Genomic DNA, 72089 nt, shown 5'->3' on the forward strand with positions numbered 1-72089 from the left:
TAACTGTGCATAAACCAGTGATAGTCATAAGAAAAAACATTCCTGCCATATTTTAGCCTAGGAGATGGAATGAATTGTACATTTTCCCCATCTTCTCATTCATATCTTGTCATGGAGATTTGAGTTTATAAAATTCAAACTTTGGAGCACCTGTTCATTATTTTAATGATTTCTCAGTCTCAATACAGCAAAACAGAGAATGGGGAAAATCCCAATGCATGGAAACAGCCCAGCCTTTTACCAGACTCATTGTTGTCAAATTACAGCAAAGAGTGACTGTTCTCAGGCTTATTGTTTTTTGGTTTGGGGGGGGGGGTTAGTTTTTGTTTTTCAGAAATACTGAAACATTGATAATTAACAGCTGTGTTTACCACCACTGAGCTTATACACATTAGCCTACGACAGACTCTCCAACCCCTAAACTGGAGCTACCACACACAGCAGTCGGGGCAAAGGGCCCAACTAAAATCTCGCTGAAGCCTTTTCTCTCTACCAGTCAATGGGCTGTGAAGTTCACCTCATCCTGCAACATAACATCAATTAGGACTCAGCATTATGCCTGCACATGGTTCTCTGGTAACTTCTGGTTACTCAGTTATACGACCAGAGGGAGGAAGCAGTCAGAGAAGACAAGGAGGGTCTGGTAAAATATACAGCAAGAAGGGCACTTGCCTTGCAGCCAGTCAACTTGGATTAGATTCCCAGCACCCCAGCACCCTGTATGGTCCCTTGAGTCCTGCTCTGAGTAGCACTGGGTATGGTTCAAAGGTGAGAAAGAGGGAGAGAAATAGAGAAAATGAGAAAAAGGGAGGCAGGGAGAAAGGGGGAGTAGGATAGAGGCAATGCAAACAGGCTTTGCAGGATAACACATATGTGGTGTCCTCAGAGAAGGGAACAGGAAACCCTGGTCACTATAAAGCAATATTCTGCTATTGTCCAAAATGAGGTCAATACCCTGTACCCTCCAACACAAACATGATACCCCAAATACCCCTGTCTGTACAACATGCAAATGTTGCCACTGGAATTTTTGAAGTGTCGTACACTGAAGATCTGTTCCCAGCCTGTACATTTTTCCTTTGTTTTCCAAACTCTCTTCTATTTATGCACATACATAGTGTCACATACATAGTGTCAACATTAGGAAAACCAAAAGAGAAATGCTAAACATTTCAAGGAGTTTTGAGAGGGATGGATACAAGTACAGCAGAGAGGGAACTTGTCCTGCATGCAGCCAAGAATACTTCAATCCCCACCATCCATATGGTCCAGGATCTTGCTAGGAGTGATTCCTGAGTGCAGAGCCAGGAATAACCTCGTAAGCAGCACCAATCGTGTCCCAAACCCCCCAAAAATAACCCAAAGTTTTGAGGCCAGACAAGGACAGTCCTGGGCCAGGGAACATGAATACAGTCATCCCTGTCCACTGGCCAGCCTCCTCCATAGTCTCATTGCAAACATGTTCAAACATCACCTTCTCTCCTCACCTCTAGATACTAACTCTTGCTGTTATCAATCTCATCATCAGCTATAAATCCCTGTGACATATTACTCTTCATCGCCATTTCTCGTGTGGAATTACCAGTTATGCAAAGTCAAACTGAACACTCTAGAAAAAAATTACCTGGATTCAAAAGCATGGGCTGGGGCCTTCACTAGGTTTCATGGAGCGGTAATAAATAAACAGGCTGGGCTAGAGTGATAGTATAGCAGGTAGGGAGGGCACTTGCTTTGTGCTTGGCCAACCCAAATTCAATTCTGAACACCACATATGGTTCCCCCAAATTTACCAGAGCACCAAGACAGGAGTAAGCTCTGAGATCCACTGGGTTTAACTCCAAAACCAACCAATAAACAACAATATAATAATAATAATAATAATAATAATAATAATAGTAATAATGCAACAGGAATTTGTGATCGAGCCTTGGTTGTCCCTGAATAGGGCTGGCCAGTTCTGCAGACAGGAGATGCTCTAGGTGAAAGACTACTATAGTCCGGCAGTCAGAATCTGTTCCCCAAGTTAGCCACTTCTGATACCCAGCCAATAAGCTTCATAAAACATGACCAAATAAACCTCTCAAGAGGGGAAAACTTCAAACCCAGGTGGAAAGTAGCCTTGAATTAGCCATGGGAGTAAGGATGCATCCAACCAGCCCCCAACACAGGCCTATATGACACAGGAATGAAAGTAGCAGCACAATTTTATGTCTTTGCCAGAATGCTCTCCAAACTCTGCAATGGCCAATTTAGTCTAAACCACCATGGGAAGCATGGATAATAAATAAAAGGAAACCTTGGGCTTCCAGTGAAATGAATCTCTGTAGAATAGTCATAGCCTAAGGGAACCATAGAAGCACAGTCACTTCACCATGCTATTTATACCATACTAGCATCTTCAAAAAAGGAAAGAGTAAGGGGGAAAGGGAAGGGACAACTCCTGTGTTACTGAGATAGCTGTTAAGACCCCCTGCAAAGGCCTTCCTTCAAATCTACTCTGGCTTGGGGTTTCTCCTAGCCATTAACTGAAAGTTACATAACTATGTTTGCTACAATTACCATTTTTGCCTGCATAAATTATATAAAAATATTTCTATGAGTGAAAAGTTCAGTATCCCTTACATACACTAGTGTTTTACAGAATATTATATTTACCAATACTTTTAATGATATTTTTCAAATCTTCTAGGCAGAAAATAGTCATTGTTACAGGTAGATAATGTAAATGAGGCATACTGAATCCGATATGTATACATTTGTATTTACTGGTGCCAGATTTATCTCCTGGAGAAATTTCTTTTATAAAATGTTTCCAAATTAAGCATAAACAAGGTGAACTTATACGATGTAACATCCACAAGTACAGGAATGCATTGGCTCTCACACTGTACATGGCACAACATAGTGTACATAAAATTCAAACAAAGACATAAAACCCAATCCAACATAAACCCTTTTACTGGTAAACTGAAACAAGACTTTTAATTCCCAGTTACGTATTAAAACCAAGTGACTGTAAGACTGCAGTGGTTTTATCCATTTACTATAAACTTAAATTTCATTAAATAGAAAGATAAAATACTATGAGAAAAACCACAGGCTCAATGGCCTTCTCAAATCACCTGGATTTAATGCATAAGTGATTAGATATAATTAATACAAGATTGCATGAATTGGCTATGACTCAGTCAGTTGAGGAATAAAATCTCTATTTCCAGAGTATTAGGCAGTCTGGCTTTGTTTCTCTTGTTTTTACTCTGACTTTATGGCATAGAAGCAGAGTGTAAAATACCTATATGCAAAACATTGATAATTGATTTCACTGAAGAATGACAATTCAAATGCACATTTTGTTCTTGTTTACAAGATGGAGGTGAGAAAGGTCAACAAACATACTTCTGTGACCAGAGAAAAAGTACAGTGGATAGGGCACAGTCTTGCACACAGATGACCTAGCTCTAATCTCCAGTATTCCTTTTGGTCCTCTGCACACTACCAGGAATAATTCTTGAGTTTAGAGCCAAGAGTAGTAACCCTTGAGCACTATCAGATATGGCCCAAACCAAACAAAAAAGACATCTCCATTGTTTCTAGGGTATCTGTCCAGGACAGGATTTTGTAGTTGGAGACAGAACAGAGGTTTTTGTTGTTGTAGTTGTTGTTTTGTTTTGTTTTGTTTTGTTTTCAGGGATTTGCTTATAATTCATTCCCAGTGAACACCCAACTACCTTAGGGAGAATAAAACTGTAAATTGAACTTAATCTTAAAGAATTTGGTCTTTCTTGGTCCTTCCTAAAAACACCCATATGGTATTGTAGATAACACTGGGTGTACTTGCCCCTGTCCTCTCTGTATTAGACAAGACAACTGACCTCCATGAACCCAAGACCAGCCTCAGGCAACCCTGAGTCTGTTTGGATAAAAAAGTGGTGGAAATGAGTAAAGTAACAATCAATCGAATAGATCATTTCTTCAACCATCTGTTCCACATATGTTTAGAAGATTATTGCTATCTTGAACCCGAGAATCTGTGCAGATGGTATTCCTCAAAAAGAGTCTAAAATGAATCAGTGCAACGATTAATCTTAGTATATGATACAATAGATAATTGTTATTCAACTATATTGTAAGAATTCATTCTTTTGTAACCAACTACTCTGTGTATTATGTCATTGAAAGGTCTGCTGTTGTTAACTTGGATTTTATTTCAGGGACTCTTATCTCATGCCACATCATGTTTAAGAAGATTAAAAGACTTTTTATAGCTTCAATATTATGAACAATGTTCATGAAGATTTTTCACTCCTGCTTCAATAGGAGATAGACTTTGTTTTAGCTTGATCCCCTACATGTGTGAGATTTCTGGTAGTTCAACAGGCTACCCATTTCTTGGTCTAGTTTAGAAGAAGATAAGAAATCATGTCATAACAAATGTGCTTCAAATGAGATTGGCAACTTCTTCAGGCTGCCACATTGTCCAATTCCCCACCTTTCATCATGCAGTTGGCTGTCCCAGACATAGGGAAGATTAAATAAATTAATCAAAGAGAAAATATGCAGAAGAATCTACTGAAGGGATGAAAGTGATGAGCTAACACTAACTCCTGATAGACACTTCAGAATTCAAATGATCTCTGTAAGAACATTTCAATGAAGATGTTTTGGAAGAGATCAGTTTCTATTTTTATATACAGAGAAGGAGAATTTAAACAAAATAAATCCAAAATTCTGAATCTTCTTGAGGGAAATAAATTCTTAAGGGAAATAAATGCATGAATTCAGGAAACTTGGAATGTTGGTATGTTTCAGCTTAAAAGCATAAAAGAAACTGAGGAGAGCTTCAAGAATTCAGAAAAGACAGAGAAGCATAGGACAGGGCTCCCTTCAGGTACTCAGTTTCCTCAGAAGAAGCAGAGCAGGGTGGAGACTCCACAGGTAGAGCAATCAGCACACCACTTGGCAATCCCCACAGTCAGCCATTTCTTACTCACTCAATCGCTACCCATCAGACAAGGGGCTAATATCCAAAATATACAAGTCACTGACAGAAATTTACAAGAAAAAAACATCTAATCCCATCAAAACATGACGAGAAGAAATGGACAGACACTTTGACAAAGAAGAAATACAAATGGCCAAAAGACACATGAAAAAATGCTCCACATCACTAATCATCAGGGAGATGCAAATCAAAACAACTATGAGGTACCACCTCACACCCCAGAGATTGGCACACATAACAAAGAATGAGAACAAGCAGTGTTTGCGGGGATGTGGAGAGAAAGGAACTCTTTTTTTCTTTTTATTAAATTCCGTGATTACAAATATGATTATAGTTGTATGATTACAGTCATGTAAAGAACACCCCCCTTCACCAGTACAACATTCCCACCACCAATTTCCCAGATTTCCCTCCTCCCCACCCCCCACACCTGTACTCGAGACAGGCTTTCTACTTCCCTCATTCATTCACATTGTTATGATAGTTTTCAGTGTAGTCATCTCTCCAACTGCACTCATCACTCAATGTGATGAGCTTCATATCATGAGCTGCACCTACCAGCCCTCATCTCTCTTGTCTCTGAGATACTGTTAAAAATGTCTTTCATTTTTCTTAAAGCCCATAGATGAGTGAAACCATTCTGCATATTTCTCTATCCCTCTGACTTACTTCACTCAGCATAATAGATTCCATGTACATCCATGTATAGGAAAATTTCATGACTTCATCTCTCCTGACGGCTGCATAGTATTCCATTGTATATATGTACCACAGTTTCTTTAGCCATTCATCTGTTGAAGGGCATCTTGGTTGTTTCCAGAGTCTGGCTATTGTAAATAGCGCTGCAATGAATATAGGTGTAAGGAAGGGATTTTTGTATTGTATTTTTGTGTTCATCGGGTATATTCCTAGGAGTGGTATAGCTGGATTGTTTGGGAGCTCAATTTCCAGTTTTTGAAGGAATCTCCATATCGCTTTCCATAAAGGTTGTACTAGACGGCATTCCCACCAGCAGTGGATAAGTGTTCCTTTCTCTCCACATCCCCGCCAGCACTACTTGTTTTCCTTTTTTGTGATGTGTGCCAATCTCAGTGGCATGAGGTGGTACCTCATAGTAGTTTTGATTTGCATCTCCCTGACGATTAGTGATGTTGAGCATCTTTTCATGTGCCTTTTGGCCATTTGCCTTTCTTCTTTTTCAAAGTGTCTTCATTTCTTCTCCCCATTTTTGATAGGGTTAGTTTTTTTTTCTTGTATAGTTCTTTACCTTTGTAAATTTTAGATATTAGTCTTTTATTTGATGAGTATTGGGTGACTAATTTCTCCCACTCAGTGGGTGGCCTTTGTATTCTGGGCACTATCTCCTTTGAGATGCAGAAGCTTCTCAGATTAATATAGTCCCACCTGTTTATCTCTGCTTCCACTTATTTGGAGAGTGCTGTCTCCTCCTTGAGGATGCCTTTAGTCTCAATGTCCTAGAGTGTTTCACATGCATATTGTTCTATATACCTTATAGTTTCAGATCTGATATAAAGATTTTAATCCATTTAGATTTTACCTTTGTACATGGTGTTAGCTGGGGGTCTGAGTTCACTTTTTTGCAAGTGGCTAACCAGTTGTGCCAACACCACTTGTTGAATAGGCTTTCCTTGCCCCATTTAGTATTTCTTGCTCCTTTATCAAAAATAGGTGGTTATATGTCTGAGGAACATTCTCTGAGTACTCAAGCCTATTCCACTGATCTGAGGGTCTGTCTTTATTCCAATACCATGCTGTTTTTAAAACTATTGCTTTGTAATACAGCTTAAAATTGGGAAAAGTAATGCCTCCCATATTCCTTTTCCCAAGGAGTGCTTTAGCTATTCGAGGTTGTTTATTGTTCCAAATGAATTTCAGAAGTGTTCGATCCACTTCTTTGAAGAATGTCATGGTTATCTTTAGAGGAATCACGTTATATCTGTACAATGCTTTAGGAAGTATTGCCATTTTAATGATGTTGATCCTGCCAATCCATGAGCAGGGTATGTGTTTCCATTTCTGTGTGTCCTCTCTTATTTCTTGGAGCAGTGTTTTATAGTTTTCTTTGTATAGATCCTTCACATCTTTAGTCAGGTTGACTCCAAGATATTTGAGTTTGTACGGCACTAATGTGAATGGGATTATTCTCTTAATGTCTATTTCTTCCCTATCATTATTAGTGTATAAAAAGCTCATTGATTTTTGTGTGTTAATTTTGTAGCCTGCCACTTTGCTATATGAATTTATTATTTCTAGAAGCTTTTTGTAGAGTATTTAGGGTTTTCTAAGTAGAGTAATATGTCATCTGCAAACAGTGAGAGCTTGACTTCTTTCTTTCCTATCTGGATTACGTTGGTATCTTTTTCTTGCCTAATCACTATAGCAAGTACTTCCAGTACTTTGTTAAATAGAAATGGTGAGAGAGGACAGCCTTGTCTTGTACCAGAATTTAGAGGGAAGGATTTTAGTTTTCTCCACTGAGGATAATATTTGCCACCGGTTTGTGGTAGATGGCCATAACTATATTGAGAAAGGTTCTTTTTATTCCTATCTTGCTGAGAGTTTTCATCAAGAATAGGTGTTGAACTTTATCAAATGCTTTTCTGCATCTATTTATATGACCATGTGATTTTTATTTTTCTTGTTGTTGATGTTGTGTATTATGTTGATAGATTTATGGATGTTAAACCAGCCTTGCATTCCTGGGATGAAACCTACTTGATCAAAGTGAATGATCTTCTTGATGAGGCACTGGATCCTGTTCACCAGGATTTTGTTGAGGATCTTTGCATCTGTGTTCATCAGGGATATTGGTCTGTAATTTTCTTTTTTGGCAGCATCTCTATCTGGTTTTGGTATTAAGGTGATGCTGGCTTCATAAAATCTATTTGGAAGTGTTCCTGTTTTTTTGATTTCCTAAAAGAGCTTGGCCAGGATTGGTATTAGTTCCTCTTGAAAGGTTTGAAAGAATTCATTCGTGAATCCATCAGGGCCTGGGCTTTTGTTTTTAGGCAAATTTTTATCACAATTTTAATGTCCTCAATAGTGATGGGGGTGTTTAGATATGCTACATCTTCTTTATTCAACCGTAGAAGGTTATATGAGTTCAAAAATGTATCCATTTTATTCAGGTTCTCATATTTAGTGGTGTAGAGTTTCTCAAAATATTCTCTGAATACCCTTTGAATCTCTGCAGTATCTGTAGTGATCTCTCCCTTTTCATTTCTAATATGCATTATCAAGTTTCTATCTCTCTTTTGCTTTGTGTGTTTTGCCAATGGTCTATCAATCTTGTTTGTTTTTTCAAAGAACCAACTTCTGCTTTCGTTGATCTTTTGGATTGTTTTTGTGTTTCCATTTCATTGATTTCTGCTCTCAGCTTTGTTATTTCCTTCTGTCTTTTTATTTTTAGTTTCTTTTGTTGATCATTTTCTAATTCTATAAACTGCGTCATTAAGCTATTTATGAATGCTCCTTCTTCCTTCCTGATGTGTGCTTGCAAAGCTATAAATTTTCCTCTCAGTATCGCTTTTGCTGTATACCATAGGTTCTAATAGTTTGTGTTTTCATTCTGATTTGTTTCCAGAAAATTTTTGATTTCTTTTTTGATTTCATCTCTGACTCACTGATTTCATCTCTGATCCACTGGTTGTTCAGTAGTAGACTGTTTAATTTTCAGGTGTTAAATTTTTTCTTCTGTGTCCATTTATAGTTCACATCTAACTTCAGAGCCTTGTGGTCAGCAAAGGTAGCTTGCAAAATTTCTATCTTCTTGATTTTATGAAGGTATGTTTTATGCGCCAGCATGTGGTCTATCCTGGTGAATGATTTGTGTACATTGGAAAAGAATGTATATCCAGTTTTCTGAGGATAGAGTGTCCTATATACATCCAGTAGGCCTCTTTCTTCCATTTCTCTTTTCAGGTCTAGTATATTTTTGTTGGGTTTCAATTTGGTTGACTTATCAAGTGTTGACAAGGCTGTGTTGAGGTCTCCCACAATTATTGTGTTGTTATTGATATGCTTTCTCAGATTTGTCAACAATTGTATTAAATACTTTGCTGGTCCCTTGTTGGGTGTGTATATGTTTAGGAGAGTGATTTATTCCTGCTGTACATATTCCTTGATTAGTACATAATATCCATCTTTGTCCCTTACAACTTTTCTGAGTATAAAGTTTGTGTCATCTGATATTAGTATGGCCACCCCCGCCTTTTTAAGAGTGTTGTTTGCTTGAATGATTTTCATCCAGCCTTTGATTTTGAGTCTATGTTTCTTCTGACTATTCAGTTGTGTTTCTTGTGGGCAGCAGAAGATTAGCTTCAGTTTTTCATCCATTTCACCACTATGTACCTCTTAAAGGGTGTGTTTAGTCCATTGACATTGAGAGAAATAATTGTCATGGGCTTTATTGCCATCTTTGTGTAGAAGTTTGGTGTGTTTTTTGTTCTGTCTTGTCTTTAGAATAGATCTTTCAGTTTTTCTTTTAAGGCTGGTTTTGAGTCTGTAAAGTTTTTGAGCTGTTGTTTACCTGTGAAGCCATGTATACTTCCTTCAAACCTGAAAGTGAGATTTGCTGGATGCAGTATTCTTGGCAAAGCATTTATTTCATTGAGTTTTGTCACTATATCCCACCAATGTCTTCTGGCCTTGAGTGTTTCTGGTGACAGGTCTGCTCCCCGGAATGTAATTTCCCTTTTTGATCTTGCTGCTTGCAGTATTCTATCTCTATCTGTGGGATTCATCATTGTGACTAGGATGTGTCTTGGAGTTTCTCCTGGGGTCTTTTTTAGCTGGTACTCTTTCGGATTTGGTCACATGTTTTCTTTAGCTCTGGTAGTTTCTCTGTGATGATGTTCTTGACTGTTGATTCTTCCTGGAGATTTTCTTCTTGGGTCTCTGGGACTCCAATGATTCTAAAGTTGTTTCTGTTGAGCTTATCAAAGATTTCTATTTTCATCTGCTCATATTCATTGAGTAATTTTTTCATTTTCTGATTATTTGTTTTAAGGCTTTTTTCCAATCTCTTCTGCTGTGTAAAGTTGTTATGCATCGCATCTTCCAGCACACTAATTCTATCCTCAGCTGCTTTTTTTGTGGGGGGGGGCACACCCAGCGGTGCTCAGGGGTTATTCCTGGCTGTCTGCTCAGAAATAGCTCCTGGCAGGCACGGGGAACCATATGGGACACCAGAATTCGAACCAACCGCCTTTGGTCCTGAATTGGCTGCTTGCAAGTCAAACACCGCTGCGCTATCTCTCCGGGTCCAGCTGCTTTTAACCTGTTGGAAAGCTCATCCATTATGTTCTTCAATTCGTCTACTGAGTTTTTCAGACCTGTTAATTGACCTGATATTTCAGTATGGAGTTTTCGATTTCTATCTTCATATTCTCTTGATTTTTGTTAGTGTTCTGATCTATACTTTCTTTGAGTTCTGAGAGCATCATCCATATTTCTTCTTTAAACTCCATTTCTGAAATACTGCTTAGGTGGTTGGCCATTGTTGGGTCATCAGTTTCCATCTTCATTCTCTATGGCTGAAATTGGTCTGCATAGTTTCCCCATTGTCATGCCTATGCTGTGGGTTTTTTCTACATGTTGTGGTGGTATTCACTGGCTAGGCACTCCTCTGCTTCCACCCCTTATAGGTGGGCTTAAGGGGGCCAGCAGAGTCAGCTTTATTTGCAACTTGGCCCAGAAAGACTCACCTCAGCCAAGACACATCATCAGGGGATGAATGCCAGAGAAGATCAAAGTTCCCAGGTTGAAGCAAGCCGGGGGAAGCCCCAAAATGTCTGCCGAGACTAAGGGGCCCAGTAGAGTCTGTCTTATCCACAACTCCAGCCCAGAAAGATACACCTCAGCTGAGGCATGCCCTCAGGGGATTAATGCCAGAGAAGATCAAAGTTCCCAGGTTGAAGCAAGCTGGGGGAAGCCCCAAAATATCTGCCGAGCCTAAGGGGCCCAGCAGTCAGCTTTATCCACAACTCCAGCCCAGAAAGACTCACCTCAGCCGAGGCAAGCTATCAGGGGATGAATGCCAGAGAAGATCAAAGTTCCCAGGTTAAAGCAATTCAGGGGCAGCCCCAAAATGTCTGCCGAGCTTAAGGGGCCCAGCAGAGTCTGTCCTATTTACAACTCTGGCCAGGAAAAGTGAGAAAGGAACTCTTATTCACTGCTGGTGGGAATGCCACCTAGTTCAACCTTTATGGAAAGCAATATGGAGATTCCTCCAAAAACTGGAAATCGAGCTCCCATATGACCCAGCTATACCACTCCTAGAAATATACACTAGGAACCAAAAATACAATACAAAAATCCCTTCCTTACACCCATATTCATTGCATCACTATTTACCATAGCAAGACTCTGGAAACAGCCAAGATACCCTTCAACAGATAAATGGCTAAAAGAACTGTGGTACATATACACAATGGAATATTATGCAGCTCTCAGGAGAGATGAAGTCATAAAATTTTCCTCTACATGGAAGTACATGGAATCTATTGTGCTTAGTGAAGTAAGTCAGAGAGAGAGAGAGAGAGAGAGAGAGAGAGAGAGAGACGCAGAATGGTCTCACTCATCTATGGGTTTTAAGAAAAATGAAAGACATTCTTGCAATAATAACTTTCAGACAAAAAGAGGAAAGAGCTGGAAGCTACAGCTCACCTCATGAAGCTCACCACAAACAGGGATGAGTTTAGTTAGAGAAATAACTATGTTTTGAATTATCCTAATAATGAGAATGTACGAGGGAAATAGAAAGCCTGTCTAGAGTACAGGCGGGGGTTGGGTGGGAGGAGGAAGATTTGGGACATTGGTGATGGAAATGTTGCACTGGTGATGGGTGGTGTTCTTTACATGACTGAAACCCAAACACAATCATGTATGTAATAAAGTTGTTTAAATAAAAAAAACTTTTAAAAAAGCATAAAAGAAAATTATGAAATTGTCAATAAGGGCTCTGGAAGTATATAAGTTTTGTTTTGTTTTGGGTTTGGTTTTTTGGATCACACCTGGTGGCACTCAGAGGTTACTACTGGCTCTGCATTTAGAAATTACTTCTGACTTGGGGGATCCTTTGGAGTGCCAGAATATTCCGCATCTGTCCTGGGTCAGCTGCATGCAATGCCCTACCACTGTGCTACCAATCTGGCTCAAGGTTTGTGTGTGTGTGTGTGTGTGTGTGTGTGTGTGTTTGGGCCACACCCAATGGTGCTCAGGGGTTATTCCTGGCTGTCTGCTCAGAAATAGCTCCTGGCAGGCACGGGGAACCATATGGGACACCGGGATTCAAACCAACCACCTTTGGTCCTGGATCAGCTGCTTGCAAGGCAAACGCCGCTGTGCTATCTCTCCGGGCCCATGGATTTTAAGTCAGATTTGAAGGCCACCACCAAATGTACTAATGGGAAACCTATAGTGAGCAACATTCCATGATGCTCCACTTCAACAAGGGTGTTTGAAACCTGACTACTTGTATAGCAACAAATACCATACGGAAAATATCATAATGATGCCATTTAATTATAGTCAGGCCTAGTAGAAAACCTCAATGAGTGTCTTAAGAATAAATGGTGACCTTACAAGCGCTAGCCAAGGAACGACAGACCGCGGTTCGATCCCCCGGCGTCCCATATGGTCCCCCCAAGCCAGGGGCGATTTCTGAGCACATAGTTAGGAGTAACCCCTGAGCGTCAAACGGGTGTGGCCCAAAAACCAAAAAAAAAAAAAAAAGAATAAATGGTGATACAAATGCTTCTACTGATATAACTTTCAGAAAGAAAATATAAAAATTTATCTCACAGTTATTTATCTGCCCTCTTCATAGACACTAGTCAAAGCTGTGGCCTGAGTCTCTGACTAATATGGTTCTTAGACCTAAGAATTAATGGCACCTCACCCAATGATTGCTAATTATCTATTAATCTATCCACAGAGCAATTAATATAGTCTAACTCTATCTCTAACATAGGTATGCACTATCTACCTTTCCCATCCAGAAGACAAAGCACCTATGCTTCTATTTTACTCCAATAAACATTTGGTGGTGATGATGATCAGGATGCTGCTGCTGATGGTAAAAATTATAATATTTTGACACTTTTTAAGATTTTTGTATTTATTAAATTAAACCTCAAAAAACCTGTTAATCAGATAAGAGTTATTATCTTCATATTAAGATGAACAACCCTAGACAAAGAGGGAAGAAAAGAAAACCACTTGGCTTTGAATCCAAGAATTCTGCATCCAGAATCATCCTCTCCAACAGTATAATATAGCACATCCTAAAAATATTGAGGGGTGTCTACTACATGCACAGACATTGTGTACTAGCTATTGGGATGTTGTTTTATATTGGGTGGAAAAATCTTCTACCGTGAATTTTTCATATTTTATTTCCTCTTACTCTCATAGTAACGTGTACTGAGATGTGGTGAAGGGTCATGATTTACACACTGGATAACCTGCCAAACCTAACCGTTCTAGGATATTTAAGACTCTCTCTTGAAAATATACTAATAACAAACTCCATTTTCACCAAAATCTTTATTTATTAATCTTTTTTCATTTCTATATTTACTTAAGTACCATAGCATAGTTGGGTTTCACTCATAAAATATACACCCCCTTGACCAGTGCAACCTTTCCATCACCAATGTGCCTCATCTCCCTCTCTCCCCAACCCTGCCTGTCTTTAAGACAGGCCTTCTATATCTCTCACTCACTATCATTGTCATGGTAGTTGTTAGTGTAGTTATTTTTCTAACTGTACTAACCAATTTTTGTGATAAGCCTCATATTATGGGCTGGTCCTTCCAGCCCTCATCTCTATTGTCTCTGGGTACTATTACCATACTGTTTTTTATTTTTCTTAAATACCACAGATAAGTAAGATTAGACTATTCTGTATCTATCTCTTATTCTGAATTTTCTGTATCGACCTAGTCTCAGAATGACCCACTCCCAACTCTCATCATAAATTTTATCAAACATGGCCTTAAGAGTTTTGGGTGGGGTAAAAACAGTAGAGGGACAAAGAACATTGTGTTCCAGGCTTATTCATGGCTCTGTATTCTGGTATCACTTTTTTGGGGAGGGGTTGGGGTCAGATCCAGCAGCACTCAAGGGCTACTCCTGGCTCTATGCTCAGAAATCGCCCCTGGCAGGCTTGGGGGCCATATGGGATGCCGGGATTCGAACCACTGTCCTTCTGCATGCAAGGCAAATGCCCTACTGCTGTGATATCTCTCCAGCCCCTCAGGTATCACTTTGAACAGAGCTCTGGAAAGCAGATGTAATGCAAGAAATCAAACCAGGATCAGCCGCATGCAGGACAGGCACTCCATCTGCTGTATTCTCTCAAACCTTTTTTTCATGATTATGATGGAAGTTTATCATCATAAAACATAAATTTTAAAATAAAAAATAAACCACAGAAGAAACAACTATAGAATATTACTGTAAGTTCTTACAATTCTTAGTATAGTGCAGAGCAGATGTTAAGTATTTGATAAATGACATGAGCAAGTCAATAAATGGATGAATTAGTGCTTTTCTTTTTGATGTCTTAAGTGGCAAAAATCTTAAGGGTCAGTGAAAGAAAGAGCCTAGTATTAAAAGAACTGCTGGTCTCTGGAATTATTAAATGTTGCAACAGATAAAAAGACATGGTGCCCCAAATAAAGACCAAGAGCAGAGGCAAACAACAGCCTTAGGAGTAGAATAAAAATAACTTTCATCCCCCCACCCACATACTCCTACAAAATCACATACTTGGAAGCAAGAGTAAACTTGCTGGCACCCAATGCAAGTCCTTTCTGGAAGCGATTAGAGTCTCAGATCCACTTTCAGTCGAAAGTGCTAAAAATGCTAGAAAGACCATCTCATTCTTACTTTCCCTTTGTGATGAACTGTTAAAAATCAGTACATGTGAATAGAAAAGGATGCAGAAAGAGAACAAAATACAAAATGGACTATTGGCGAACAAATAAAAAGTTCTAAGAGGCAAGCACTGCAAAATAACACTTCATTATTCCCACTGTTACCCCTGGGCATTGATTAACAGGAGTGTGGCCATTACCCGATGAGAGGCCAGTTCCAGAAAACTCAGATTATTCCTTTTCAATTCTTTGGACCTAGTCTTGAGATGCACAAGCAAAGCCTCCGGTCATTATGATGAAATTTAAAATTTCTACTAAACCTCTCCAGATGAAAATAATATGCTGACTTGGAATGTTTACCAAAGTCTCTGTAAACTGGTCTGAGATTTAAAAACAAAAATACCATTGCCCCGAGGAAGGGCAATTCCCCAAAAGACAGAAGTTGGAGGCATGTGAATTACACATTCTATGAAACCTTTATAATTTACTTATATTTCTAATGGGAGGTCACACCCAGTGGTGCTCAGGAGTTATTCCTGATTTTATATGAGGACCACATGGTGTTAAGGATTTCTCACATGCAAAGTATGCAATCTGCCCACTGAGTTAGCTGTCTTTCTAGCCCTGGTTCCTTTCCAAAAGGAAGGTAAGACTTATTTTTTCCCACTCTCAACAATGCCCATTCAGCTATATAGATTCATTATCAAAATCCAAGTATTTTGTGTAAAGTGAAGTTGCTACTTCCCCTCTTGAATGTCATTAGGAATATGGCCTCCAGTGTGGTAGATAAACTAAATTCTCTGACTTTTGGATGTAGCTTCAGTCTTATGTCTGTAGCACTGAGTTGGTGGAACTTTTTCACATACCTCTAAAAGTTTATTTTTCTCATTCATCTTTCAAATTTTCTGAGTATCTGTAGCAGGAAGTGGCAATCAACTTACAGATTATTTTTCTTCTGACCCAATAACTGAATACCAGGCATCTCCATTTAACTATTTATCAAGCATCAACTTGTTTTCATTGGGATCTCAAATCTAATACAAAGAAAAGAGATGCCTTAATTATCACTTGCTTTTAGTAATCCATTTCCTCAACAAATGGCATTGATAGTCATCAAACCAATCCAAGCTAAAAACCTATGAATTTTTCTTCAATTTTTTATTCCTCACTTCTCATATTCAATTGCCAGTTTTGTTGGCTCTGTGCATGAATTAATCCAGCAGTTTCCCATTTTTGTTAGTTCCATCTCCACTGTTCCAAGCCCCACCTATGCCTTTAGGTTTTTATTTTTTCACTACATTATCACAAATATTTTCTTACTTGTCTCAGCTAATGCCCTATAGTAAGGAAAATTACACCCATTTGGATTCCAAAATACAACCAAAGTAAATAGTTGTATTTACAAGCAAAATCATTGTCTAAATAATGAACCTTCAAGTGATTGGCCTTCAAATAGAGAAAAAAATGGTCATGTGAGAGCAACCACAATTATAAGAAATACCCCATATTTTATTATTTTGTTATTATCTCCTTTTTCCAAGTAAAAATAAACATTAGTAATTAAAAGTAACCATGCATTTTGCCAACATCCAATGTTCTTCGCCTGAGCCACTGCATAAAGCTCCTAGCTTGTCTCTACCCTCCACATTCAAGTATACAAAACTCTGCTGCCCACAGAACTGTTTAAAGACTCAAGAATAACACAGCACTGATCATCTGCTAAAGAAGGTTTCTATCTTCCCATTTTCTCCACCTTCCTTAAGAATGATCCTCACCAAAAATTTTAGAGACGACAGTGCTGCTCAAGGGGACTGTATCTCTGCCTCATGACAGAGATCATTACCATCAAACCTGGTGATGCTTGAGGTGACAGACATAAGTAAGAGAAAGATGATTGTAACCTCTAAGTGTCCCTAAAATGTGAAGTCCCTTACCCTGGACTCCCTTCCTCTTTCCTCTATATTGGAATGGTGAGAAGCCAGCAGGGTCCTGACTATAGTATTCTCAGCCGAAAATCATTTGTAGCACACTTTAGCCACCAAATATTTTTTTAAATTCAATAGATGAAGAAATAGTGCAAAATAAATTATATATCCTCTTGCACAGATAGTAACAAAATATATGACAGAAAAAACAATTAACACTGGCAGGGAGAATTGTGCAGGAAAAAGAGGCAGTGTATTCAAACTAAACACCACGAAATCCATAACCAAAATTATAAAAATAATAATGGAAGATATGAAAAATATAGCAGGCACTTTATGTCAATGATTCATACCCAGAGTTATAAAGGGGTACAATTAGAGCCAAGTGTCAGGAATAAAGGCCAAGCACCAGAGAGATAGTACAATGGTTAGGCTAATTGTCTTACATGCAGTTGACCTAAGTTCAATCCTTAGCACCCCATATGATCTCCTGAGCACTATCAGGTATGAATCCTGAGTACAGAGTCAGGAATAACCCATGAGCATTGCCAAGTGTGGCCCAAAAGCAAAAAAAAAAAGAAAATAAAGGCAGAACAATGCGATGTGTACATGTGTTAGGGTTAGGATACTGTCAAATCAGAATTCATATTCAAAAGTCAACAAAATTCAATAAGGCAGAAAGATAAATAAGTAGTTTTTACTTGTTTTAACTTTAAATATTAGTGAGTTAAAGTAACTTTCCTGGAGTAACAAATGAGAGAATATTTAATTCACTCAAAGAGAAATTTATAATTTCACTAATTATGAAATTCAATGATTGACTTCAGGAATAACTGAGCCAAATATTAAGATTATGTCATCACATACCTATACTTCTAGTTTTTAAACTTTTGTTTTGAACTCAATTTAGGTTTATATAAAAAGTAATTTCCACTTACAGGGAGTTTCTTTAAGCCTCTCTTTCCTTACTCAAATTACCTTAAACTGGGTTTAGCCACATGCAAGACAAGCACCCTACCCCTATTCCATCACTTCTGTGCCCATCTGATCAATTTAATTCAAGTTACCTCTTTGTTTCCCACTTTATTTCTGGTAACCACGATTTTGTTCTCATTTAGTTCTGTTAGTGTTTCTCTGGTTTCTTTTTCTCTTGAATGCTATTAGACTCTATTATCAGCAAAATATTTCATAAATATTTGCTTGTCAAGGAATCTTATTGAGAGACTAATTAGATACAGGTTTTTCCTTTTTGGTATTTTTAATCTGAAACTTTTGATCAAGGCAAAAATTGGCTTCTCCAACATAAAATTGCATCTGATCTACACTTTGTAGATTTTTTGAGACAGACTCTGCAAGATCTGTGACTCAACCAATGGGCCAAAGAGATAGTTCAAGGAACAAGGTACTTGCCATGTAGACAGGAGATGTTCATCACCACATATGGTTCCCTGAGCACTGCCAGAATTTATTCCTGGGCATAAAATTAGGACAAAACCCTGAGCACTCTGGCTGTGTCCTCCACACACAGCCCTGCCAAAACAAAAGCAAAAAAATCTGTGTTTCAACCAAATTTTTGGACACTGAATTTAATGAAAAAGAAAAATTATTATGAAAATAACACTATATTAGTTACAATACATTTAAATGTATAATTTAAGGTTTACTGAAAATATATTAAGATACCCATTAATACCTATAGACCACTATACCACAGTATCATTTATATTTCCTAGTATTATCAATTGCTTTTTCTTGAAATATTCTTTATGTCAGTGATTCTTATATTTTCAGAAACCATGAGCTTTTGCAGACTCTAATGAAAAATAAGAACTTATAATATGCATATAAAAATAAACTCAAGTTGATAACTTTAGAAACTCATGCACTACTAAAGCATCATCTCAGCACCTTTTTCTTAATATAAAACAGTAATGTTAGGTTAATTCACTTTTTATAGGTCCATCTTTATCGGGGTCCTCAAATTTTTTAAATAGGGGACCAGTTTACTGTCCCTCCAGGCTATAGTTTTAAAATAAAACTATGATCAAATTACTACACATACTGCACATATCTTAATTTGAAGTAAAAAATGAATCAAATACAATATTTAAAATAAAGAACAAATAAAGTTAAGTCAACAAATTACCAGTGTTTTAATGGTAACTATGGGCCTGCTTTTGGTGGGCTGTAGTTTAAGGACCCCTGCCTGATATTGAGAGGAGAAGTCCAGAGACAGAGAGAAGAGGGGAGTCAGAGAGTGTGGTGCACATCCCACACTTATGTACTGTGGGCCTGGGAGGGGGGGAAATAAATATTATATAATTTTATTCATGTGTGGAAGTTAAGATTTAAAGTAAATTTCTCTAGGGATGCTGCTCAGAGTAGATCATTTGCCTTGCATGTAAGAGTCTTGAGGCCCTTTGTTTAATCACACACACACACATACAAACACAAACACACACGTGCGTACTCGCACACCTGTGTGCACCAAGAAGACATAAACCTCAAAAAAGCATAATAGAATCCACATTTGAGTTTGGAAAGAGTGATTAGCAGAGAGTAATGAGGATGGATTGACAAGTAAGGAGTAAGGAGGTCAAGCAGAAGCAGTGGGAGAGGATATGGCATCCCTATTAGAGCAAAGGCAGATGCCTTTGGAAAGTTAGACCTCTACAGGATACACATTGTTATATTCCATTATTAACCTGGACAAGAATTAATATGTTAAAAAAGTATCAGTTTTCCCCATTGAATTTTTCATTCTCCTCTTCCCATAATTTTTTTATCAGCAACACATATCTCAGACTCCATTTTTTAAAAATTCTACATTGTGCACCAGAACAAAAGCCTTTCCTTCCATTAAAACTCAGAGAAAGGTAGGAAGTACTGACGTCTACCTCTAAACACAAACTCTTATCAGGCCACTGTGGTCATTTTTCCATGACTCTCATTTTAAAACAGTAAAAATACCTAATGGTCTTTTTTCTTCTTTAAAAGCATTTATGTGATGGAATCATACAATTTCCCACAACAACATAGATGGAATTGGAAGATATTATGTTAAGTGAAGTAAGCCAGAAGAATAAGGGTAAATACAGAATGATATCATTTATATGTGAAATGCAATGGTCTAAATGAAAGTTGTCTTGAATACCCTTGGCACCAGAGCATAGTGAGGAGAAGAGAAGGAACTGAGTGGAGGAGGGGAAACACAAATATGAAAGGATGGGGGTAAGGAGCCAAGTGGTCTGATGGATATTTTTTAAAACAAAGAAAGGACAGAACTAAATATTCAAGCCAAAGTCAACACCAATGAAATCAGGAGGCCCAAACTAAAGGTCTAAACTTTAAATGGGCCTGTTATAAAGGCAGACAGGGAGAGAAGGGGCGGGGCAGATAAAGGATGGTGGTATGGGATAAACTCTGGTAACATTGGTGAAGGGAGGTCATCACTGAAGGTGGAAATGGCCCTGGTTCGTTGCATATTTGAAACCATCTATGAATGGCTTTGTAAATCACATTGGTTTCAATAAAATAAAATAAAAATAATAAATATAAAATAAAATAAAAGCATTTGTGTTACAAAGCCCCCAGATCTCAGCACCAGTGAAGTGCACAGCTCCCAGCAAATCCAAGCACAGCAACCCTGTTATGTCCTGTGGCCACAATAAAGGAAGCAAGAGGAGGAAATAGGAAAGCCTTGGTCTTTGGAAGCAAGTGGCCCATTCTGTGGCATTCTTGCAGTGAATGTGCCTTTCTATTGTAAATTCATACAACTTGCTTCTACAGTGTGTTGGAATGATGATTTAGATTAATTTCTTTTGAAAATTAAAAGCAACTTTAGTCAACAACTGCAGTTCTGAATTCAGTCAGCCAGAAAACAGTGGTCATTTCCACAGGCCTGCTTGTAGGTAAGAAGCACCTGCCCCTTCTCACTGCTGGGTTTAGCTGGCCCAATCACAACCTCCTTCTAAGGGTCATTGTTCCCAAAACTTATGAGGCAAATTCACTGCACTAGGCTTTTATATCACATAGCTTGCAAATGCTCTTCAACAGCCCCAATTCAAATGAATCCATCTGCTAAGATCAAAATATGAATTTTTCATAAAGTGCAGATGTAATAACACTCAAAGCACAATATGCAGCTTTTATACAATCCACTAAATAGTCAAATCCTTTGTGTATGGAAATAAAGAAAGCATGCTACCATCTGGATAATATATAAAATACTATTATTACTTTAAGATTTTATTATTTTAGAACTTTTTCTTTGGTATGTTCAAAATCAGGAAAATCATACTCAAAGTCTTGTCTATATAATCTCCTTTGATTTCTTACTTTAATCCTAAAAAATGAGAGGATTAATTCATGGGATACTTTAGTGAATTTCTTCTTAAGAATCATAAAAACAATTAGAAATAAAATATCTAATATTTGATTTAGTGATAACAGGAGTGTCGACACATACAACTAGATACTGTAAAGCCTTTCTCTATGTTCAGTAATGGTCTGTTATCTTAATTTATGTCATTTATGGCAAAGAAATAAAATATACATCTAGCTATTTCTGAGGGGATTTTAAGCATTCAGAGGAAATGATAATTTTTAAGAAGAAAAAATCAAAATATAATATTATACTCCTCATTTTAAACACCACATAGATTTTTCCTGAATTACACTTTGTAATATAAAAGGCTGCTATTGTTCTCAGCAGTGGATCAGTGGATTTATTTATTTTTTAATATTTTTAAAAATTTCTTTAAATTATTTTAAACACTATAATTTATAAGATTTTTCATAATACAGTTTTTTTCATAGTTACAAAGTTGTTCATGGTTGAGTTTCAGTCATATAATGTCAAATACCCTTCACCAGTGCACTTTCCCTGTCAGCAATGATCCCAGTTTCTCTTCCACCTTCCCCTCTCTCCTACCTACGTCTGGATCAGAGGTTTTGCTTCTTTTTTTCCTTTTAGACACTGTTGTTTGCAATACTATTCCTGACGGGATTTCATACATATCACTTTGTCTCCTGTCAGCACCACTTTGCCCAGAGTTATCATCCTCAACTCTCATTGTTCTAGCGGTCCCTTCTCTGCCCTAACTGAACTCCCTCACTCTTTCTGGCAAACTTCCTACCATGGACTTGTCACCTGGCCCTTTTTTCTGTGTCTGTTGATATTATTACCACACTATCTGCTTTCTATATCCCACAAATGAATGTAATCATTCTATGTCTATCCCTCTCTCTCTGACTCAACTCACTATGCTGACATGATACTCTCCATTTCCACTTGTGTAAAAGCAATGAAGAAGTTTGGGGGGCAATGTTAGGAGTCTGTGACTGATGATTCAGGGGGCCTATGAGAGCTGAAGGCCAAAAACAATCCTCACATGAGCAATAATTTCCATAAAGTGGCATCAGAGCCTCACAGAGACCTGAGTGTAAAGCAGGGGTCCAGGAATTTCCACTCAAAGGAAAAAGGAGAAAAAAGAATAAGAGAGTGGGCTAGGGAGGCAGGATACAAAGGGAAACATTCAACTCAAGTAATTTGTTGATCCCATGGCCTAGTTCATTGAGGTTATAGACGAACTTAATTGAAAATACTCTTCAGAAGCCAAATGCAATTCACTAGGACATTTGTAAATAAGAATTTTCTGCCTATAAAATTAAACAGAAAGAAGAATAGTAGAGATTCATTAAGGACTCAAACTGTCACTTTAGTTTTAATTACAGAAACCTGGTGTGTTAAAATATTAAATAATAAGATATTACTACTAAGTATAATTAAGTTGAATTTTCTACTAGGTTAAAGCACAATCATGAAAACAGGACCCCTGGTTTGGGATTTCACTCCTAATGTACAAGGTATGGAAATGGTAGCCAGATAAGGATTGCCTGGGGAGCCCTCATCCCCAATGAAATAGTGAAATAAATGAATTAAACACACAATAAAAAGCAACTGTAGGTAAAGAACAAAGTGAAAACATGCATGAAGAAAGAATAAAAATTTCTAAAAACTATATACTTGCTTTCAAAATAATGCTAGTTTCCTAATAACATTAAAGGTGAATTGGAGTATTTGTATGATTAATTCGTAGTTCTAAGTAAATAAAAGTTTCCATTTATTGCTGTGGATTTTCTTCATAATATTTAAATTGCCCAACCCATAGATTAGGAATTCAGTGGGAAATTATTCAAATTGGCTTCTAAGATCTTTTGGAGAAAGCTTTTTATCAGCTATAAACATATCCTTGCCAAATCTTGGATGACAACATGTTTCAGATTTATTTTGTGCATTTCCCCAATCAATCAGAAATACCCTTTACTATACTGCAAGAACTCTTCCACCAGTAACTAGAACATGTTGTTTTCAGAAAATAATTTTATTTGTTTGATTTTTGGACCACATCAGGCATTACTAGGGTTTCTCCTGGCTCTGTGCTCAGAAAATGCTCCTGGTGATGTTCATATGTTCCATATGAAGTGCCAGAAAGACAATTTTTAAATAAGAAGAAATTCACATGGAGTATGCTATCTGTAGACATAATATATAAAAATAAAATATTTAAAAAGAAATGAGGAGAAAACTTGCCTGGGAAGGCATGGGAGGGAGAGTGCAGGAGACATTCATTATCTTGGTGCCTCAGTTCCCACAACTCCGGTGAGAATGGGAATCAGGGAACAGATAGAAGGAATCGTACATTGCCTGGGCATGCACAAGAAGGAGTGTGCAGGCGACACCATCACTGTGCCTCAGCAACTGAGGGGCTGTATATACACATCCTGGTCATAACCTCACTGCCCTACAAACCCCACTGACACTTAAGACTATACCAGGCAGTCCAAGGCAGAGCAGGCCCAATTTTTTTCTCCTTTGAAAATATACAGCCCCAAAATCTAACTAGAATCTAACAACTCTACCATACTTGGGTAAATGCATGCACCTCAAGTATATAAACCCTAAGCTAGATCTACCTCCAATCATCTCCTACACAATCAAACACACAACTTAAAAAATGTATAAAATTTCAGCATCCTAATCCACACTACACAAAGAACAATGGGTAAAGAAAAGAAACACCAACATCTGCAGATATAGAGAGAAATCCTAATAGAGTCTCAAGTCCTCCAAAACATATGAACTTCATAAATGAGGACCTAAAATCAGATTTTAAAGACCTAGCAATGGAATTCAAAGAATCATTAACTAAAGAAAGTAAGAAATCCATAGATAAACAATTCATTCAAATCAAAGAACTCTATCAGAAAATGAGAGAATCCATACAAACAAAACTGAGGGAGCTTAAAAAACATGTTAGAAAGCCACAATAGCAGACTTACATAGAGAATCGCATGGATGAACTTGAGGACAAAATACATGCCAGGAACAACAAAGAAGTAGACAAAGAAATGAATGAGAAAACATTGGAAGATAATGTGAGGTTCTTAATGAATAAAGACAAAACAAATAATCTACAAATTGTAGGAATACCAGAAGGGAGGATAAAGGAAAAGGAAAAAACAAGGAGTGAAGGAAATAATAGTGAAAAATTTCCCTCTGGAAAGAGGCACCTGTACAAATACAGGAGGCAAAACGAGTTCCCAATAAAATAAACCCTAATAGACCAACACCAAAACATACATAATCCAGATAGCTAAAAACAAAGAGAAATATGAAAACTTTAAAGCAATAAAGAAACAAAAAGATGAAATATAAGAATCAAACCACATCTCCTATTTGAAACAATTCAAGAAAGAAGAGAGTGGAATGACATATTTAAAATACTGAATGAAAGAAAGTTCCAACCTAGAGTCCACTACCCAGCAAAATGCTCATTCATATGGGAGGGAAGACTAAAATCATTCTCAAATGAAAAAGAACTAGCAATATTTGCACTAAACAAATCAAATCAAAGATGAAGTACACAATCCAAACACCCAATTATAACAAAAATAACCCAACACAATACAATGACAGAACAACCCTCTCTGTCAATAATCACCTTAAATTTCAATGGACTAAACTCTCCAACTAGAAGACACAGAGTAGAGGGTTAGATCAGAAAACAAACACCAGATATCTGCTGCCTGCAAGAAGCACACCTAAAAGAATAGGAGAGACACAGGCTTAGAATAAAAGGATGGAAATCAATTATTCAAGCCAATGGAAAACAGAAAAAGCTGAAACAGCCATTCTTATATTAGAACAAATTTCATTCAATCTCAAGAACTTGCTCAGAGACAAAGAAGGTCACTACTTATTGATCATGGGAACATTAGACCAAGAAGTACTAACTCTGATCAACATTTATGCACCAAATGTAGAGCCATCAAAATAGGTAAAACGTCTGCTTGTAAACCCAGATAAACTTATGGAAGAAAATGTGATGGCAGTAGGAGACATCAACACACCACTATCACCACTAGACAGATCCACTAGGCAGAAATATACCAAAGAGCCCTAAATGAGAAACTAGAATAACTAGGACTAATGGACCTCTTCAGGGCCATCTACTCCCCCAGAAAGAGGAATATACATTTTTCTCAAGTGCACATAGAAGATTTTATAGAATAGACCATGCCTTAGGATATAAATCTAAGTTGCAAAAAGTCACCAATATAAGGATTAAAACAAGCACTCTATCAGATCACAAATCAACAAAGATCAAGATTGACTGTAAAAAGAAGGTGTGGAAAAAATACAATACCTGGAGATTAAATAACATGTTGAGCAACAACAGCTGTATCAAAGAGGGAATCAGGGAAAATAAAAATATTCTTTGAGATGAACAATAACGAAGAGACAAATTGTCAAAATCTATGGAACAAAGAAAAAGCAGTTATTAGGGGGAAACTCATAGCAATACAGGTCAACATTAGAAAAGAGGAAAATGACAAAATCAACAGCTTAAAGGGAAACCTTTACGGACCCAGAAAAACAGAAGAAAAGACCCCAAAACAGGTAGAAAATGAGAAATAATAAGGCCCAGATCAGAAATAAACAACATAGAAACCCAAGAAAACAATACAAAGAATCAATGAGACTAGGAGCTGGTTTTTCAAAAATATAACGATATAGATAAACTTTTGCAGGACTTTTGCAGGAAGGAAGGAAGGAAGGAAGGAAGGAAGGAAGGAAGGAAGGAAGGAAGGAAGGAAGGAAGGGAGGGAGGGAGGGAGGGAGGGAGGGAGGAGGGAGGGAGGGAGGGAGGAGGGAGGGAGGGAGGGAGGAAGAAAGGAAGGAAGGAAGGAAGGAAGGAAAGAGAGGGAAGGAAGGAAGGAAAGAGAGAGAAAGAAGAAAGAAAGAAAGGAAGGAAGGAAAGAGAAAGAAGAAAGAAAGAAAGAAAGAAAGAAAGAAAGAAAGAAAGAAAGAAAGAAAGAAAGAAAGAAAGAAAGAAAGAAAGAAAGAAAGAAAGAAAGAAAGAAAGAAAGAAAGAAAGAAAGAAAGAAAGAAAGAAAGAGAGAGAGAGAAAGAAAGAAAGAAAGAACGAAAGAAAGAAAGAAAAAAGGAAGAAAGAAAGAAAGAAAGAAAGAAAGAAAGAAAGAAAGAAAGAAAGAAAGAAAGAAAGAAAGAAAGAAAGAAAGAAAGAAAGAAAGAAAGAAAGAAAGAAAGAAAATCAGATCACAAACTAAAGGGATAGATTTCAACAGAACCTCAAGAAAACCAAGACATAATTAGGGCTTATTATAAACAACAGTACTCAGTTAAGTTAGAGATCCCAAAAGAAATCAACAGGTTTCTGGAAAAATAGCATCTTAGGAGACTTAATAGAAGGATGTATGTGGGGAGCCAGACTCTTCCTCACAGTCTTAGCTTAAGCACAGCCATTTTGCAGCTAACTGCCATTTTGTAGCAGGCCTGTCCCCTAGTTGAACTGTCCATATTGTACGTGCCAGTTGGCCATGAGTTAACACAGATCAAAAGCCACAAGACCACATTCTTCTAGCTCAGGAAGTTCTGATCTATGGATAGAGCATTGTGTGTAGCAACATGATGTTCTAAACTTGTAACGAAGTAAAGAGTTCATGCAAAACCCACTGAAATGTATGCTCAGCAAATGTTTGCCTTGTTTCCATCCCCTATTGTGTAAAACCTATATAAGCTTTGGCTCCTTAAAATAAATTGACACCTTGATCAGACTCCTAACTTGGTGCTCCTTTTCCCAACCTATTCTCTTGCAGGTGAAGACCCTTTCCACGATCACGAATAAACTGGAGCTGCAGGCCGGCACAGTTGGCGCCCAACGTGGGGCGTGGAAAACGGCTCTCCACCGGACACTGAAAGTATCCTAGAAGCCTCTCCAGAAAGCTTGGAGGAAGTAAAATCTCGCATATTGTCCATTGTGTCCGATAGAATAGGTCAAGAATTGTCTAAAGAGGCGCAGTTTGTTGTAGGCATCAAACAGACTCTCAGGGAAAAGGGTATTAGAGTTAAAACAAAGAGTCTCATAAAATTCTTTCTCTATTCATAAGAAGTGTCCTTGGTTTTCCATTGGTGGTTCTGGGAAAGAAGCCCAGATCAGTAGCGAGGCAAGGCAGAAGGTTGGCTGCGAAATCAATCTTCTCCTCATGGAGGAAGGTCTGCAGGATGAAAACACGTCTAATAATCCTACTGGGGCCTTATTCGAGATATTCTAGAGGCTGCAGAAACAGATCCTAAGCACAAACAACTCCTTTCAGTTGCTCCGCCAGTTTTCCCCTACCTCCTCTCCCTCCCCTGTTCTGCTTCTTTCCTCTGTCCCTGCTGCCTCTCTAGTTAATCGATCCTGTCAAGTCTCTCTGTTCTCGGAACTCTCTTCACCTCCCCCTCCAAAAAAGATCTATTCTGTCCTTTCTGATACTCCTCCACCTGACGAGCCCCTCGATACTGGCGATGCAGCCACTCTGGAGGAGAAGGCGGCTCATTATGATCACCCCGAGTGGCCCCTGCGCTCCCTTGCCTCTGCTCTCCTGCTGCTTCCTCCACCTTCCTACTCCACAAATCCTCCCCTTACTAATCCTGCGATGAATTCTCTGCAGTCTCAGGAGTCCGCCCTTAAGGACCATGTTTTGCATCTTCACCACCTCACTGAGTTACAGGCTGAGGCTCAAGCTCTTACACAGCAACTGTCTGTTTCTAATTCTGCCTTCACCTTCCCCATCATTACCCATTCACCCGGTCCTGCACCTCAGGGTCTCCTTTCCAGCGGTGTCAGGCTGGACTGCCACCGGTCCCCAGGTCGGTAGGGGGAAGCCGAGGCAGCCAGCCCTGCCCTGGCTCCTGCCCCTGCTCCAGCTGGCCCCTTGCCTCGCGACCGGTCAACTTCTCAGAGAGTACTGTGCCTTACAGCATAAAACTCTGGCAGATCTCCATGCTGCTGTGGAAAAGTATGGTCCCAATTCTCCCTTTACACAATGCATTTTGGACAGCCTTGCCCAAGGCAGTCTTTTCATGCCCTCAGAGTGGTGCAAAATAGCTGAGGCAGTTTTCACTCCCCCGCAATATTTGGGATGGCAAGCACGCTTTGAAAAACCGCTGCCGTTCTTTGGTTGATGTTAATCCTATCCCCCACACTCCTCTCAGAAAATTTATGAACAAATGTGTGGCGTGGGCCCTTATGCCATGGAGGTAGAACAATAACGGCTCCTTAACAGCCTTTTGGGGCTCACACATTCCACCTCCATAGCTGCCTGGAGGGATATCCCCTTTAAGGGATACCCTTTAACACCCATTTCTCAAGTGATTCAGGGTGCTCAGGGGGACTACACCAAATTCATTAGTCGTCTCCTGGAGGCCACCAAGTGCACCCTGGGCGAGCAGGCTTGTGGTAATGATCTGGTAAAACAGCTTGCATATTAAAATGCTAACTGCCTGTAGAGATATTCTTCGAGGCAAATATAAAAATAAAACTTTAAATGATATGATTAAGCTTTGTCAAGATGCTGACACCATTGCCACTCACTTATCTCAAGCCGTTGGAGATGCGGTTGGAGCTGTCCTAAATAAAACTGCACCGCAACAAGGGTGCTCCTGCTTCCTTTGCAAGGACCCAGGTCACTTTGCCAGAAACTGCCCTGGTCAGCATGAATCTCTTGGCCCTACCGGCCCGTCCTCCACATGTCCCGATGTTCCCTCCACGGTGTGTCCCCGATGCTAAAAGGGTTTCCATTGGTCTAATTGACGGGAAATGGGCAGCAGGGCCAGCCCCGGGCCAGCTTTCTCAGTCTTTCCCTCCAGCTATGGGACTCTCAAATGCCACACCTTTACACCCCTTATAACCATCTCCCACATTCCAAGCGTACCCCTTGAATCCCCCTCAAACTCAATCTCAGTGGAATGCAGTCCCTCCTCCCACCCAGTATTAGCTTCTCCATCCAAGCCACTCCCTGATCTTTCTTTGCTCTCCTGGGCAGTGCTGGCCTTGACCTTTATTCCACCATCTCCCTCACCATCTTGCCCCAGGACGGGGTCCAGGTCATTCCCACCAGCGTCTTTGGTCTGCCTCCCCTCAGTATCTACTTTTTCATTCTTGGCAGAGCCTCTACAACCATTGCGGGCCTCATAGTCCTCCCCTCCATTGTTGATGCAGATTACACTGGGGAAATCAAAGTTCTCGCCACTGCCTTGCACAGCCCGGTCACCTTTTTTCAGGGACAACATTTGGCTCAAGTGTTGCCGCTTCCTCTTGATACTTCATTTCCTGCAAACCAACACCAACGTGGCAATTCTGTCTCTGGCTCCTCTAATATCTATTGGATCCAGGCGCTCACCAACATCCGACCCCCTCTTTCACTCAAAATTGAAGGCCAGAAGTTTTTGGGCTCCTGGATACTGACGTAGATACATCCTGCATGTCCCCATCTACCTGGCCTTCCTCTTGGCCTTTGGCCCCCACTTGGGACATCATTACTGGTGTTGCCAGCCCCAAAAAGGTCATGCAAAGCACTGAAGTCTTAACTTGGGAGGATTCTGATGGCAACATTGGCACGTTCCAACCCTTCATCATTTCTGATCTCCCCATCGATCTCTGGTGCCGAGACATTCTTGAACAAATGCAGGTCTATCTTGTTAAGTGCAAAAATAAAGCTGTTCTCCAACAGATGTTTGACCAGTGTTATGTCCCTGGCAAAGGCCTTGGTAAAACTGGACAAGGTATGACTAAGGCACTTAACCCCATGTCCAAACATAATCGGGCTGGTTTAAGTTATAAAACCCCACCTTTTCCCTGACGGCCACGGTTCTTCCTGCACCCCTAACTTCCACAGCAGATAAAATCACTTGACAACAAGCCTGTTTGGCTGAACCAGTGGCCGCTAACCTTGGAGAAGTTAGAAGCAGCCTCACTGCTTGTGCAGGAGCAGTTGGCTTCTGGTCATCTTCACCCTTCTACTTCTCCTTGGAATACCCCCATTTTTGTTCTTAAAAACACTCTGGTAAATGGAGGCTTTTACATGATCTTAGAACTATTAATTCCACCATGATTCCAATGGGAGCCCTTAAACCAGGATTGCCTTCTCCAGTTGCTACTCCCTCTCACTTTTTAAAACTTGTTATTAATCTTTTTTTTTGGGGGGGGGGCACACCCGGCACTCCTCGGGGGTTACTTCTGGCTGTCTGCTCAGAAATAGCTCCTGGCAGGCACGCAGGACCATATGGGACACCGGGATTCAAATCAACCACCTTAGGTCCTGGGTTGGCTGCTTGCAAGGCAAACGTCGCTGTGCTATCTCTCCAGGCCCTTGTTATTGATCTTAAAAATTGTTTTTTCTCCATTCCCTTTCACCCAGATGATTGTAAGCATTTTGCTTTCAGTCTCCCGGTTACTAACTGTGCAGGTCCTTCTCCTCGGTTTTAGTGCATGGTCTTGCCCCAGGGCATGGCCAATAGTCCTATCTTGTGTCAAAAATTTGTTGCCACTTTCATTGACCCTTTTCGTCGTACTTTCCCTCATTCTTATATCATTCATTATATGGATGATATCCTTTTAGCTGCCTCCTCAGTAGCGGAGCTTAATTTCCTTTCCTTCTCACTTGTTTCCACCCTCCATTCTGCGGGATTTACTATTGCCCCTGAAAAATTCAGCAGTTTCCTCCTCAGCTCTTTTTAGGGTTTGAACTCCTTCCCCATAGCATTTCCACCCAAAAAGCCTCTATTTGGTCGTAGTATTTGTCAATGCTTAATGATTTCTAGCGGCTGCTGGGAGATATTAACTGCTTAGACCTTACCTGTGCCTTTCCACTGGACAACTTAAACCTCTTTTTGACATTCTCAAGGGACCCTCAGACCCTAATTCTCCAAGACAGCTAACACCAGCTGCTCAACAGGCTCTTCACCTGGTTGACAGAGCCATTGCTCAACATCATGTTTTATACTTTCCCCCTGAGAAACCCTTGTTTTTTCTAGATTTTTTTCTTTCTCTTTCTCTCCCACAGGCCTCTTGTGGCAGGAACATCCTCATTTTTGGGTGCACCTGCCTGCAGCTCCACCTAAAGTGCTCTCCTCTTATCCATCTCTTGTGGTTTTATTACTGCAAGCTGAATGCCAGCATGCCATTTGGCTTTTTGGCCGCTTTCATAATATTGCAGTTACTCCATACACGGCTGCCCAAGTACAGTGGCTCACAAAAACGGTGGATGATTGGGCTGCCTTTGTCTGCAGTCTCCCTGGAAAACTGAGCAATCATTACCCCCCTAACAAGCTTGTCCAGTTTTTTATGCTCACGCCTGTGGTTTTCCCCACTATCACTAAATCCCAACTCCTTTTAGAGGCAGCTCTTGTATTTACAGACAGTTCCTCTACTGGCAAAGCTGCCTATAGTGTCAATGGAAATTTTTTTCCTTTTTAACCTTTTATTCCTTGACACAACTGGTTGAGCTTGCTGCGTTTGTTCAAGTTTTCTTCATGGTTCATAACCCATTTAATCTTTATACAGACAGTTCCTATATAGCCGCCTCAGTTCCCCTTTTGGAAATGGTCCCTTTCATTAAACCTTCCACCAATGCCTCCCCTTTATTTTCTCTCTTACAGCAACTCATCCTTTCCCAAACTTCCTCCTTTTTTATTGCATATATTAGGGCACATTCCACTCTCTCTGGACCTCTCACCGAAGGAAATTCTTTTGTTGATGCTGCCACTCAGGTTTTTCCAGTTACTGTTCAATCTGATCCTGTCATGCTAGCCACACAGGAACATTCTCTTCATCACCTTAATGCCCAAACTTTATGCCTTCGCTTTAAAATTAACCGTGAGCAGGCCAGACACATCGTTAAACAGTGTAAAACCTGTCTCACCCTTTTGCCTGAACCACACCTTGGAGTTAACCCCCGTAGCCTCACACCTGGTGAACTATGGCAAATGGATGTTACTCATCTCACCTCTTTTGGGTCCCTCAAGTATATTCATGTTACTGTAGATACCTACAGTGGTTTTCTTTGTGCATCTCTTCAAACTGGCAAAAGTGCTGTACATATTATTTCTCATGTTTTGCATTGCCTCTCTGTTTTGCCCAAGCCCTCAGCCATTAAAACAGACAATTACCCCTGGGTATGCCAGCTCCAAATTTCGCTCCTTTTGTGCTGCTATGCACATTAATCAAATCTGTGGCATCCCACACAATCCCACTGGTCAAGCTATAGTTGAACATGCCAATCAAACTCTCAAAACCATGTTAATTAAACTTTCTTCCAATCAATGTTTCTTTTATTCCCGCAAAGGCAACCCTCACCCTTACTCAGTCACACTCTTTTTGTTCTTAATTTTCTTTCTTATGACCAAGATGGTCGGTCTGCCATTGACAGACTTTGGCACAGCCACCTCCTTCAAACAAGTCCTTTGGAAAGATCCTATTATGGGATCCTGGAAGGGGCCACACCCAGTCCTAATTTGGGACATGCTTGCATCCATGACCCCATTGCCAACAATACTTGTTGGATTCCATATCGACTTTTAAGCTCTTTGACCCACCCAGAGCCTCCAGCCCTGAGGTTAATTCTTCTATTTTAGATGCTGAGACAAGCTCTCCACCCAACCCTGATCCTCAAGCCACTGCTGCTAATGCCGCCTCTTCTCTTCCCGGCTCTCCTGCTTCTTCTTGGACCACCTCTCCTCCACCTCCCGATGGCTGATGCTGCTGCTAAGGTTCCCGGAAAATATCAAATTTACAACTACACCTGTCAAGTCATCAACCAGGCTGGAGATGTCAACTCCTCCACAAATATTGCTGTGATTTCTCTGTTTCCCACTTTAGAAGTTGACCTTTGCGCACTCACCCTTGGTGCCGGAAATTGGTGGGGCACTTCCTCTCACTTCTGGCCCCAACCTCACCCCATTAATACTGCCGTTGTCATGGGTGATCCCAAATACCCCCCATTGGCTCATGTTGCCTCTGCCTTTGCCTTTGCTTCCAATGCGCCTGGCTGCAGCAATGCCGACAGCCGCTCCGACATCAGCAAAACTGCCATCTATGTCTGCTCCTCTTCAACTCATTGTCCCCGAACTCTTGATTATAAATATTGTGACACCTCTAGCTTTTACTGAGCCTCCTGGGACTGCAAGACTACTGGTGATGGATACTGGGACCCCATGTCCTCTTGGGACTATATCACTGTTAAAAAAAAAAAAACCCTTGGACCTCAACCACGAGCTCTATGTGCCTCCTGGTGGTACAATCCTCTGGTTATCACGTTCACTTCCCAAGCTCGGGCTGACTACAACTGGAAAAGTTTTTTGAGACTCACTTGGGGACTCAGGCTTTACAAAAAGCCTTCTACAGCTGGACTCCTGTGCCTGTTCCCACCCACCCCCATAGTGATCAAAACAGCAAGGTACTGGAACAAAGATAGAGTCTCAGACCAATGGGTCAGAATAAAATGTCTGTTGACATACTCCAAAAGATTCAGTTAACTAATATTTGACAAAGGAGTCAAGAACTTGAAATATAATAAAGACAGTCTCTTCAACAATGGTGTTGAAACAATGGGATAAGGTTTGATCCAAATGTCAAATAAAGATTGATCCATACCTTACACAAAAGTCAACTCAAAATTAATTAAAGACCTTAAAATCAGACCCGAATCTATAGAGTTCACTGAAGGAAAATGGGCAGAACACTTCAAAAAAGTCTTTGATTATAGAATGTCAATGAAAAGAGCTATAGCATCAAACCTAAATAAACAGGACTACATCAAACTAAACAGTTTCTGTATGGCAAAAGACAACAAACATAATGAAAAAAAAAATTTTGCACTCAGCACATTAGATAAAGTGTTGATATCTAGGATATACAAAGCACTCAGAAAGGTTAGCTCTACATAACCTAATAAAGCCATAGAATAATGGGGAGAAGAAGACTGACAGAAGACTGGGGGAGAGGAAGACTGGCAGATGGCCAATAGACACATGAAAACATGCTCACCATCTCTCATCAGGAAAATCGAACTAAAGACAACAATGAGGTACCACCTTACACCAGTGAGGATGGTACATATCAATAATAATAGAACCAATCTCTGTTGGTGTGATGTTATAAGAAAGGGATTTTCATCCACTGCTGTTGGGAATGCTGTGTAGTCCAATCCCTATAGAAAATAGTATGGACTGTTCTTAGTAAACTCAGAATTGAGCTGCCATATGACCTGGCAATAGCACTCCTGGGTATCTATTCCCAAGATAGAAAGACATTCATCCAAAAATATGTATGCACACCACTATTCTTTGCAGCACTCAGCACAATAGCCAATATCTGGAATTAACCTACATGCCAAACAACAGATGAGTGAATCATGAAGATGTGGTACTTATACACAATGGAACACTACATAAAAGTTAGAAACAATACAAGCATGTAATTTTCAGCAACATGCATGGAACTAGAAAATATTATGTTAAATGAAGTAAGCCAGAAAAGAAAAATAAATACACAATGATAACACTTATTTGAGTGCTAATACCCCATGAATAAGCACAAAGGTCTAATGGTAGTATTTCTGAAAACCATAGATGCCAAGATCTAGCGAGGAGAAGCAATCAAATCAGGTGGAAAAGGGGAAACACAATGCCTCTATGATCTTTTATACCATAAAGTATAACAACAGAAACAGCTGTTTAGAGTCAACCTCTCACTACAAAGGCCTATGATAATGTTTTAATGTATTTATCCACATATTATCTGGGTGCAGAAGAGTCCCTTGGAACCCAGGGACCCTGCTGCAGTGCTTACTATCAATATGTACTAGTGCCTTAAATTTATTATGTATAAAATAACTCTTCAGCTTCTTTGTCCTCAGTGGTTCATGGTGATATAAGGTGGACACCTTAGTTTTGCAATTTGGTGCGCAACCTTACCCATTTCCTTTTGATTAAATCTTATATTAGAACTTAAACCTTATGACCATTGAGACCACTGAAACAGACAATTGCACACCACAGACTTATGTATAGGTCCAAATCATGTGTATGTTTTTGCAAATTACTATTATTCCCTTCCCTTTTTTCATTTTCTTATTTTTTCCTTCTTTTTCTTTCATCCTCTTCTTTCTCCTTCTTCATTTCAAAATGTGTTACTATTAAATAATAAAGCCTATGCTGTCAGTTTATTTTAGTAAAGAATCTCAATGCACAAGACACAGTGGATGACACTACATAGAGTAGACACATCTTACTGTGCTGACTATCATATTGCTTTTGTACTCAAGACATGAAAAGTATGCTTATCCTAAAATTCTTCAGCCACAATCTAACCCTGAAAGCTTCATTTAGCAAAGTTCACCCCTATCAAAGATGAAATGCCTAGAAATTGGAAAACCTTCTCACTCTGAGGCATGGCTCAATTTTGCTTTTACTTATGATTTTTTTATTTTTTCCCTCTTATCTTTTTTCTTTCTCTTCTAATCTATATTTTAGCTATTTATCTTTTCTTAATTAAATTATTTATTAAGCTCTCAGATCCATCCTATGAGGGTCAGGCCTACAACAGCAACTTATGAAAAGATCTCTAATATCTGTCTATAAGTGGGCTGACTTTGTATATAGTGGACTCCTCTTTGTCTACCCAACCTTTACTATAAACAATCCATGCCTACATTGTATATAGCCCCTCTTATATATCATACTCCTTCCCTCTTCAAAACTTATTATATCCTCTCATCCCCCCAATTCTGATCAGTTATTCCTCCCTTGTTACCCTCAATTCTTAATTAGGTACCGAAACTGACCATCAGCCCCAATAAGCTACCACCCAGCTTCCAAAGCAAAAGGACACCATCTTAGTCCCACATCTCATGCCATGGAAAGAACCTGCAACCAGCACCCCTGAAGATTCATACTCTGTGGAACTTCTCACACACTCACCCTAAAAGTAGACTGTTTCATGCTAAAGGATTCAACCTCAGAGGGAGCCCCTTAAGCTGGGACTCAAGGACACTACCTGATTCCTTATTGCTGAAAACCATTTCTCAAACCCAACAAGACCATAGTGTGGAATGTAAATGGTCTCTGGATCTTGACCCCCACCCCCAAGAATATCTCAAAAGATATAATGGGGATATCTATATTTTCTTTGCATGTTTAATACCTCAATATTTATGCCTATTAGTGTATTTATTTCCAAATGTGAAAGTAGCCTTCTCTATCCCTTTTCTCTTAATTTTTAAATTTTTTATTTTTTAATTACTATATACATAATTTTTTTCAATTTTCAATGGTTTTGGTTCTGCTTAGTAGGAAATTCTAGAAGGAAAAGTTTTACTTGAAATAAAAACTCAGGTCAAAACAAGGACACAGAGATTTATAGCCTGTCATTCTTTTGTTTTTGTTTTATTTTTGTTTTTCTTATTGTTTTTTGGCCACACCTGGTGATGCTCAGAAATTACTCCTGAACTCTGCTGGAATTCAGATGCCAGCACCCCTATCTGCCTGTCTTCTGTGCTGTGCTGCATTCTCAGTCTGATTTCATTCTGTGTGTTGCTCATCTGTGGATGGCTAGCCATCCCTGGAGGTGAGTTTACACGCCCAGAAAGGGGAAGCCGCTGAACTCTGCTGGAACTCATATGCCAGCACCCCTATCTGCCTGTCTTCTGTGCTGTGCTGCATTCTCGGCCTGATTTCATCCTGTGTGTGTGGCTCATCTGTGGACGGCTCGCCTTCCCTGGAGGTGAGTTTACATGCCTAGAAAGGGGAAGCCACTGAACTCTGCTGGAACTCAAATGCCAGCACCCCATCTGCCTGTCTTCTGTGCTGTGCTGCATTCTCGGCCTGATTTCATCCTGTGTGTGTGGCTCATCTGCGGATGGCTCACCTTCCCTAGAAGTGAGTTGATATGCCTAGAGTAGTGGCCGCGCACATCATTTAGCCAATGAATACAACCACAAAGCGTAGAAAAACCCACAATACAATTGTGACAATGGGGAAAGAACACAGGCCAGCACCAGACATAGAGAATAAAGATGGCAACTCAGATGACAGAACATAGCCAACCAACTAGTCAGTCTCTCAGATAAGGAGTTTAGAGCCGAAATATAGAAGATGTTCAAAGAACTCAAAGAAAGTATAGAAGAGAACACTAATAAGAATCAAGAGAATATGAAGATAGAAATGAGAAAACTCCAAACTGAAATTTCAGGTCAAATAACAGATCTGAAAAACTCAGTAGATGAATTGAAGAAAAACATGGATGAGCTTTCCCATGGGTTAACAGTAGCTGAGGACAGAATTAGTACACTGGAAGATGAGATGAATAACAACTCCATACAGGAGAAGAAATAGGAAAAAAGCCTTAAAGCAAATGATCAAACAATGGAAAAATTACTCAAAGAATGGGAACAGATAAAAATAAAAGTCTATGATAAGCTCAACAGAAACAACTTAAGAATCATTGGAGTCCCAGTCCCAGGAAGAAAATCTCCAGGAAGAATCAATGGTCAAGAACATCATTAAAGAGAAACTACCAGAAGTAAAGAATGCATGCGATCAAATCCTGCATGCCCGAAGAGTACCAACTAAAAGAGACCCCAGAAAAAACACCCCAAGACACATCCTAGTCACAATGATGAATCCCATAGATAGAGACAGAATTCTGAATGCAGAAGATAAAAAAGAGAAATTACATTCAAGGGAACATCCTTGAGATTTACCGCAGACCTGTCACAAGAAACACTCAAGGACAGAAAGCAGTGGTGGAACATAGTGACAAAACTCAATGAAATAAATGCTTCACCTAGAATACTGCACCCAGCAAAACTCACTTTCAGGTTTGAAGAAACAATACATGGTTTCACAGACAAACAACAGCTCAGAAACTTTACAGACTCAAAACCAGTCTTAAACAAAAAACTGGAAGACCTACTTTAAGACAAGACTGACCAACAGAGACTCCAAACTTTGATAGAAAAATGGCATTAAATCCCAGGACAATTCTCTCAGTGTCAATGGAGTAAATGCACCAGATAAGAGATACAGAGTGGATAAATGAATTAAAAAACTCAATCCAACTTCTGCTGCCTACAAAATATGCACCTGAATAGTCAGAACAAGGATAGACTCAAAATAAAAAGCTGGAGGAAAATCATCCAAGCAAACAACACCCATAAAAAAGCTGGAGTGGCCATACTAATATCAGATGATTCAAACTTTATACTCAGGAAAGTTATAAGGGACAAAGATGGATATTTTGTATTAATCAAGGGATTTGTACAGCAGAAAAAAAATCACTCTCCTAAATATATATGCACTGAATGATGGGCCAGCAAAATATTTATTACAATTGTTGACAAATTTAAAAACTAGATCAATAACAACACAATAATTGTGGGAGATCTCAACATGGCATTGTCAACACTTGATAGGTCAACCAGACTGAAACTCAACAAGAATGTACTAGACCTAAAAAGAGAAATGGAAGAAAGAGGCCTAGTAGATATACATAGGACAATCCACCCCCCAGAAACCTAGATACACATTCTTCTCTAATGTACATGGAACATTCTCCAGGATAGACTACAGGCTAGCACATAAAACATACCTCCACAATATCAAGAGGATAGAAATTTTGCAGGCTACCTTTGCTGACCACAAGGCCCTGAAATTATATGTGAACTACAAAGGGACACAGAAGAAAAACTTTAATACCTGGAAGTTAAACAGCCTAATAATGACTAACTAGTGGGTCTGAGATGAAATCAAAGAGGAAATAAAAATCTTTCTGGAAACAAATGACAATAGAGACACAAACAATCAGAACATATGGGACATAGCAAAAGCGGTCCTGAGAGGAAATTTTATAGCTTTGCAAGAACACATCAGGAAAGAAGAAGGGGCATACCTGAATAGCTTAATGACGCAACTCATAAATTAGAAAGTGCTCAACAAAAGGACCCAAAAATAGGGAGACAGATTGAAATAACAAAGCTGAGAGCAGAAATCAATGAAGTGGAAACCCCAAAAACAAACCGAAAAATCAACGAAAGCAGAAGTTGGTTCTTTGAAAAAATAAACAAGATTGATAGACCACTGGCAAAACTAACAAAGCGAGAGAGAGAGAGAGAGAGAGAGAGAGAGAGACTTGATAACTCGTATTAAGAATGAAAAGGGAGAGATCACTACTGAAATAATAGAGATCCAAAAGGTAATGAGAAGCTACTTTGAGAAAATCTGTGCCACTAAAAATGAGAACCTGGAACAAATGGATAAATTCTTGGACTCTTATAATCTTCTACAGTTGAATGAAGAGGATGTAGCATATCTAAACAACCCCATCACTACTGAGGAAATTAAGACAGTAATCAAATGTCTGCCCTAAAACAAAAGCCCATACCCAGATGGATTCACTATTGAATTTTTTCAAACCTTTCAAGAGGAACTACTACCAATCATGGCAAGAGTCTTTCATAAAATCAAAGAAACAGGAACACTTCCAAATAGCTTTTATGAAGCCAATATCACCTTGATACCTAAACCAGAGAGATGCTACCAAAAAAGAAAATTACAGACCAATATCGCTGATGAACACAGATGCAAAGATCCTCAATAAAATCCTGGCAAATAGGATACAATACCTTGTTAAGAAGGTCATCCATTATGACCTAGTAGGTTTCATCCCAGGAATGCAAGGATGGTTTAACATCCATTAATCTATCAATATAATACAAAAAATCAAGAAAAACAAAAAAATAAAAATCACATGATCATATCAATAGATGCAGAGAAAGCATTTGGTAAGGTCCAACACCCATTCTTGATCAAAACTCTCAGCAAGACGGGAATGAAGGGAACCTTTCTGAATATAGTTAAGGCCATCTACCACAAGCCAGTGGCAAATATTATCCTCAATGGAGAAAAACTAAAAGCTTTCCCTCTAAATTCTGGCACAAGACAAGGCTGTCCTCTCTCACCACTCCTATTTAACATAGCACTGGAAGTACTTGCTATAGCGATTAGGCAAGAAAAAGGTATCAAGGGAATCCAGATAGGAAAGAAAGAAGTCAAGCTCTCACTGTTTGCAGATCACATGATACTCTACTCAGAAAACTTTAAAGACTCTACCAAAAAGCTTCTAGAAACAATAGACTTATATAGCAAGGTGACAGACCACAAAATTAACACACAAAAATCAATGGCCTTCCTATACACCAATAGTAATAAGGAAGAAATGGGCATTAAGAAAACAACCCAATTCACAATAGTGCCACACAAACTCAAATATCTTGGCATCAAATTGAATAAAAATGTGAAGGAACTATACAAAGAAAACTATAAAACTCTGTTCTAAGAAATAAGAGAGGACATGCAGAAATGGAAACACATACCCTGCTCATGGATTGGCAGGATTAACATAGTTAAAATGGCAATATTCCCCAAAGCATTGTACAGATTTAATGCAATCCCTCTAAAGATACCCATGACATTCTTCAAAGAGGAGGATCAGGCACTTTTGAAATTTATTTGGAACAATAAACACCCTAGAATAGCTAAAGCAATCATTGGGAAAAAGAATATGGGAGGAATTACTTTCCCCAACTTTAAACTTTATTAGAAAGCAATAGTTATCTAACAGCAGGTATTGGAATAAAGACAGGACCTTAGATCAGTGGAATAGGCTTGAATGCTCTGATAATGTTCCACAGACATAAAATCACCTAATTTTTGATAAAGGAGCAAGAAATCCTAAATGGAGCAAAGAAAGCCTCTTCAATAAGTGGTGTTGGCATAACTGGCTAGCCACTTGCAAAAAACTGAACTTAGACGTCCAGTTAACTTCATGTGCGAAGGTAAAAATCCAAATGGATTAAAGACCTCAATATCAGACCTGAAACCATAAGGTATATAGAACAACCCATACGCAAAACACTCCAGGACATCGAGACTATAGGCATCTTCAAGGAGGAAACTGCCCTCTCCAAACAAGTGAAAGCAGAGATTATCAGATGGTAATATATTAAGCTGAGAAGCTTTTGCTCCTCAAAGGAAATTGCACCCAGGATACAAGAGCCATTCACTGAGTGGGAGAAACTATTCACCTATTATCCATCAGATAAGGGGCTAATCTCCAAAATATACAAGGCACTGACAGAACTTTACAAGAAAAAAACATCCAGTCCCATCAAAAAAATGGGGAGAAGAAATGGACAGACACTTTGACAAAAAAGAAATACAAATGGCCAAAAGACACATGAAAAAATGCTCCACATCACTAATCATTAGGGAGATGTAAATCAAAACAACTATGAGGTACCACCTCACACCACAGAGATTGGCACACATCACAAAGAATGAGAACAAGAAGTGTTGGCAGGGATGTAGACAGAAAGGAACTGTTATCCACTGCTGGTGGGAATGCTGTCTAGTTCAACCTTTATGGAAAGTGATATGGAGATTCCTCCAAAAACTGGAAATTGAGCTCCCATATGCTCCAGCTATACCACTCCTAGGAATATACCCTAGGAACACAAAATTACAATACAAAAATCCCTTACTTCCACCTATAGTCATTGTATCACTATTTACATTAGAAATACTCTGGAAGCAACCAAGATAACCTTCAACAGATGAATGGCAAAAGAAACTGTGGTACATATACACAATGGAATATTATGCAGCTGTCAGGAGAGATTAAGTCATAAAATTTTCCTATACATAGATGTACATGGAATTTATTATGCTGAGTGAAATAAGTCAGAGAGAGAAAGATGCAGAATGGTCTCACTCATCTATGGGTTTTAAGAAAAATGAAAGTCATTCTTGCAATAATAATTTTCAGACACAAAAGAGAGAAGGGCTGGAAGTTACAGCTCACCTCATGAAGCTCACCACAAACAGGAATGAGTTTTGTTAGATAAATAACTACATGTCCAACTATCCTAATAATGAGAATGTATAAAGGAAATAGAAAGCCTGTCTAGAGTACAGGCGTGGGTTGGGTAGGGAGCAGGGAGACTAGGGACATTGGTTATGGAAATGTTGCACTGGTGATGGGTGGTGTTCTTTACATTACTGAAACCCAAACAACACAATCATGTATGTAATCAAGGTATTTAAATAAAAATATGTTTTAAAAAAGAAATTACTCCTGGCTATGTGCTCAGAATTTGCACCTTACTTGGAAGACCATATGGGACAATGAGGATTGAATCGAGGTCCAACCTGAGTCAGCAGTGTTTAAGGCCCTACCACTGTGCTACCACTCTGGCCCCTATATAGCCTGTCATTCTTACCCCCCAAATACACCAGCAATATATTATGGCACCATCCTTTTTTGCATAGGCATACTAAAAAGAGGGAAATCTTATGTATAGAAACAAGCTCTTTTCTACTAAGGATAAGAACCCATAACTTTTATAATACAGGGGCACCTCCCACCCTGAACATGTGTCATGGGCACTTTACTTAGAGTCCATGTGATAAGACAGCAACTGTGGACCCCTGAACCCCAGATCACAACCCATAGAGCCAACACAGGTCATTGAAATAGTACCAGAAAACAAACTTCTCCCAGAGAGTTCCTAATACTGCTTTGGCACCAACTTGCACCAGGTCGATATGACATACTAACAATGGGAAACAGCAACAACTTTATCTAAGAGCAGGTTGCCCTACCTCATCACCTAAAGATAAGATGAATCAGAAGCCACTCTGTCCTTGATATGCACAAAAACCAAGATCACTAATTACAGAAAACTGACTTTGACAATTGCAACTGAGCAGAATTTTTCCTGGGACCATAAAGAAAGACCTAGGCCTTGACTTTGGCCTAGGATTTAAATAAAACAAGATCTCTAATTCCAGAGGTTTGACTTTGACAACTGCAACTAAGCAGAACTTCTGAAACCATAAGGAAAGACTCTATCCTAAGCTCCATCCTAGGATCTGTGCAAAAACCAAGATCATTAATTACAGAATACCTACTACGACAACCATGACAGAGCAGAACTTCTAGAACTATAATGGAAGACCCTATCCTAGACTTTGTCCTAGGATCTGTGCAAATACCAAGATCTCTAATGACAGAGTACTTATTTTGACAACCACAACTGAGCAGAACATTTTCTAGCACCATAAAAAGACCGTGAGGTTCAATGTTGAGCATGTCTAGAGCCTGTAGTTGTTCCCATGAGTGTATGCTTCAAGGATGAGGAAACCCTGTATCCCTTAGGCCAACGGAATTTCCTTTCTAATTTCCCCAATACTTACTGTGCCTATGCCAAAAAAAAAAAAAAAACCCTGCCACACCAGCCCTTCTTCCCTTTTTTTTCTTTTTTTTTTTTTGTTGTTGTTTAGTAGTTGTTTATTGTGGCTGTTCTGTATTTTGTCATTGCTTGTTCTTCTCATTTCCCCCCACATTAATTCTTTTTAATTTAATTCGAAAGCTCCTAGATGGACTCCTCCCAGCTTTTTATTTTTCCCAACAGAACCACAGAACTTGAATCATCTTGTTATGCCTCATAATTGAGGGGTTTGAAAAAGTGGATGATACCAGGAGCAAACAGATTAATGGATCATAAAGATGGGTACATACACAATGAAATTCTACATAGCAGTAAGAAATGATGCAATCATGCAATTTGCAGCAATATCGATGGAACTAGAAAATATTGTGTTAAATGAAGTAATTCAGAAGAAGAGGGATAAATACAAAATGATAGCACTTATTTGAGGTATTTAGAATATATACCATAAATACATATAATACTTCATAAAGAAACACAATGGTCTAAATGGTAGAAACTCCAAACAACGTAGGTGCCAAGGTGTATCAAGGATAATCGATCAAATTAAGCTGAAGAGGGGAAAACACAAAGCCTCTGTTTAGAGAAAATAGGTGTTCAATTAACCTCTCACTACAAAGAGCTATGATAATGTTCTAATGTATTTATCCACAGAACTAGGTGCAGAATATGATTGAACGCCAGGGAATCCTGCTGCATTGCTCACTACTAATAATATGTTCTAATGCCTTAATTTACTAGGTATAAAATAATTTTTATGTCTTTGTCCACAGTGGTTTTTGGAGATTTAGGATGGACGACCTAATTTTGCAAGTCGGTGCTCAATCATATAAGATATCATATACATTGTTCATTATGACAATGTCTTGATAAAAAACCCAATCTATCCACTTCCCTTCTGAATAAGTTTTTTATTATGACCTAAAACATATGACCATTGAGACCACTGAGACAGACAACTGCACACCACAGACTTATGCTACAGGTCTCCTTTTTTGCAAATTGCTATTATCCCTCTTCTTTTATTTTTCTTCTCTTTTTCTTTCTTCTTCCTTTCTTTTCTTTCTTATTTTCTTCAGCTCAACCTATGCTACTATTATATCATAAAGCCCATATTGTCAGTTTCTTTTCAGGAAAGGAACCTCAATCCCCAAGACATGGCAGGCAATACTACATAGAGTGGAGTAGACACCTCTTAAAGTGCTCAATACCATATTTATTAATAATCTAGATGTGAAAATTATCCTTATATTAAAATGCTTCAGCCACAATCTAACCCTGAAAGCTTTATTTAGCAAAGTTTATTCCTGCCATTGATGGAGTGCCAAGAAATTGATAAACCTGCTCACCCCATTGGACCAGCCCAATTGTTTTCTTTAACCCATTTTTTCTTTATCCCCCCCCACTTCTCCTTTATTTTTCTTTTCTTTTTTCTCTCCTAATCTATATTTCAGCCACCTACTTATCTTTTCTTAATTCAGTGATTTCCTAAGTGCTCAGACCCATTCTATGAGGGTCAGGCATCCAACAACATCTTATAAAAAATCTCTAATGTCTGTCTATAAGTAGGCATGAGTTTACATACAATGGACTTTTCTATATCTGTCCAATCTAAATTATAAACAATTCATGCCTATATTGTATATAGTCCTCCTTATACAGTCCTTATATAGTCCTTCTTATTCAAAACTCCTTATAAACTCTCATTCCTCCATTCTAATCTGTTATCCCCCCTATTTAACCCTCTGTACCCTCACTTCTTAACTCATTAGGAGACTGACCATAGGCCCCAATAAGCCACCACTCAGCTCCCAGAGCAAAAGGACACCATCTCAGTCCCACATTTCATGCCCCATCAGGAAGCTACAACCACCACTCTCAATAACTCATTCTAGGTGGATCTTCTCATGCTCTTCCCTAAATGTGGACTGTTGCATACTACCAGATTCAGCTCTAGAATGACCCTCAGCTCAAGGACACTATCTGATCTCTTATTGCTGCAAACCATTTCTCAAACCCAGTAGGACAATGGTGTGAAATGAAAATGTGTCCTGGATTTCTCCCCACCACAAGAATATTTCAAAAGACTCAAAGGGGACATATATTTTTTCTTTTAATGTTTAATACCTCAATGGTTATACCTCTTAGTGTGTTTATTTCTCCTCCATCCCCCCTTTAATATATATTTAATTTTGCTTGTTTTGATTCTGCTTGGTACAAAATTCTAGAAGAAAATTCTTTCTTGGGATAAAAGATCAGGTCAAAACCAGGGCACAGAGATCGTTTAATATGTCATTCTTATCCCCAAATGCACCAGCAATATAATGACACCGTATTCTTTTGAATAAGCACACTAAAAAGTGGAAAATATTATGTGTATAAACAAGCTCTTGCCTACAATGGATAAGAACACATAAATTTTAGAATATGGGGGGGCACCTCCCACCCTGAACACGTGTCATCGGGACTCAACTTAGACTCCATGTGATTGATAGTGACTGTCCAACCCCAATTCAGAATACCAAATATAGAACAGACACAGTTCCCGGCAACAGCACCAGGATCCAAACTCCTCCTAGAGAGTTCTTAATACCACTCTGGCACCAACTTGTGCTAGGCTAATATGACATCCTAATGACAAGGAAATTGCGAGAACTTGATCTGAAAGCAGATTGCCCTACCTCAATATTCAATGGTAAGATGAAATTAGAAGACACTCCATCCTTTGGTCTGTGCAAAAACCAATATCACAATTACAGAAGATTGACAACTGCGACTAAGCAGAACTTTTCCTGGGACCAAAAAGATTTGTGCAAAAAGCAAGATCTAATTCCAGAGGTCTGCCTATGACAACTGAGACTGACCAGAAATCCTGGAACCATAAGTAAAGACTCTATCCTAGACTTCATCCTATGACCTGTGAAAATACCAATATCTCTAATGACAGAGGACTGTCTTTGACAACAACAACTGAGCAGAACATTTCCTGGCACCATAACAAGACCTGGGGGTTCGATAATAAGCATGTCTGGAGCCTGTAGTTGTTCCCATGACAACAGGCATCAAGGATGGAGAAACCCTGTACCTCTTAACCAATGGAATTCCTTTTCTAATTTCCCCAATACTTACTGTGCCTATGCAAAAAGAAAAAAAAAACTTGCCACACCAGCCCCCTTCTTTTATTTTCTTTTTTATCTTTCTTTTTTCTTTCTTGGTGTTGTTATTTGTTTTGTTGTTGTTTTTCTAGGTGCTGCTGTGTTTTTTGTCATTGCTTGTTTTGGTTTGGTTTTTTCTTTTTCTTTCTTTTAAATCTATAGCTTCTAGATGGACTCCAGTTTTTTTTTTTCAACAGAACTTGAATCATCTTGTTCTGCCTCATAAATTGAGGGAGGAAAAGGTGAATAGTTCCAGGTGCAAATAGTCACATGAACATTGAATGGAAATAAATGATGATCAGGCCTAAATACCAAACCCAAAGTCAACGACAACAGAATCAAGATCTACAACAGTTATATATAAAGGGGACCTTTATATAGCTTTCTAGGGGCAAAGCAGGGAGGTATGGGATGCATGCTGGGAACAGGGGTGAAGGGAGGACAACATTAGTGATGGGAATGACTCTAATTTACTGTCACTATGTACCTTAATATAACTGTGAAAGACTTGTAATTTACACTGGTTACAATAAAAAATAAGATGACAAATTTAGAGTTTATACAGATATTTCCAATTTACATCTCCCATCCACTTATTTTATACCATTAAAGTTGCTTCTTAAAATAAGTACATCTGTGCTAACAAAATTATGTTTATTAATATTTTTAAATAGTTTGATATTATTTTGTTCATTAGGACATATTTGAACAAGAATGGTTAAGTCACTATATTTAAAGTCTCTGAATAAATCAAAAAGAAAAATACAAATTGAAAATAATTATCTTACTCACTTGTGGAATATGAAGACAAAGCAGATTAGACAAATCCCCAGTGGAAACAATCCTGAGATAAAGTAAAAGAACTGTAATCTGAGTAAAATGGGAAAATTGTGATGGAGTGGAGAGGGAAGAGTGTAAGATAATGGAACCTGGTTGGGCATGATGCACAGCATTGTCAATTTAAAACAACTTCATACTTTTGTAAAACAATAAAGCAAAGTCACTGAAACAGTTGTCTAGGAGTGCATAGCTAAATGGAAGTACTAGATTCTTTCCTATAATTTTAGTCTATACGTACTAAAACATTTTGAATTATTTGATTTTATGTTTAATTATATGTAGTGTTACCAAATAAAACACTTAAAATAAGTTAAACCCCAGGAAACTAAGTCGCCATTCAGGGAAATTCCAGCTGAATCTTCCCTCTTTAACCTGTCAGGCTACTTCTGCTTAGCCAACAGCAACTTACCCACCATCCTCTTGATATGTTTTATTTTTATTTTTCCTTCTTTTGGGAGTCCAAGAATGAGTTTTCCAAATGATGCTCTGTGATTCTTTGCCAACCAGAAGCTGATTCAATAGAAGAACTGGGACCTGAAAAGGTGATGCTGCTCAGGTGTTGACGACAATCCCCTCTATCATGGTGATGCTCAAGAATCTAAAGGGCTGAACACCATGATTCAGGAAATCCAACTGGGGTGTGCCACATACAAGACAAACATCTTTTTGTACCTGAACACCTTCTTTTTTTTGGGGGGGGACACACCCAGCGTTGCTCAGGGGTCACTCCTGGCTGTCTGCTCAGAAATAGCTCCTGGCAGGCACGGGGGACCCTATGGGACACCGGGATTCGAACCAACCACCTTAGGTCCTGGATCAGCTGCTTGCAAGGCAAACGCCACTGTGCTATCTCTCCGGGCAAGACAAACATCTTAATCCCTGTACTATCTCTCTACCTCTGGTTTCCATTTTTTTAATGTAAACAATACATTTCCTTCTCTTTAGTAAAATATTCATACATAAGATGAATAACTCTTTTTTGTTGCCTTTGCCATTGTTCCAGGACATAAGTCTTTAGCAGCCCCTGAATATTATTCTGTATCTGTCTGTGTGCAGTTCATTCTCCCAAAGAAACTGGAGTCCTTTCCAACTCTGTTATTTTAAGGAGTACTGAGATTGATTACTTTATGCACAAATCTTGTGTTTTGCCAATATATTTTAAGGACAGATCCTTTTACTTTTTACAAAGTCAAAAGTAAATAGTCATTTTGTTAGGCATTTTCAAATTTTCCTCTATATAGGACTATACTACTTTCATTCATACTAGCCATGCAAAAAGAAAGTAGTCAAAATGGGATGCCTGGCTGGCTATGTGGGGATGGTGTATGTGCTATCTCCTTTTAATCTTCCTCATGTGCCTCCTTACTAAAGTCTAGAGACATCTGTGTTTCTTCTTAGCTGTTTGTATTTTCACTCAGTTTTCTATGGCCCTAACTCTATGTTCAGATATCTATACATTACAAACATTCAATTCCTTTGTATATAACACAAGTTGCCAACATTATCCCTAGCTTCTTATTTATATGCCTACTTGCAGTACATGTTGAAATACTTTACCACCACTTCTCACTGTGTGGAGCCAGGATATAGAAACTGGCTTCCCAATAGTTAATATATCTGAAACCATTATTACACATCCATGTGTCTACCCTGCTGAAGGGGTGCCCAGAGATTCTGTCTTTGATAAATGGGTCTGCACTACAATCAGATCTACTGAAACATGCCATTTTTCAGAGGACTGGAGAAAGGATTTTCATGCATTATTTGGCTAATTCTTTTTGTTGTTGTTTTATGAGCCCAAAACAGTAAGATTTAACTTTCAGTTGTTTATGAAACTTTCACCAACTTCTTTTCTAAGAAATTCCTTAAAGGCAAAAGCTCCCTCAAACTCTCACACACGCAAGCTAAAACAAAGCTCATGCCTCCAAACTAATGCAGAATGCAAACCTCAGAGTGTATGTCATTTCTTCCTGCTAACATAGTCCAGAGATGCTTACACTGGCTCCAAGCATTTTGTTCTAGGCCCAGTTATTTTTCATCTCAGTTTAATTGGTGCCTCATTTGGGAGCAGTAGTTGAAAAGTGATTCTCAGACTTCCTGGGCCACTTGGGAGCTTACCAGGAGTCAAGGGAAACTTAGCAATGTAATAGAGAACAAAAGTCAGAGGAGTGGAACCTCGCCAGCAGAATGAAGTTAGCGCCAGACCAGCAGCAAGAAAGGAGCAAGAGGAGCTAGAACCTGCAGCACTGGAGAACAGGCCATACTAAGGATAGGAGGCCAAGCTGGGCTGCAGCAGAGGGAGAGGGCAAGCTTTCCCAGCTGACCAAATGGGATAGGATCAAAGAGCTAGGGAAAATTCTTTCATCCAGGCTCATATCCTTCAGAACCAGAGCCAGGGCTGCACTACAGTGCCAGACACATTGCAGAGCACTGGGAAACCCACACATGAGGAATACAGCCTCTGGTCTGAAGTTAGGTGCCTATGAAAGAGTAACCCTGCAGGACCACTGAGTTATCCACATCTTGACCTGTAAAACACCAATGCTCTTTCATATTAAACACTGACAACAAACAACCCATTTCCCTCAAAAGAACTGCAGCCTTCCATTTACAGAACAAAAGAGAGACAAAAACAGAAAGAAGCATCAGGTAGAATGTGCAAATTTTGCATAATTTTCTATAGGAGGAGTCCTAAGTTCAGTTGTAATCAAGGGAATGCACTTGCTTGAAAGTGAGTTCCTGGCCTAAAGAGAGAGTACAGTGGTACTTGCCTAGCTACTTGCTTAGCAGGAGGTCAACCTTGGATTCTATTACCAGTACTAACTACAGCCCTTCAAGCACCACCAGGAGTGACCCCTGAGCACAGTCAAGATTAGCCCCTGAGAAAAACACTGGGTTTGCTCTCTCGCCCCAAAGCTAAATAACCAATTGAGAACTATAAGCATGAAATAAATATTAGACATCTTCATTAGTTGTTTCAACCATCACACAAATGATGTATTAGAGCAAACTTATTAAAGAATATTTTTCATGGATTTTTCTCTCAATACCTAAATCAGAACTCTATACTATTGAACAGGTTAGAATCAATCAATAATTTGAAATACCGTATTTTCCGGCGTATAAGACGACCCCCTAATTTTACAGTTAAAACATAGGTTTAGGCCTATATTTGCTATAAGACAGAATGTTCCTGTGCTGCAACTTTATCTTCCACAGTGAGCCAATCACAACAAGCAAAGGTCCAAAGATTATACTGTAATAGACATCCTGTCTGACTCTGGCCAATATGAGCAGGCTATTGACAGTGTAGATTCGGGTCCAAAACATTGTCTAATTTGCATGCATAAAAAGCCTGTTTGGATTGGCTGAGCTAGAGAGGCGGTCTGAGCAGACTTTCAGTGATTGGTCCCTTATCATAGGCACCTTTTCTGGCAATTCCCTGGTGGCATCAGTTAATCTCCCCCACTACATGAACCAAACAACACCGCATCATGGGACCCTAACACTGAACCACCAACATGGTTAGCTGGATTTTGCCAGAAGTGGCCCCCAGATCTCCTGAGTACTGTTTGGGAGCTCCCAAGAAAGATATTTGGAGACTCTGCGGCCTGATTTTTTGTTTGTTTCATTTAGCGGCATATTGAAACATTTTTCGGGATATACTCGATGTATAAGATGACTCCTGATTTTCGGTTAACTTTTTTTTTGTTTCAAAAGTCATCTTATATGCCGGAAAATACGGTATGTTCTTTTCTTTTATCTGAATTTTTCAGATTCAATTCCAGCTGATATTCCCACGTGTTCTCATCTCCTCCTCTCATTGATAAGGAATTAAGAAACTAATGATGAAATGAAATCAAAATCTCCTATATTCTCAAATACATGGAAATATTTCTAAATAAAAAATTCCTGCACCAAATGAATCACAAGGTAATGACATAGTTATCTATATATGTTATTAAATCTTCACCAGTTACTGAATTATGACCTGATCAAGTCAGGAGTTGGAAAGAAGATCTACTTCATACTGAAGCAATGTGGAAAGAATCCATATGAGAAAATTGAGGTAAGGCATAATATTTTATCAATAAAAGAGAGCAATCTATTCTTTCTTTTTCTTTTTTTTAACTTTCATTGTGCCAAAGTGAATTACAAATCTTTCACAGTAATATTTAATGTACATAGTTTTCAAAAACTTCTAAACACTGTAATTTTTGTCAAAAAATCAGAGATATTGGTGCACTGAATAGAGCAAGAGAGAGCCCACCAGGACAGTACCAGTGGTGCTCAGGCTTAAGTAGTTTTAAAGCCATAATCATAATTACATTGATCATATCAGTGCCTTTTTACTCTGCTTAGTGAGTTCTAGTAAAAGACTTAAATTCATTATTTTTAAGTGAAAAGGAAAGAAAGCTTCATTTTTATGAGACTGTTTTTGGAAAATAAAGATCAAGACAAAATAACTTTTATAAGCAATAGCAGAACCTAATTATTTTTATACAGAGAAATATATTGTTACTGAAAAATATTACAATATAGAAAATAACAAGCCAAAAGAGATACAGACTGTATTTTAAAAACTAGCTCCTACCCAAGAGCACGCAGCAGTCATGTAAGACAAAGCTCAGTATTCCAGAGTGGAAAAGGATCTGGGGGCTCATCAGGCTGCTCAGATTTTTTTCCTTCTGTGCTTAGGAGGAGTTATGAGAACATAGCAATACCAAGTCTCGCAGGAAACAAAAATCTCTTTATACAGGACCATCTACTGCACATACTTTTTTGTAAGACTATTTCTGATCTATCATATGTAGTGATGATACAATACAAATAAGATATTTTTAAAATCCATGAAATTTTAGCCATAGTTTTCTCAATCAATATCCAAAGTATAATTTCTTGATTCGAGGGAATGTCTGAAATCTTCAAAGAGGTGAGTGATAGAACTATTTGTCTCTACCTTCTCCAATTTCTTTGCAAATGTTTAAATATTCCTAATGTATAAATCATGAAGTTAAGTTTTTTGGCTATCTTTGTTTACTGGTGTAGTCTTAGGATACTGTTTGTCTGAGCTCTATTAAGTGCTCCAAAATATTTACTGGATGAATGTCGACTAAACATTTTAAACCACCCAGCATTAAATATTAAAGAACTTAAAATAACCAACAGAAAAACATAACTTAGATGGAGGCCAGAAAATACAGTCCTGGTGTCTTTCTTTTTGACAATAAAGTTTGACTTCATATCATAAATTTGAGTGTGTGTTTCAGGAAGAGCTGTTCAAACTCTTTCCCAATTTACTGCCTTTTTTCATGATGAGATAAAGACTTACTGTGAAACGTATTCACTTTTGGGGGCTTTGAACCTGTCTGCTCCTAAGTGCCAATCCTGCTTTGGCAGGGCCTGCACATCTCTCTGGAGTACTGGTGTCAGCATCACATAAAACATACTCTTGGAATTGATAGTACTGCACTCAGGGAATGTGCAATAGGGGCTTAGCTAAAATAAAAAAGGACAAAGCAGTGACAACCAAAAATAAAATCAAAGGGGATCAAGTGAGAGTTATTTATATATACTGATACTCAGCTCCATCGTCTAAATACCTCACAGCTGTTCAAACTTTGAGAAGACAAAGTCAACTTTATCAGTCACATCTTAGATGAAGGGCCTTAGGCTTAGAATATTTGCCTCCACTGATCACTAGCAGGCCCTGCCCTTCTTTAATGACTCTCATGGTCTTGAGTTTAAAAACTGAGGTTCGGGGGCCAGAGAACAGTACAGTGGATAGGATATTTGTCTTGCACATATCAACCTGAGTTTAATCCCAGCATCCCATACGATTTCTTGAACCACCCGGAGTGATACCTGAATGCAGAGCTTGGATTAAGTCCTGAAGACTGTAGGATGTGACCCAAATCCACCCACCCCAAGGACCAAGATAGATCTCAAAGACAGTGTGCATTTTTGCATAAAAAACAACAACGAAAAAAAAAAACATAGCTTTGAGTGACCCTGAGTACCACTGGGTGAGACCAAGAAAAAAAGAACCTATTCAGGAATTTAAGTCTGATATAATAAGATTGTGGATTCTCAGCACATAACTCTGGACTCAAAAACCTTGCACAGGCTACTTCATCCTGATTTTCCATTGACTTTGGGGGAATAAACTCTTTACTTTTTGGACTTATGGTGAGCACTCAGTGAAATAATCCACATGAGGCATTGAGCCCAGTTTGGGACCTATAAATTCTTTCATAAACATTAATGACCACCAAAGGGATATGTAACTAGACCCTTTCTTAGTTTATTCTGAAACCCTTTTTACCCCAGTTAGTCCCCAAAAGATAAAATGCAGGGTGTCCTGAAAACATTGAAACGAATGTTATAATTTGTGTTCATAAAATCACATGCAAGTGTGTGAGTCATTGGTGGCACATACTGGTATCGATGTGTTGTTACACTGTATGAGCACAGACACATTTATTTTTCTTTCACAATGCTTTAACAATGTTTAGGGGGGCAGAGTGATAGCACAGCTATAGGGAGTTTGCCTTACATGCGGCCAACCCAGGATAAACCCAGTTTAGATCCCTGGCATCCAATATGGTCCCCTGAGCCTGCCAGGAGCAACTTGTGAGTGCAGAGCCAGGAGAAACCCTTGCACACCACTGGGTGTGGCCCCAAAACCAAACACAATAAATGTTGAGTCAGACTTACTATTTTTACTACACTACTTTTGTTTTTGTTTTGGGGTCACACCCGGCAGTGCTCAGGGGTTACTTCTATCTCTGCACTCAGAAATTGCTCCTGGCAGGCACAGGGGACCATACGGGATGCTGAGAATGGAACCACCGTCTGTCCTGAATGGCAGTCCTGGTATATCGTTGTGCTATTGCTCCGGTCCCTTCACTACAATTCTTATTCTTCAATGATCAAATGATCCTAATATAAAAACTTACAACTCGAAAGAAAAAAATTTATAAACAAAATACACCACTCAGAACTTTCAGAAAGAATTCCCATTAAAGATCAGAAAATTGGGCCAGTTTGTACAAGGGTGTCTCTGCTCTGCTTGTTCTATACTTCTCTGTCCATTGGAAAGACCAGCACAAAGCACAGCATGACCTCTGGACCTTGGAGAGCCTAAAAAATGGACAGGTTGGAATATTCCGTTTCTCCCAGCCTGCAGTATCCTAATCACTGTCCAGCACCTCACATTATGGTTCCTTCAGTCAAGCCTTTTTCCATTCCTAAAGTGTTAGCACATTTCCACTGTTATTTGACATTCCCCCACAAAGGTAATATTTATAAATTAACATTAATATTTATATTATATTATAATATTTATAAATTAACATTAATATTTATATTATATTATTATATTTATAAATTAACATTAAAATTATCAGCAGTGGACAGCAACTTTATCTCTAGCATAGATGAACCACAGAGAGCCCAGGAGCACCCTAAAAGTGTAGGCAGAGATGGGACATGTAATTTTATGGGTGTTTGAGAGGAACACAGAAACTCAGGCACAGGTAAGTGAATTATAAGTGCACTGTACTTGCTTTTAAATATGCAGTCTTAAAAACGTTAATTATGCACCTCTGCTAACTTAATCTGAAGACTGCAAAAGTGGTTGCATAGTTGATAATTATGTCAAGAACTAAAAACATGGTAATGTTGAAAAAATATTTGTAACTAAGAGGTCTGAGTTTGATTCCTGAAAGTAACAGGAAGTAGCCTTCAAGCACAGCAAAGTGAAGCCACAAACAAAATAAATTAATAAAACTTTTTATTTTGTATTACTTTTGTTAGGTTTTTAATTTTGCTGTACTTGATGTTCACTGCTGACTGAGTTTTTTCTGTTCAAGCCATGGGCAGATGAACAATTTCACGTTTCTGCTTGTAATTCCATCTTTGGCCAAGATGCTGGATCTGCCACTGTTGTATAAACACAATCCTTTTTTCATATGTGTCAAGATTTACAATAGAAATATCCTGCATTTCTTTTATAAGTAAACAGTTAGTCCCTAAGCCTGCTTTAGCATTAAGAGTAAAAGTTTCATTTATACAAGCAACAAAAAAGTGGCATTCTTATCTTTTGTATTACCAAATATTCTAGTCATAATCAAGAAATTATTTCTCCAAATCTGTTTAAATTATTCCTCACATTACATCGGTAGGTATGGCCTCAATGTTATATGATGTATTTAGGAATATGATAATGTATTTAGAGATATGCTAAGAGTTTGGCATGAGTGGTAAAGAAATTATTCTGATGACAATCCTGATCAAAGATTGTTAGGTCATTTATAAACTCCAGTATCAAACCTTGCATAATCTCTGAAAATACATGTGGATGGCATCAGGGAGAACTTAGAGGCCCATTTCTGATACTCAGGATTTCACACCCCTCCACAGCACCACAGTTGGGTCCAAATAGTATGACACTGCCTACAAGAACAAAAGTACAAGGAGCTGGAGTACAGACATGAAGGCCAAATCCCCATTGAATTTGCTTTCACGTAGTTTTCATTACTGGAAATGTATGCTGTTACTATAAAAAGGTACTTTTATTTATTTTAATATAATTTAATTTTTAATAATATTTTTACGTAAGCACCTTGATTACAGACAGAATTGTAGTTGGGTATCAGTTATATAAAGAATACCCCCTTCACTAGTACAACGTCCCACAACCAATGACCCTGTCTCCTATCTCCACCCACCCACCCCAGACTGTATTCTAGGCTGGCCTTCTCTCACTCATTAACATTTTTATGGTTGTTGCCAGTGTAGTTATTTCTCTAACTGTACTCACTACTCTTTTTGGTGAGCTTCACACTATGAGTCAGTCCTTCTCTCCCTCATCTCTATTGTCTCTGGGCATTATTGCAATAATGTCTTTTATTTGTCTTAAAACCCATAGATGAGTGAGACTATTTTGCTTCTATCTCTCTCTCTGACTTATTTTTCTCAGCATAATAAATTCCATGTACATCCATGTATAGGAGAATTTCATGACTTCATATCTCCTGACAGCTGCATTCCATTGCCAAATTCCATTGTGTCTAAGTGAATGAGACGATTATTTGATAAATAGTTGAAATTTGGGGTCGGAGTGATAGCATGGAGGTAGGATGTTTGCCTTTCATGCAGAAGGATGGTGGTTCGAATTCCAGCATCCCATATGGTCCCCCGAGCATGCCAGGAGAGATTTCTGAGCATAGAACCAGGAGTAACCCCTGAGTGCTGCTGGGTGTGACCCCAAAAACAAACAAAAAAGTTGAAATTTTAAATGATGGCATGATATTTAAATATCATAATGGTTTTGGGTGGTGTTCTTTGAAGAGGAAGTTTTAAATAAAAACACTATATAAGGGGCCGGAAAGACAGCATGGAGGTAGGGTGTTTGCTTTGCATGCAGGACGGTGGTTCAAATCCTGGCATCCCATATGGTCCCCCGAGCCTGTCAAGAGTGATTTCTAGAGCCAGGAGGAACCCCTGAGTGCTGCCGGGTGTGACTCAAAAAAAAGACACTATATAAATAACACCCCAAAATTAGTCTAAAGGCTTATAAAATCAAGAAAAATGTAGTAATTATTTTTATTTACCTCACACTATTTATCTGAGGCCTGTGTAGGGCACTGTGTAGAGTGTGGTTCCGAACACTTATAATGATGGTAAAGGAAGCAGAGAGGTCAAACCAAATAACACTAAGAACACTACCTCTGGTTAGGAATGTGGATCCTCCTTAACCTTAGCTAACCAGTGGGATTCCTGGCAAGCTCTCATGGAACCCACAACTTATGGAACCCACTGGGCTGGAATACAAACTGTTCAAATATGTTTCCACTATAATCTGTGCCCGGAACAAAACTATTTTTAAAGAAAGAAATATATCCGACTCAGCTCCCTAGTCCAGGAGACACAAATTCCAGGGTGAAAGGCTGAATTCAGTACCTAAATCCAGTTGGACTCATGCCTCTGTTGAGCTCAGATCCATGAAAGAACAGAGCAGGCTAAAGGATACTGTCCTTGTCACAAAATCATCCTAGAGAGCATATCAGTTTCATCTGAAATGAAAGACAATCATTTCTGAGGTAATTTATTTAAATTTGGCAAAAGCACAACTCACAGAAAGAAGTGCTTGGTGTGGATAGAAAGTAATGAAAAGTACCAGATGGCAGGAAACAGAAAGAGACCAGTGATTTTCTGTTTCTGATAGATCCTCCTGTCCCGCACCATGCTGGGGTCACTGATTTCAAAGCCAGAGGCTGTGGCTCTGTGTGAGTGGCAGCCCGTGCTCAAGGGCAGGCAATTTGCATTCCTCTCTGATATTCAGCTACAAGATGTAGACAATCTGTCCAAGCTAAAACCCAGGATGGCATAGACTTCTTTGATTCAGTTTGTCAAAAAAGAATTCAGAGAAAAGTGGCAACGTGTGTTTAGAAATAGTGCTCAGTGCAACTGCACTGACAACTACCATGACAATGAGAGAGAGAAAGAGAGAGAGAGAGAGAGAGAGAGAGAGAGAGATGGAATGCCTGTCCTGAAGAGAAGCAGGGTGGGAGGTGGGGGGGGATATTGGTGGCAGGAAGGTTCAACTGGTGAAAAGTGGTGTACATTGGATGACTGAAGCCCAACTACACACATTTATGTAGCCACATTGCTTAAATAAAGAAATTATTAAAAATAAAAAGAAATAGTACTCAGGAAAAATCTAATTTAAAAAATTATAGGATATGAAGCAGAAGGGGGAACTTCTACAGGATTTACAGACAGGCTACTGTAGTTACTGAGCTGATCATCTGTTTGTGGACTATGCCAATAAACATATTGTGTGCATAGATACATACACATATAGCCTCTATAAAGTATGTTTGTAAAGCTTTTTTTATCATGTATATGTAACATTGGTTGGTGCAAAAATAGATGCTTAGTGAGTATCTGATAGATAAATAAAAAATAAATTACTGGATTCTCCCTCCTTTAAAAGTATCTCATAAAAATTTAATGGTTTTATTTTTATTTTCATTTCTATCTGACTTTCTTCTTAATTAATTATCCAAGATGTTTGCCAATCAATCAAATAAAATCAGTTTAAAGGTTTCAAGATAAAAAATCAAAAGAAATATGTATACATATATAACAATTTAGGCTCTAGTGGGGATATCTATTCAATTAAAATTAGGAAAATGGTGCATACCATAGCAAAGATACTTTTCTGAAATATCTGTTTCCTGTAAAAGGAAAATACATGCCCAGAGCAAAATATTATTCAATATCTTATAAATTTGAACACTTCATTAACCTATTGAATATTGTGTCTGTATGCTTTCTTGCGGTTTTCCTCTCAATTGTTTTCATAGTGCACTAGTTTTCAGCTCCTGATTTCCGCTGGCTGAATACTGATGACCAGTTCCATATCTTTAGATTCTTTTAGTCAACTCTCAATTTAATTGTGTTTGAAAACAAAGATTAGAGCAGAAATCAATGAAGTAGAAACCAAAAAAACAATCCAAAAATCAATGAAAGCAGAAGTTGGTTCTTTGAAAAAATAAATAAGATTATAGACCATTGGCAAAACTCACAAAGAATAAAAGAGAAAGAAACTTGATAACCTGTAATAGAAATGAAAAGTGGGAGATCACTACAGATATTCCAGAGATTCAATGGGTAATCAGAGACTACTTTGAGAAACTCTATGCCACCAAATATGAGAACCTGAAAGAAATGGATATACTCTTGGACTCTTATAACCTTCCATGGTTGAATAAGGAGGCTATAGCATATCTAAACACCCCCACCAGCATTGAGGAAATTAAAATGGTAATCAAATATCTGCCCAAAAACAAAAGCAACAGGCCCAGATGGATTCACTAATGAATTCTTTCAAACCTTTGAAGAGAAGCTACTACCAATTTTGGCCTGGCTCTTTCTTGAAATTGAAAAAAGGGAACATTTACAAATAGCTTTTATGAAGCCAACTTCACCTTGATACCAAAACTAGACAGAGATGCTGCAAAAATAAAAATTACAAACCAATATTCCTGATGAACACAGATGCAAAGATTCTCAGCAAAATCCTGGCAAATAAGATTCAATGCTTCATCAAGATCATTCACTATGATCAAGTAGGTTTCATCCAGGAATGCAAGAATGGATTAACATTCATAAATATATAAACATAATACACAATATCAACAAAAAGAAAAAGAAAAATCACATGATCATATCAATAGGCACAGAGAAAGCATTTGATAATGTCCAACACCAACTCTTGATAAAAACTCTCAGCAAGATGGAAATAAAGAAACCTTTCTCAATATAGTTAAGGCCATCTACCACAAACCAATGGCAAACATTATCCTCAATGAAGAAAAATTAAAAGCCTTTTTTCTAAATTCTGGTAGAAGACAAGGTTGTCCTTTCTCATCACTCCTATTCAACATAGTACTGGAAGTACATGCTATAGCTATTAGGCAATAATAAGATATCAAGGTAATCCAGTTAGGACAGGAAGAAGTCAAGCTCTCACTGTTTGCAGATGACATGATATTTTACTTAGAAAGCCCTAAACACTCTACCAAAAAATTCTAGGAACAACAGATTCATATAGCAAAGTTGCAGGCTACAATATTAACACACATAAAATCAATGTCCTTTTTATACACCAATAATGATAGGGAAGAAATGGACAGTAAGAAAGCAGCCGCATTCATATTAGTGCCACACAAACTCAAATATCTTGGAGTCAACTAGAATAAAGATGTGAAGGACCTATACAAAGAAAACTATAAAACCCTGCTCCAAGAAAAAAGAGAGGACACGTTGGAATGGAAACACATACCTGCTCATGGATTGGCAGGATCAACATAATTAAAACTCTCCAAAGCATTGTACAGATTTAATGTGGTCCCTCTAAAGATACCCATGACATTCTTCAAAAAAGTGGATCAAATACTTCTAAAATTCATTTGGAACAATAAACACCCTAGAATAGCTAAAGCACTCCTTGGAAAAAGGAATTTGAGAGGGATTACTTTCCCCAACTTTACACTGTATTACAAAGAAACAGTTATCAAAACACCATGGCTTTGGAATAAAGACAGACCCTCAGATCAGTGGAATAGGCTTGAGTACTCAAAGAATTTCCTCCAGAATTACAGTCATTTAATATTTGATAAAGGAGCAAGCAATCCTCAATGAAGCAAAGAAAGCCTCTTCAACAAGTGGTATTGGCACAACTGATTAGCCACTTGCAAAAAAGCAAGCTGACATCCCCTGCTAACACCATGTATGAATGTAAAATTCAAATGGATTAAAGACCTTGATATCAGACTTGAAACCATAAGGTATATAGAACAACACATATGTAAAACACTCCAAGACATTGAAACTAAAGCTATCTTTAAGGAGGAAGCAGCACTCTCCAAAAAATGGAAGCAGAGATCAACAGATTGTAATATATTAAACTGAGAAGCTTCTGCACCTCAAAGGAAATAGTGCCCAGGATACAAGAGCCACCCACTGAGTGGGAGAAACTATTCACCCAATATATATCAGTTAAGGGGCTAATATCCAAAATTTACAAGGCACTGACTGAACTTTACAAGAAAAAGAAAACATCTAATCCCATCAAAAAATGGAGAAAAGAAATGAACAGACACTTTGCCAAAGAAGAAATACAAATGGTCATAGGGCACATGAAAAAATGCTCCACATCACTAATCATCAGGGAGATGCAAATCAAAACAACTATGAGGTACAATCTCATGCCACAGAGATTGGTGCATATCACAAAGAATGAGAACAAGCAGTGCTCGTGGGGATGTGGAGAGAAAGGAACTCTTATTCACTGCTGGTGGGAATGCTGTCTTGTCCAACCTTTATGGAAAGCGATATGGAGATTCCTTCAAAAGCTGCAAATTGAGCTCCCATACGACCCAGCTTTACCACTCCTAGGGATAAACACTAGGAACACAAAATTACAGTACAAAAATCCCTTCCTCACACCTATATTTTTGCAGAGCTATTTACAATAGCCAGACTCTAGAAACAACCAAGATGTTCTACAACAAATGAATGACTAAAGAAACTGTGGTACTTATACACAATAAAATATTATGCAGCCGTCAGGAGAGATGAAGTCATGAAATTTTCCCATACATGAATGTACATGGAATATATTATGCTCAGTAAAATAAGTCAGAGAGAAAGACATAGATGCAGAATAGTCTCCTTCATCTATTTTTGCAATAATCCTCAGAGGCAAAGAAGGAGGGCTGGAAGTTCCAGCTTATGACATGAAGCTCACCTGAAAGAGTGGTGAGTGCAGATAGGTAAATAACTACACTGCAAACTATTATAACAATGTGAATTAATGAGGAAAGTAGAAAGCCTATCTAGAGTATGGGGGGGTCAGTTGTGGAGGAGGGAGATTTGGGACACTGGTTATGGGAATGTTGCACTGGTGAAGGGGGGCGTTCTTGACATGACTGAAACCCAACTACAATCATATTTGTAATCAATGTATTTAAATAAAGATGTAGTAAAAATAAGATAAAGAAAACTAGAGCATATTTTAGTATTTTTCTCCAAGAGCAAATAATACTAAATTTCCTAGGAAGCATTCCATGTATCGCTGTGGCTCATCCTTAAAAGTTTCTGTAAGAAACTTTTCTGTCATGTAATTTTTTCCCACGATGTAGCTATATGTTCCTTCCCTAACAATATTATGATTGTACTTGGGGAAATGTCTTTCCCAACTTTTATACAGGTTAAGGTAAGAATGTAAATTGGGTTCTGCTTTGCTTTCATTTCATTTTTTTCTCTTAAAATCTGGTAGTGTGGCGAAGAATTTAGGTGACCAATATTTATCTCCCCAGATTTTCTGTCTTAAAATGTCTTTGCACTGGGGGCTCTCTGGAGGGAAGGCAGTGCAAGTGCCAGTCCTGCCTAATTTCTAGAATCCATACTCACACCCCACAGTTGCACCATGCCAATGGCCCAACTTCATTGCTCCACTACTGATCTCTTCAGAAACCTACACAAATACAGTACACACAAAACCAACAAAAACTCAAGGCATGTTGTTTTGGTGGGAGCTGAAAACTCTGGGTTTTCTTAAAGTGAGGTAGGTAGCCTTCCATGATTCCTCTGTATTTCTGGAAGCCCATCAGCCACAGCCATGTCCCACAGACACTATCATGTCAGCTCATTGGCCCAGACCACAGATCCTGGAATTCCTGAAGCACACCGTCACAACACCTCTAATTTCTTCAAAACTGACACCCCAGAAGGAACACACCAAATCAGATATGAAAGTAGAAGCTATCTAAGCTCAACAAAAACCTCACAGAATGCACTAGTATCAAACTGCTTAGTGAGACAATAATTTTCACAAATGTTTGACTACTGAAGTTTTTCAGTAATTCTATTACTGCTATAGTTCTAACAAACAATGAATAGTAAATTAATTTGTGTCTTCCAAGAGAGCTGCTTAGAGGATGGGTGGGAAAGAAAGCTAATGAAGGACAAGTAGTTTATTGAATGATAAACCAGTTTGTCAATTAGATAACTATTGATAGAGCCAGGAGGATGGTCTAGTCTTTGAAAAAGTACTTTATTAGAATAAACAATATATTAAACCAAGTTTGTGTTGACTTTAAAACCCATAAAACAAAACAAATTGAATTTGTATTGAAATTTTTTCCAGTTCAATTTAAATTTAGGAATAATTTAGATCTTTTAGAAGATATATTGTATTTCGATCATTATTATCTCCTATATATTGCATATTTTTTTTTTTTTTGGTTTTTGGGCCACACCCGTTTGACGCTCAGGGGTTACTCCTGGCTATGCGCTCAGAAATCGTCCCTGGCTTGGGGGGACCATATGGGACACCGGGGGATCGAACCGTGGTCCTTCCTTGGCTAGCGCTTGCAAGGCAGACACCTTACCTCTAGCGCCACCTTCCCGGCCCCATCATATTACACTTATATTTTTCTAAACATTTTAGAATCCTGTTTGAGGATTCAAACTATTTTCTGAAAGGTTAAATGCACATCAGAAAGTCTAGGTGCCATGTAAACCAGAAAATCATGGTAGAACTCAAATTTGTAAAAGCTTCAGACCAAGATGCAGAACATATTAAACATTCCAGAGTATTTAGCTTTCTCCTGGATATCCCAATTGCCTACTATTCAACAGCAATGAGCGCCTCATTTTATACCAGGGTAATTTTTTTCATATGTAAATATAGCAAAATATAATCGATTGCTATTTGAAATTGAACACAATTTTGATTGTTGAAGAACTGGACATAACATTCCTTTGTTCTCTTTCTTTATTTTTTCTTTTTGCTTTTGGGCCACACCATGTGACACTCAGGGATTCCTCCTGGCTATATGCTCAAAAATCGCTCCTGGCTTGGGGGACCATATGGGATGTCGGGGGACTTTGAACCATGGTCTGTCCTAGGTTAGCTTGTACAAGGCAAACACTCTACTGCATGTGCCACTAGTCTAATATTCTAATTCAAATTCTAATTATGAGCTAGCAGAAGCAGAAAATAAATCAGTATATATGGTTCTCAAAAAATAATCCCCACATTCTTGAAAACTTTTATTTCTAAAGCTACATGTGTGATTTTTCTTCCCTCATTAAAATACAAATAGTGCCTATTTTGGTTCCCATTTCATCTTCCCAGTCCTCTTTTTGGTCATAAAATACTTGAATATGAACTTGTCTTCTAAATGGGTAACTTCTACTTAGAGACTGGAGATGATGTAAACCAATAATTAGGGCCTGAAAAAAAAATAAACATATGAAATACATCACAGTTTCCTCCTGGGGATGCTGAGTGCAATCTCTTGATTTCTACTGCAAACTCGTTTGACCTCAACTTTCTCCTGTTCCATTTTACATTGGCATGGAGTAAATTTGTGTCATTTCCTGATTGGATCAGACCTTACAATAAGCTGCTCTGATGTGACTTCTCAAGCTCTGTTCAGTCTATCCCTTTTCTTTCATTTTCATCAGTCTTTCACATAGCCCCACATAAATATTGATTAAGGAAACTGCTTACTTCGGAGATTTTCAGACATAAGAGGGCTTTGTTTGATTTAATCAGAAATATGAGCAAAAAGTAGATAGAGAAAGATGCTTACTTTTGAAAACATGCTTGCTTCTAAGTATAAAGAGACTATCATTTTCTCAAAGTACATTATTAGTTCTAATAAATATGTTTAGCAAAACATTACAATTTGACGAGTATAATGAAATGTATTATAAATTAATCAAAACTACAGGTTCGTGATATAATATTTTAAGCACTTGTTCATTACACCATGCCATTTACTCAACATTGTAGTAGAAAGAAGGGACTTATTCAAATGAATGAGTTGGTATGCCCATTTAAATCCAGAATACCACTTGTGAATCTGATAGGACATTATAAGTCATTTTGTAACCTTTTGAATAATTAAATAACATTCCCTATTAACAATGACAGTATCAGATAAAATATATAAAAAGTTATTAACTGATTAAACTTCAACACATTATTAGTAATAGTAAAAAGCTTTATAATTATGTTCTTTGACTGAATTAGAAGAAGAAAAACCTTTATGGCTACATGAAACCATTCCACTTAAAGCTAAAATGATCTATGAAATCATGTTTGAGAATTCCACACTGAACCCAACTTAGGTTTCACACTGAAGTCCACTGAGTATAAGAACATGCATATCTTCTTCCAACTCAGTAAATTATAGAAATTAATATTCTGGGAATTGTCAGAATTGAAAAAACATAACAATATTTCTGAATGCTTTTATCAATTTATAATAAAAATAAAACTAGAAATTCCACTGACTAAACAATTTATGTATATACCTATAGAACCTATCTAAATTATGTCCAATAATTTTATTTATAATTGACATTAAATAGTATAATCTACCATTGAGTTTTTAAAAACTGAGTTCAAAGTTATTTCAAGCAGTCAGTAATAGAGTTTTCATTGTTTAAAATTAGCAACGACTTCAACAGACATTAAATCATGCTAGACTATTTCTTCTCTCATTCTTTGTCTGCTGGTAAAATTATTTCCCAACTTTTATGTTTACATGTTTATAAGAGGGGCCAGAGAGATAGTACAGTAGTAGGGCATTCACCTTGCATACGGCTGACCCAGACAGACTTGGGTTTGGTTTCCTGCACCCCGTATGTTCCCCTGAGCCTGCCAGGAGCGATTTCTGAGCGCAGAACCAGGAGTAACTCATGAGTACCACTGGGTGTGGCCCCAAATAAAAAACAAAACAAAAAAGTTCATAAGAGACATCACTCACTCTAGTTAATAGAGATATTTTTCCATTTTCCAAGTCTTTTGTTCAGGATATCAACACTACATTAATGGTGGTTTTTCTTCACTGCAGTTCAGGGCTATGAATATATGAAAATGTCATGCATGCTCACTGATTAAACTACACTCTGTTAAATCCAGGCAGCTCTTCATTGGTCAAGAAAATAGCAAAGACGATCCAATTTATTCCTTAGCTGCAAAAATTTATTATTACATCAATATACCCCCAACTATAATAACTTAAACAACAACTCACTAAACCAACTTTTCAGGTGTCTACAGTGCATGAGGCTCTCTATCCAATACTAAAAATGAAACACAAGGAGGAATAAGACAGAAATAGTGTGCCAGGAGCTTACAGTATGCCTATTATTGAGGATGGAACTACAATCACATAGAAATTCAACTTATTGATTTTTCTTCAAGAAACTTTTTTTCTAATTTCAGAATAATCCAATTATGACTATACTTTTAATCTCCATCTTTAAACAAACTATTCTAGAACACAATAACAAATATATTCATGTCCTTATCTGTTCAATGCTGTGAAAAAAATGAAATAAAAATCTAAGTCTGTCTCGAATACAGGTGAGGGGAGGTGAGGAGGGAGATGAAGGCATAGGTTCTGGGAATGTTGCACTGGTGAAGGGGGTGTTCTTTTGATGACTGAAACCCAAGTATGATCATATTTGTAATCAAGGTTTTTAAATAAAGATATTATTAAAAAAAGGAAAGAAAATCTAATGGAAATATTAAACATTGTGTTAATTATGTTGGACATATACTGGCTATATAAATATCTCATAAGAGTGCTTTAGTAGTAAATCAAGCTGGGAGGAAAGGAAAAATAAATGGAAAATAAAACAAAATATTAAAGAATAGAGGCTTCAAAACCAAGAACTATAGATAAAAATTGGCATCTGAAACCTATAAAGTTAAAAATTATTTGTTTACTGAAGTAGATATTAATATTCTATACAGCAAAAGAAAAATGTTCTAGCAAAAGGAAAGCTAAATGGAAAGAAACACAAGAGCTGGGGCTGGAGAGATATCATGAAGGTAAGGCATATGCCTTGCATGCAAAAGGTTGGTGGTTCAAATCCCGGCATCCCATATGGTCCCCCACATCTGCCAGGAGCGATTTCTGAGCATAGAGCCAGGAATAACCCCTGAGCGCTGCAGGGTGTGACCAAAAAACCAAAAAATTAAAAAAGAAAGAAATCCAAGAGCTAAATGGGTTAAGGGAGCAAGGTGGAAATATTGATACATGAATATTGGAGGAAAAAAATAAATATGTTCTCATTTTGAAGCATTTACCAACACACAAAGAAAATTACAGTAAAGAGCCAAAGAAATGTGACCATTTATAGAGCACATACATAGCAGAGAAACTATGAGCAAATCATACTTCATTCATACATTTGGGAGGGGGGAAATGAAGAATATCAAAATGTAATTGGCTCACTGCTAATTTCTTGGAGTATTCTGGTTCATTTGGTTTGGTGCCATACCCAGCAGTTCTCAGTGTTTAGTCCTGGCTCTGAGTTCAGGGATCACTACTGGTGGGCTCTGAGGACCCTATGGTGCTCTGTGCATTGAATCGAGGTTGGCTGTGTTTAAGGAAAGCACCCTAGCTACTAATTTATTGCTCCAGCCCCAATGCTATTGCATTTCATTCTTTAAAAGAACTGTGATTCGATAGGACCAGAGAAAGAGTAGTGCTGTGAAAAGCACTTGCCTCACATATGGCTGACCTGCAGGTGTGGACCAAATATCGTTGTCAGAGTGGAATTTCTTTCCTCTAACTGCACTCACTGCTGTTAGAAAACTCCAACCAGGGAGTAGTCTTCCTGTCCCTCATCATTATTGTCTCTAGATGTTGTTACCATATAGACTTCTATTTTTCTTATGACCCACAAATGAGTGAGATTATTGTTTCTCCTGGTTCATTTCACTCAGGATAATAGTTATATTATTTTATTTAAATAAATTTAAATTTATTTATTTATTTAAACATAACTTTATTTGAGCATAAATTTATTTAAACAGATCATGTTCATCCTTGTTTAAACAAATTTTATGACTTAATTTTTCCTAACGGCTGCATAGAATTCCATTGTGTCAATATACCAAAGTTTCTTAGGCCACTCACTTGTTCTTGGGCACCTGCTATGTTTCCAAATTCTGGCTATTGTAAATAGCAAGAAAATATATATAATCCCATCCAAGAAATGAACAGTTAAATTCTCAAAAAAATACAGATGGCCAAAAGCCAAGTGAAAAAGTGCTCCACATCACTAATGACCAGTGGAAAAGTAATCAAAAGAACAATGAAGTAACAATTCACAGTACAAAAACTTGCACACATCACAAAGAACAAAAAAAATATGTGCTGGTGCAGATGTGGAAAAAGGGACTCTCTTCCACTGCTGGAGGGAATGTAGACTTGTCCAGCCTTTTAGGAAGAAATATGAATATTCCTCAAAAATATAATATAAATCGAGTTCCAATATGATTCAGCACTACAATTCATAGGGATATGTTCTAGGAACAAAAATACACAATACAAAATTGCCATCTGTACTCTTATGTTCATAATGGCACTATTTATAATAGCAAGAATCTGGAACAGCACAAGTATTAGAAAACAAATGAGTGGCTAAAGAATCTGTGATGCAGCTACACAATGGAATACTATGCAGCTGTTAGAAAAATGAAGGCATAAAATTTTCTTTACATAGATGGATATGGAGAGTATTATGCTAATTGAAATGAGTCCGAGGGAGAGGGATATACATAGAATAATCTCATGCATTTATAGAATAAGAAAAAAATATTATAGTAATAATATCTGGAGACAATAGAGAGGAAGACAAATACATGGCAGGAAGATTGTCACCAATAGCAGATCAGTGAAGTAGGGTAGAGAAGGGACCACTATGACAATAGTAATTGGAACTGATTGTTTGGGACAATAAGTCTGTGTTGGATGGAGATAAAGGGATATGCACAGTATCCCTTCATTTAAAAATAGTGCAAGCCACAGTGGCTATAAAGGGAGAGAGAAAGAGAGAGGAGAGGAAAAAAGTGAGAGGGAGAGAAGAGAGAGAGAGAGAGAGAGAGAGAGAGAGAGAGAGAGAGAGAAGGGGGCAATGCCTGCCAGAGGCAACCAATGGAGCAATTTTGAGGAAAATCAGGGACATTGGTGGGGGAAACACTCATGAAGGATAGTATGTATTGATAGTATGTATTGAAACTTTATAGAAATCGTATTTAAATTTTAAAACATTAAACCAAATATTTCAAAAAATTTTAAAGAAACAACAAAGGACATAAATAAAGTATGTACTAATAGAGTCATGAAAGATTCCTATGGTGTATAGGCAAGCAAGCCCTGAGTATTATCTAACATGCCCCCAAAAGAAAAAACAACAACAAATAAATGAATCAGAATTAACAAAGGAACATGGTACCAGATCGATAATAAAATGAATAGTTTGCCTAGCAATCGGCAACTGAGTTTCATACCCAGCAATCCATATGGTCCCTTGAGCCCACCAAGAATGAGATTCCAGATCACGGAGCCTGAATTAAACCTTGAGCGCCATAGAGCGTGGTCCAAAAGCCTCTCCCATATAAATTTTAAAAAAGAAAAAAAGAAAAGGCAGAATGTTCTAATTGTTTTGTATAAGGGGTATCTGGCTTCATTCATAAAATCCTAAATAAGCCACCAATTAGTAGCTTCTAGGAGTGTTCTATTTTCCCACAGTGGGGGTGAAAATTTCTAGCACAGTCAACATTTAGTGGTAGATTGAGGTTCAGATATTTTAGCGAGATGGGCCTCCCTTCCAAGATGCCTTTGAGCAAAGCCACTGACAAAGAAGAGACCAAGTGCCCACTGAACCCACTGATTGGGTGTGTCTGAGGCCTGCCCCGTAGGAGGCCACCCCCTGCCACGTGACTGAGTGCTTCCTTTGTGACACGCTCAAGGACAAGGGCTTCGGGAGCCCCTGAGCTGTACCTCGCAACTTGGGCTTTTGCCAGCATTGGAGACAGCTCTGTTGGAGACAGCTCCTGACCTTCACTTCGTTATTTCCCGATTTACCTCCTTTTCCTAATCTAGCCTTCTGCTATACTTGTGCAGCAGCCCCCACCAGGGTTGTTGGCCCTCTGGTGGGAAGCAATCAATCCAGTCTTTGCCTCTCCTCCTCCAGTCCTTACATCCGGAAAGTATGGAGACTACAAGACAACATCTCCAGACTGTAAGTTCTGGGGTTCCTTTAGTGCAATCACCAAACCCTGGTGCCCCTCCCCTCCATAAAAGGGGGTTGACATCACCTATGGATACCCCAACAACTTTGTGGGTTCCCATCCTGGGATCTTTCTCAGGATCCAATAAGAGTCAATCAGCCTACACATTCACCTGTCAAGGTGCCACCTGCAGACACAACACAGCAAACCTGAAACCAAGGCTCCTGAGGAGGGGTACTGGCATAGGACCTGGCCCAGCCATGGCTAATAACATGTCACCTACCAGGTCTAGGTGTCAGTACTGTGCACTGGACCATCTGTGCCAAACTTTTGGAGGCCTGAGCCTGGGATCAGGGAGCAGGACCACTAACATCTCCACGAAAGTGCTTCCCAGGGCAGAGGCCAGTGTGGAAACCACCAATAGAATATCAAAGGGACAAAACCATGTTGGGCCCATCACTTCCCCTCACAGCTGTACTAGCTTTGAGGAAGACATGGAATATATAGGCCTTGAATTTGGTGACCTTAATTCAGGGAAAGAGATCACAGGAGTTGCCAGTACCCCATTAACAATCTTGGGCCAAGAAACACCCAAGGCCATGCCTGCCTCTGAGCAAGAGGGAGTTTCAACTTGACTGGTAGTGCACTCCATATTGACAACTTAAAGACAGAAACACCAGTTGGACCCACCACCAGGGCAGTAAACAGCATGTGCAATAAGCTAGGCCCACCACTGTCTCTCGATGCTCAAATTACAGCAGAGCCTCTCAGACTAGAGAGATTCAAGGAGGCCATGAACAATCTGTGTTTCCTCTTTGGTTGCCTGAACCTTGATATGACGACCTGAGCCCTCCTTTGTACACCATAGGCCAGGTCAGATCCAAAGCCCTGTATGTGTCATATAATAACACTTCCATGTTTGCTTCAGGACCCTATACCCCTAATCCAAGAATTTCCACAGGCTCCAATGTCATGAAATCCAGCACTGGGCAGCAACAACACTCCCAGTGTCATCTTAGAGCATTAGCCCATATCCATCAGGAGAGTTTCCTGCAGGCACATTTACATGTTCATACTATGGGACAGGGCCTCCTGACCTCAACTGTCATCATTCATTAGATTGCAAGAACCAGACTCTGTTAAAATGTGGTGACACAGCATATTTTGTACTGAATCCAAAGGTTTCTCCTAGACAAAATGGCCCATCTTCTGGAATCTACATACTCCAAGAGACATTCTTCCATCCATCGTTCCTCCAAAAGTATTTTATTTTTTCATCACAGATTGAGGTCAGCTGGACCACTCCTGTTTTGGGTATATGGGGGAAAATCATTTTCTGGAGCCTGCCAGGACTGGTTCCCAAAACACCTTGATTACAAATACGATTGTGTCTGGGTTTCAGTCATGTAAAGAATACCCCCCACCACCAGTGCAACATTCCCATCACCAATTTTTCAAATCTCCTTCCTCCTAGCCCCACCCCTCCCTGTACTCTAGACAGGCTTCCTACTTCCCTCATTCATTCACAATGTTATGATAGTTCTCAGTGTAGTTATTTCTCTAACTAAACTCATCACTCTTGTGGTGAGCTTCATGAAGTAAGCTGTAACTTCCAGCCCTTCTCTCTTTTGACTCTGAAAATTATTGCAAGAATGTCTTTCATCTTCTAAACATATATGCACCGAATGAGGGGCCAGCAAAATATTTAATACAATTGTTGACAAATCTGAAAAAGGATATCACTAACAATATTGTGGGAGACCTCAACATGGCTTTGTCAACACTTGACAGGTCAACCAGACTAAAACCCAACAAAAATACACTAGACCTGAAAAGAGAAATGGAAGAAAGAGGCCTAGTAGATATATATAGGACACCCCACCCAAGAAACCTGGATACACATTCTCCTCCAATGTACTTGGGTCATTCTCCAAGATAGACCAC

Source organism: Suncus etruscus, chromosome 14 (assembly GCF_024139225.1).
Source record: "Suncus etruscus isolate mSunEtr1 chromosome 14, mSunEtr1.pri.cur, whole genome shotgun sequence".
In the NCBI taxonomy this organism is placed as follows: domain Eukaryota; kingdom Metazoa; phylum Chordata; class Mammalia; order Eulipotyphla; family Soricidae; genus Suncus; species Suncus etruscus.